This window comes from Sipha flava, unplaced genomic scaffold (genome assembly GCF_003268045.1).
Source record: "Sipha flava isolate LNK unplaced genomic scaffold, YSA_version1 43_pilon_pilon, whole genome shotgun sequence".
NCBI classification, from domain to species: domain Eukaryota; kingdom Metazoa; phylum Arthropoda; class Insecta; order Hemiptera; family Aphididae; genus Sipha; species Sipha flava.
This window is the reverse complement of record NW_020273171.1, coordinates 1508974-1581062: the sequence shown is the minus strand read 5'-3', so window position 1 is coordinate 1581062 and position 72089 is coordinate 1508974. Positions and strand designations below refer to the sequence as shown.

The 72089-nt window shown below is 26.2% G+C and overlaps 7 protein-coding genes and 1 pseudogene across 9 annotated transcripts; 5 read left to right on the top strand and 3 right to left on the bottom strand.

Annotated features, from left to right (window-relative positions):
- Positions 1–3565: 3565 nt before the first annotated feature.
- Positions 3566–7633, bottom strand: LOC112689358 (eukaryotic translation initiation factor 4 gamma 1-like). Its single transcript, XM_025563032.1, has 9 exons — positions 6577–7633; positions 6185–6322; positions 5916–6125; positions 5424–5497; positions 5216–5360; positions 5009–5147; positions 4329–4492; positions 3778–3956; positions 3566–3703 (listed from the first exon to the last, which is right to left on the bottom strand). Exons 1-9 carry the CDS (start codon positions 6598–6600, stop codon positions 3604–3606), a joined length of 1173 nt encoding a protein of 390 aa, XP_025418817.1. The 5' UTR covers positions 6601–7633; the 3' UTR covers positions 3566–3603.
- A 4301-nt stretch (positions 7634–11934) lies between these two features.
- On the top strand, positions 11935–14687 carry LOC112689313 (dynactin subunit 4). The gene is made up of 2 exons (XM_025562959.1): positions 11935–12041; positions 13084–14687. The coding sequence occupies exon 2, from the start codon at positions 13104–13106 to the stop codon at positions 14505–14507; it is 1404 nt and encodes a 467-aa protein (XP_025418744.1). The 5' UTR covers positions 11935–12041; positions 13084–13103; the 3' UTR covers positions 14508–14687.
- A 5040-nt stretch (positions 14688–19727) lies between these two features.
- On the top strand, positions 19728–43161 carry LOC112689324 (protein split ends-like). 2 transcript variants are annotated; one of them, XM_025562972.1, is made up of 7 exons: positions 19728–20190; positions 20908–21278; positions 21360–21432; positions 32855–32978; positions 39001–39231; positions 39334–42589; positions 42660–43161. In XM_025562972.1, coding segments are annotated over exons 2-7 (3882 nt in total). In that variant the 5' UTR covers positions 19728–20190; positions 20908–21082; the 3' UTR covers positions 42662–43161. The 2 variants fall into 2 exon arrangements, with proteins under 2 accessions (XP_025418757.1, XP_025418756.1); XM_025562971.1 differs by having other exon boundaries at positions 19729–20190; positions 20908–21432.
- Positions 43162–46138: 2977 nt separating this feature from the next.
- Positions 46139–49009, bottom strand: LOC112689323 (RNA-binding protein 42). The gene is made up of 6 exons (XM_025562970.1): positions 48814–49009; positions 48603–48748; positions 47227–47377; positions 46735–47087; positions 46443–46637; positions 46139–46368 (listed from the first exon to the last, which is right to left on the bottom strand). Exons 1-6 carry the CDS (start codon positions 48861–48863, stop codon positions 46238–46240), a joined length of 1026 nt encoding a protein of 341 aa, XP_025418755.1. The 5' UTR covers positions 48864–49009; the 3' UTR covers positions 46139–46237.
- Positions 49010–49138: 129 nt separating this feature from the next.
- On the top strand, positions 49139–60057 carry LOC112689322 (annotated as a pseudogene).
- Positions 60058–60891: 834 nt separating this feature from the next.
- On the top strand, positions 60892–64342 carry LOC112689328 (NSFL1 cofactor p47). Its single transcript, XM_025562978.1, has 8 exons — positions 60892–61182; positions 61253–61425; positions 61493–61663; positions 61735–61841; positions 61910–62063; positions 62463–62612; positions 62674–62883; positions 64178–64342. Exons 1-8 carry the CDS (start codon positions 61075–61077, stop codon positions 64308–64310), a joined length of 1206 nt encoding a protein of 401 aa, XP_025418763.1. The 5' UTR covers positions 60892–61074; the 3' UTR covers positions 64311–64342.
- Positions 64343–64488: 146 nt separating this feature from the next.
- On the bottom strand, positions 64489–66029 carry LOC112689326. Its single transcript, XM_025562977.1, has one exon. The coding sequence runs from the start codon at positions 65761–65763 to the stop codon at positions 64537–64539; it is 1227 nt and encodes a 408-aa protein (XP_025418762.1). The 5' UTR covers positions 65764–66029; the 3' UTR covers positions 64489–64536.
- Positions 66030–66132: 103 nt separating this feature from the next.
- LOC112689371 (translation initiation factor eIF-2B subunit alpha) lies at positions 66133–72053 on the top strand. 2 transcript variants are annotated; one of them, XM_025563059.1, is made up of 8 exons: positions 66133–66345; positions 66567–66668; positions 66939–67078; positions 69506–69622; positions 69736–69848; positions 69922–70066; positions 70804–70929; positions 71847–72051. In XM_025563059.1, exons 1-8 carry the CDS (start codon positions 66333–66335, stop codon positions 71997–71999), a joined length of 909 nt encoding a protein of 302 aa, XP_025418844.1. In that variant the 5' UTR covers positions 66133–66332; the 3' UTR covers positions 72000–72051. The 2 variants fall into 2 exon arrangements, with proteins under 2 accessions (XP_025418844.1, XP_025418845.1); XM_025563060.1 differs by lacking the exons at positions 66133–66345; positions 66567–66668; positions 66939–67078 and adding an exon at positions 67181–67617 and having other exon boundaries at positions 71847–72053.
- The last annotated feature ends 36 nt before the right edge of the window (positions 72054–72089 follow it).

Genomic DNA, 72089 nt, shown 5'->3' with positions numbered 1-72089 from the left:
ATCGATACACGGCTTATGTAATGTATATCTCGTAGTTCTGTTTAATTGAGAATGGGAAATTGGGAACTTGAAGTTTCGTTCAGTTAGATATAGTAGTTCGTTCATTCATCGTTCACTGAACGATACACGGATTGACTGAATTAGAGGTGTGTCGTTCGCGAACGAACGGGTCGTCATTCGTCCGATTTAATTATTCTTATCGTTCGTTTATCAACCAATCGTTCGTTGAACTAGGTCGTTCATGAACGACACATCCCTACTAAGTAATAGGTACGAATTAAAATTCATGGATCGGTCCGTTACCGGTTTTCTGTAGGATCTACCGTTGGAAATTACGAATTTCAGTTTTTGTCGTATTACGACCTTCGCTTAGAAGTCGACTTGAATTATGAACTATTATTTATTATACGATACGAATACCTATTAACTCTGTTGGAGTAAACGGTGCAACAGTTGCGTTACTGGATTAATTCATTAGCGTTGTAGTGTTTCGGGATTCTGAAGTACTCGATGACTTAAAATATCCAAACTAAAATCAATTCAAAGTAGTCCATCAATTGTTATTGCTAAGTCTGGTTGATCAACGTTAGATAGTCTTTAATTTAAACATTGATTCGTGATTATTAAAATTCATAATTATTAATAATAACAACGACGGCCATTATATGTTTCACTCACTTCAAACAGGATAGACATTTAAATAATTATACAATTAAATATTCAAAAATTATGAATTATAAATTTTGATTCCCCTCTTACATTTTGTATGTTAACACTATATAGTTATGGAGTAACTACGATGTATCGTGCAAACCAATTCACATTGACTGTGATGTAAATTTGCCTCACACTAATTTAATGACATATTTACATTAATTATTTTTATCCGTAGGCTATCATCCATTTCATCGTTTCTCAATCAGCGTCGCGGGATTAGCTTTACGCTACCTAACCCATACATTAGATTTTTTCTTGTAAAATTACTCTAGGTAAAACTGTCTACATATAATCTCTAAGTGTACACAGTTTCTAGAATACTTTAGCAATTGCCGCTTTATTCCCTAGCTAGGTAAATTAGAGTAAACACTTGACATACAATGTACACGGAGATAAAACTCAAAAGAAATGGAGGTTTTACGGGTGGGGCAATGGCGTATATAGAGGGGATGCCTAGTGGGCTACAACAACCCCCCCAATATGTTTCAAAAAACTTGAAAATTATTTTAAACGTTTGTTATATTTTAATGGTACTTAATGCTTATTTGAAAATAATTTTATAAAAAAATAAAAATAGAAAAATGATTTTAACCTGGTTACATTTATTTTATTCAATTGTACTTCAATAGTTCTTTAAAATATTTTAAGGTTCTCAATTTATGGTTCAATGCTTACTATTAAGAGTTAATTATATAATAAATAAATAAATTATAATTGTATAATACATATTATTCATAGCATATTTTATTATAGGAATAGTGCAGTAGACACATATATATGTATATTAAATAGTCAAGTACCACATCATATACCCTTTATTCATAAATACAGGATTATACTTACTATAGCAATTACGTAAATAATGTGATCAGTTGAGACAATTTTTATTGCTTTTGTCAAATAGTTATGGGCAGTGCTCGACTTTAGGGGGGGCGCAGGGGGACGGAGTACCCCAACTAATTTTCAGAAATTTTAGCGTCCCCCTACTATTATTACGCTATAATCATAACGCTCAGCCAGTTTTGGAGACGTTCTTTTTTTTAAAGTAAATAGAGTCCCAGTTCTTAAATTTTGCCAAGTCAAGCACAGGTTATGGGACATTCTTTAAATGAAATGTAGATAAGTATCTACTGCAAGGGCGTACCTAGAAGCCCCTCCCGAAAATATTTAGTGTATACACTGTATAACTGTATACACCACTGGGTGGAGCAGTGGCGTAACTGAGAATGTTTGATGGGGGGGGTTCAAAATAAATTTGTAGGGTAAACTTGTGGGGGGCCTTTTCCCCCACGGCCCACACACCCCTTATCTATATTTTGTATAATTTAATAACTCAACACATGTAATGTATTTTATTAAGCACAAGTGCACAGCTATTATAATTACTAACCTCGGACATACTGTTTACTATTTAAATTGAATTATACATTTAGAACATATTTATATAAGGATATATTATTTACCTAATTGATTTGTTTTTGTGATAATTCATCTTTATAATAATTACAAAAAGTTTAATGTCGCAATGAAAAGCATAAATACTTATATTATTTTTTTTTAAATTTAAATGAATTGTTATTAACTTAATTTATATTATTAATAAAAATGTATACATAAATGAATTAGAATTTAATTTATATAATTATACAATTGTCTTAGAATTATAGGAAGAAAAGCTTGTGAACTAGTATTATATATCTATAGTTGATCTATTCGTGGATAAAAAAAAACTAGAAGAGATATAAGTCAAGATAATTATGGTTGAATATCATATATTATTTCCAAACACAGAATTAGAGCACATTTGATTTCTCAGTACTCCAAGATTTCATATAGTTTTGTATTAAAAAAAAATATATTATAATTTCAGTTGATATATGTTATTATTCTTCCACCCGTCGACCGACCTGCCGAATATCGATTTCGTTTCTATTATCAAATAGGTTTTTATAATTTTACAATATGCAGGTAGGTATATCAGTTTATACAATAAATTAGTCGATTATAAAATTAATACTATTTTTATCTGGTGTACTATTATTTATATTTTAAAAATGTTAATACTTTAATAAGTCTAAACGGATTTACACGGAAAGAGTTTCTCATTTCTCGTACCTACCATTCGAGCATCTTTCATGCGATTATCGAATACAAGATTTTTTGTTCGAGAGTCATATCATGATTATTTACACCATGATAATAACTCACGCGGTTTTTGAGAATTCACGTTTACACGTGCCGAGATTATTTGGTACGATAATTGGCTTCTAAAACTATCAACAAATGTACATAGTTTTTCAAATCTCTTGGGCGTTTATTTTTATCAAACATTCGAAACTTGTATGAATCCGTTCATGTCGATTATTATGATATATTCTTATTTTGTGGTTTTTTAAATATATATCTTAATTTAAACTTGTGCTTATATTTTTTTACTTTTTAGATTGAGTAGTTAACTAATAAAATAAAAACAATGGCAAATTTAAACATGTTTGATCGACGGTTGTGATTAAGTTTATAGAAATTTATCACAGCCAAGAATGCCTATGAGATACAATCAACAAAAATGATAAAAACAGAGACATGTGAAATCTCAAAAAAAAAAAAATAAAAATTAACAATTCAATTTATTGTTTATGTAAGCAGTTGAATATTTTTGATTATTATGCCAAAAGTATTCAAAAAATGCGAAATTAAAGATTAGTAGGTAATGACTAAAATATGGATTATTTAACAATAATAATTTATTTCACATTTAGACCAACGAAAATTGTATAATAACTCAAAAAAAAATTTTAGACAAAACCTCGATTTAAAAATATTAAATTCAAGTAAAAAGCAATTAGAATATACAATACAAAACAGTATAAATTAAGTTATACAAAATTAATTCAGATATGTAATCCTACTAGTGATGTCAAATAATAAATCTGATAATCTTGGAAGTTCTATTTTCAATTCTGAGTCATCCATTATTTTGTCAATTCTAATATATGAAATAAAAAGAAAATAATAATTAATAAAATGTACAATACAGAAAATTTATATTATTATATTTACCCCGATAAAACCGAATCAATTAATAACAAGCCTTTCTTAATAAATAAGTTTAAAAGTATACCAGCCTTTTGGCGAATACTTTGGTCTTCGTTTAGTGTTATAAGTATCATAGAAGCAACGAATGACACTTGATCGTAATGTAGCCACGAGTTGATATATTTTAACGAATGTACTATTTCCTGTAAATATTTTTAAATAAATAAACATAAGGTGTAATCAAAAAGTTATTGGTATTATAATGTATAATAATATAAACTTTGATGGTTAAATAATTATATGTTTTAAGATATTTGTGTAAAAAAAAAAGTTTAATATTAGTAAGAAATAGATATTTCAAATTTCAAGTTTCTGATGATCGATATCTAGGATGTCTTAGTGGATTTGTTTGATGAGTTATAAAAAATGTGGAATAATTATTTATTATTCTTCTTCATAATAACAATCTAATAGTAATACAATAATCAAAATATATTCTTCATCTTATTTTATATTTTTTATTTTATTTTTATATTTAAAATACTGATAATAAAATAAATAAACCTACTACATACATTGATATTTATCTTGTCAAAACCGTTAAGAACAGCCATACATTCATCAATAATACATTGGGCCATTACTGTATATGATTTAAGATCATATAGTTGTTTTAATTGCTCCGGCAAATTTTCAAAGGAAATATATTGTTCATTGTCCTCAATTAACTTAAGAGGTTCTGTAAAAAATTAGTTATTAAAATAGTTAATAGTTAATATATTAAATTAAAACTGTTCAGAAGATATCATGTACCATTCTTGTATATTATTTATTTAATTTAATAAAATATGATATAGATGTCTTCGTTATGAAAATTTGAAGGAATCATTATTGCAAACTGATCATTGTTAAGAAAAAATTTTAAAAGCAATTATTTATTACTGCATAAAAATTTATACTAATACAAAATTACAAAATAATTTTATCCTACTTTCTAATATACAATTTGAAAGTAATGTTACAACTTTGTATAACTGCTAAACATAAATAAAATGCATAACTTGAAATTTTAAAATTCAAACTGTTGAATATATTATAACAAAAAAAAAAAAAAATTATAATTATACATAACATATTATAAAACCTAACTAAATTTTAAAAAAATTTGTTAAAATAAATGTAGTAACTTAATAGTACATTTTTTCTAATGAACAATAGTATTTATAAAGTATAATTTGAAAATTGACATTATTACCTTCATGTATCCAACATTTTAAATGCAAGTTTTGTATTTTGAATATCAAAGACTGAAGAGTTGGTGACATTTTTATGAGGACAGTGTTTTCATTTTTAAATAATAAAATATGATGTACTATACCGTCCAAATTATGAGTCTAAAAAAAATGAAATAAGAAATTATTTATTCTATAATTTCCTAATACTTTACTATTTTGGTTATTACTTTTGATAATTTTTGTCCTGCTATTTGTAATATTATACATAAGCAATGAATATTCAGAATATCTTTTACTTTCATCAATTCGTGAATGAACGACAATATATTTTTTTCGGTAAAAGCCCCTTGTTTGAATAATTCACCGATAAATCTATAAAAATATTATTTCGTACAATATATACAAATTATTAATTAATTTTACTTGAAAACATACTTGCAATGGGCTAAAGACCTTTTATAATATTGGAAATGAAAACTATTCAATATATTCTTGAAAAAAGATGGGGTCTATAACATATATAAAATATTTATATTATTTGATAATTAAATTAAAAAACATATGTTATCAATCGGTGGAAAATTTATTTGAATATAATTTGGTTTTAGTCAAAAGCAAATAAGAATGGTTAAGTTTTAGTAGTTTGATTGAGTAGTTCTACTCAAGTCAGTTTAATTATTAGCTATTATTGTTAATTATATAATATACATTTGGGTACCTAAATCATATTATGTATGAATAAGTCTTGATTTAAAATGTTACAAATCAGTTTATTTATAAAAAAAAATTAACTATGCAAGTATCAGTACTGAGAGATTTATCTTAAGCTTGAAATGACTTAAGACTAATAATTATAGATTATATTATAAAATCTAATATAATCACAAAAATACTATTATTATATTAACAAATTATATAACTAGTTACCATATTACTGTTCATAAAATTTTTTTTCAATTTATGTACTTCATTCTGAGGAGTACGAGTATAATATGAGGTAAACATATCGAAGATTTTTTGTGCTAAAACATTTTGAAAAGTAGTTTTATAATTGTGAAGTTTGTTAAATGCAGCATGATTGGCCATGTATGCACATAACTTTGCATATAAAACTGTAAAATCGGGTCTATTTAAAGCCTAAATAAGTAAAACAATAAATTTAATAACTGTTATAATTATTAATAATATTTATATACCCGAAAATAAATTATATCCACTATGTTTTCAAATATATAAATTGTTTTCAGTGGTATGGAAATAATTGTGTGTGCCATTTCCTCAAAATTGTTAATATTTACATTTTGGACAATTGATCGTACCAAATTAAATATTTCCTAAAGTAAAATCGTTTAAAAAAATAATTCAAAATATTTTCTAAAAATAAGATTAATTCAATAAAATGAAACATATCTTAAAAAAAAAATATACAACAGTACAATAAATTGTATTTTATTAACTTAGACATATATTTATAAATATATAATACACATTTTTAGTAAGATTCAATAATTGTTGTATGTATGATTAATGTTATTAATAATTACATTGAATTTCAAATATTTTAAATTATACAACATTTAATACTTACAACTGGTTTAAGACTAGCTTCCATAGTTGTTATTAATTGAAAAAATTAATATTTCTGAAAATACAATTTTTTTATAAGTAACATAAATTAATACAGGGGATCTATAGTTAAATTATGTAATTACTATTTATTATCCATCAATTTAGGAGATAGGTAAGGCCAAAATTTGAGGGGCAAAAATTTTGTTTTAAAAATAATTACTAGTTACTTATAATTGATTTAATTATATTATTATAGTCTCGCAAAAAAATATTATTTATAACCTTAATATAATTATTTATAAATTAAATTCTGTGTAATTTCATTTAACAGTAGATGGATGAATACAAAACGATTCTGGAGGCAAAACTTTACTATAGAATAAATTAAACAAATCTTAGAGTAAAACCAACAGGTCTAATAAAATTACTTCATACGTGAAGTAAAATATCTAGTTTTAAAACAACATCATGCACAACTATACGCTTTAGCAATAGTTATCATTAAAACAATTTAAAAAAATATATTTTAATTAGAAAACAATGAAATTAATTAAATAATACCTTTCAACTGTAATCTGTACTTGACAGCAGTCTTTTGTACGACTAAGATTGTTGATCGTTGATGAAAATATGTTTTATAAGATACAATATATCAAACACCAACGAACAAACCAATTTTTACCGTGGATCACTGAACAATAAAATGGATGTATCTAATATTTTTGAACCGAAAAATGATTTCTTCATTGACCATACACCATGGCTACGTAGTAGTTAATTAAGTAACTAATAACTTCACTAAATTCTATACTCACGCATACATTATTTTGATTGTGGTCACGGAAAATAATTATATTATTATCCCAGTCTGATTTGATAAACGATATTTTTATTTTGTATCGAATTCTCGAATTCAGATGGTTGTAAACTATCAATATCCGTATTCAATGCAAGGAAGTGTTGTACCTATTTTTGTATCCAACGAGAGTGTGATTCGTAATGGTTACAAGCATGCCAGCTGGTCATAGAGTAATTACTCAATGTAGCCAGCAAATATATTAAAAGTTATGTTTTGACGGGTAGGAAATAAAATTTATTTTTTTGAATTTAATTTGTTTAATTATATCACGGACAATTAAGTTTTCAAAATATAATATTGTTAAAAATATAAGTACTTTATACGTATTCAGTGGCGTAACTGAGAATGTTTGATGGGGGGGGGGATCAAAATAAATTTGTAGGGTAAACTTGTGGGGGGCTTTTTCCCCCAAGGCCCACACACCCCTTATCTATATTTTGTATAATTTAATAACTCAACACATGTAAATATAATCATTCTATATTAAATAACATTATACATTTTCAAATATGTTTTAAAATGTTTTAATATTTTAGAATATTATGTTCAGATTCCTCGTCTTTTTGGCAAGTTCATCAATGACCTCTTCATTTGAAAATGTAATATCATTATGAATTGCCAACATTGCCAGACCATTAAGTCTTTTCTACAAAAAAAATTAAAACATTTTTCTCATTAGATATTATGAAAATGTATTTTATTAAGCACAAGTGCACAGACGGTGTGTTACCTACTGTGTAGTGTTTACTGTTTATACGTAATCGCAATAATCAATGTAGATACTTTGTGTCGGCGCGCGTTCTTAGTACCTACTATCTATGGCTATTATTCGTTCTACGAAATGTAAATCTTGAAGTTACATTTTTCTTATAATATTATGTTTATGGAATGGTGGTTTTTTCCCATTATTGGATTACTTAACTTACCATCTATAATCTATTCATAATTAGGTATAGTGTGTAGCAAGGCACCCAATGTTTATTAATAAATAAGAATTAAAATGATTCAGACCATTTATTTTGAAATCATGCTTATCGTTAACGGGTAAATATTTATATACGGGTAATATTTAAGTATACACAACTTCTAAACTTTTTTTTTTTTAGTTTCGTAATAATTTATAAGTTTTTATTTGAATTATTTGTAGGTATAAGACAATATATAAATACAGCTCATGGGGGGAATCTATCCCCCCATATCCCCCCGTAATTACGCCCCTGGGGTGGAGGGCAGGGTCTGGACCACTTTATGGTCATTAGCTTAGGCTGTGATTTATTTGAATAACTTACTGCAGAAACGGGACAAGTTCACTTTTCCTAATTTTTCAGGAATGATGAAAAACTGAACATGATATGTTCCCTTTCTGCAGTATAGTGAAATTTCCAAACGCTATATTTAGCGTTTGGATAGTCGGATTTGACTCCTTTCTACAGTAAACGATGTATTTACGCGTACTTAACAAAAAATGATAATAAAATCAAATTTGATAAAAATGGACACGTTTCTGCAGTTAGCGATTCATTTATTCGCTCGGGTTTAAAATACTGTGTTATGTTTTTTCATTTATAAGAATTAAACGTTAAATAATAAATTAATAATAGGTTAAACATTTATAAATCTATACTAATTTTTTCAATAACCTGTATTCCTTCGTCATCTATTCTTAATATCCAATTTATTGCCCACAGTCCTTTTGTTCTTTTCTTTATTTTTTTAATTTCATATCATCATTTTTTTTTAATCAAAAAACCTATTAAAAATTCATCAGCAATGCATTTATGCATGTTTCGACATAATTTATGGAACAAAAGTTTACGAATATTGATTATGAGCATACAATCAGTTACGGTGACCATTCAATCTATTGAGAGAAATATATTCTTTAATTGTATATTGGGAGAATTTGATCTATGCCCTCTATTTGACGGCTATATTTAGGGTAAAACACTTTATAGTGTAAACATAGGTACTTATAGTACAGCCTAGAATCTAGGCCCTTGATAGACTGTAAATCAATTAATCCAAGTGTTTATGAGTTATGAAGTAAATTAAATTCAAAATCGAACCCAATTTAATAATGAAATATGAATTAGTTATTATTAGGGTTCGGATGTTTATGCGTTTAAAATGACTATAATATGTATACATTTATATGCTAAAAAATTTAAAAATCTGTAATTATTTTCCAGCTCGTTCCATTGTTATATTTATAATCTATGAAATAATGAGCATGTTAAGGTTGATAAAATAAAATTGATGCATTAAATAAATATTTCATATAATTAATCAAATTGAAAATTTAACATTAACACATACCTACACACATACAGTCTCATAGATACATATTATACAACTTATAAGTCATTATTACGTATATTACTTGTTTGAATGACTTCCTAATACTTAAATAAGTAATAACTCGCAATAATAAGTTGTATACCTACCAACGTAAACTACAAATAAATCGGTAATTTATTGTAACCTTATGACTGTAAGTCTGTAAATTATAACAGTTATGGTTATTAAATATTTATTGTCAATGAATGGTAAAAATATAATTTAATTCTCTATTTTAATAATAATTTAAATATATAAGTTATAACTACTGTTTTATGCTTGACATTTTAAATCTATTATTTTATAAATATTGATGGTTGTCAACAGTGGCGTATATAGGAATTAATTTCGGGGGGGGGGGGGTTTATGAAAAAATATATACTAAATGAAGGTTATAAATTAACTTATTTTTAATATCTATGAAAATTAGAATACATAAATTTAATTACAGGACAAAGTCTAATTTTCGAGGTAGATTAGCAAAATTATTTATCACTTCTTCAGTGTTTATTGAAATACTTCAATGAATTGACATGAGATAATCCTGTTAGTCGATTTTCGCTTGTACTATTTCTCAAGCACGACTTCAATCTTTTCAATATCGAAAACGATCTTTCTGATGACGCTGTTGAGACTGGTAAAGTTACTAATATTGACATTAAGCACCATATATTTGGAAAAAAATCAACGAATAGTTAATTCAAAGTATCAATAGCAGATTTGGATTTCTGACAAACCACGGAACATTTGCAATTATTCTGAGGACTTTGTTTTGGACAATTTGCATTTTTTTGATGTGCGAGGATGCACAATTACCCCATACCGGGCAAGCGTAGGTAAGAATTGGGCGTATAATTTGCTTAAAAATTAAGAGAGAGCATTTTTTTCCGATACTAGACAGTTTGGTTTTAATTAACAATAGATTAAAGAAATGCACACGTGGGTCGTACTAACCATAAATTTCGGGGGGGGGGGTTGAACCCCCAAAACCCCCCCTATATACGCCACTGGTTGTCAACATTTCAAATCAATATCCTTTATTCTAAAATCTATGGCTTAATATAAATTTGATTTATGAAATAACAATTTAATGTACAATATATTTTTATTTAACTTATTTGACATATTTTTCACATGTGTGACTGAATCTATTTTATCACAAAAAGATCTTTTTTTTAAACTGTAATTCATTTTAATGCAATGTTTGTAATTTATTGATTTTATTATACATAGCCAGAAATCGGTTTGAGGTATTTCTGGAATAAAATTTAAAACTTTATAGTTTTTTTGGCAATATAATCGCCAGGACTGATCGACTGTTGATTGACAATAAGATTCATGTAAAATAGATATCACACGCATATTTAAGGTTCGATTACATTTATAAATATTAAACTGGTATTGTTTGACCATCACATATATTTTAAATTTTATATTATTTAATCCAATTATTTATTTTTTGAATAAATATATTCACTTCACTGCATAAGGTTTTAATGTTAAATCTGAATCAATCAATCAATTAGGTGTAAACGAAAGGTTAGGTTAGGTTAGGAAAATATTCAATAGATATATAATACCCAATTATTATTTGACTAAAGATTCTTAAAAGATGTAAAGATAAATCTCACAAATAAAAAAAAAAATGTGTTTGATCTGGTTTAGTCATCAATCGTTAAATTTACTGTCATCATCATAATATATATATAAATATATCTTAATTCAAACTTAAAATGTATTTATATTTTGAATTACGACTGTAGTTTAGTCATTTAGGTGCATTTATTAAATATGTTCAATTAAGAAATGCAATGAAAGATGATTGGTGAGTCGAGTAGATATTTTTATAAATTAAAATAGAATATAATAAGTATACATATAGAGCACATATATATATAATGATATAAAGATATTTATATTTCTATGTAAGTATATTGCTTCAAATTGTTTTGATAAACATTAATTAAAAAGCTACTGCTATCTGGTGGTAAAATTATATACAATCATTATCTTAAAATATTGATATCAGTATTTAATAAGATTTATCAATTAAAATTTTATGATGTGGGCTTCTTATTTCCTTAGACTCATTACAATAATTTGTACACTTTTGGAAAATTAAATACATTTATTTTTGTTTTTCGGTTGGTTAAATTAACTTTAAGAAGAACGTGTTGTTTACAATATACATAGGTTATTTTAATTTTACTTATGCTCGTAATATTATTTTTAAAATAAAAAATAAATCTTACAAAATTACATCATTAATCAGCTTTGGTTACAATACTGTAAGTATTTAGTACAATATTTTTTTATTATATACAGTGTGATTCTATTTTAAGGTAACACTAAATAATTCTGTACTGTGACATTGGATTGAAGTGGATGTTATTAAATAGTTAAAGAGTATTGAAATACACATTTTTACCATTTTTAAATGTTTAACCCTTTTATTGTGCTCATGCGCAATACAACATGCATTTTTTTAAATAGCAATACCTACTTTCAACAATAGATTTGTATGGACCAAAATTAATTTGGTTTTTTTTACCATATCTCTAAAATTAAACTTGACTGAATGACAATGAGTTAAAGTTTCGATTAAAGTTATTGAAATTTTCAACAATCATTCATGAATTTTATGAATTATCTTATAATTTTGTATTTATAGGTTTGCAGACCATATTAAATCATTAACATTTAATTTAAGGTATCAATTAACTTCAATAAAATGTTAGTTAATTTACTAAGAAAAAATTAAATATATTTACACTATTTTTATAATTTTAATTATTTATTTGGATAAAATAATTTCCATTAACTATCTAATAAATTGTTCAAAATTTAGCCCTTCATTATCCAAACATAATTGAATTGTACGCATTATTTCTCTTTGAATGGCTGCTAATTTCTGCTCCTTTTAAAATTTTACATAAACATTTCTTATTTTATTTTTGAGGTCTTCAATACTTAAAAATGGAGTTAAATACACGACATTTTTCAAATTCCCCACAAAGCACATTAACAGCCACTCAGAATTATTTAGTGTTACCTTTAAAAGGAATCATACTGTTTATTATACTCATTACAGAGGTTTTTTTTTCATAAATACATTTTTGGAAATAATTACTTAATTACATTTGAATATATATAACAATTATCCAGTTATTTTAGAGTCATTTGGAGAACTCTTAAACAAATTTATGGATTAAATAAATAATCAATAATTTCATGTTTTTAATGTACTATAAAAGTGGTTTGATATTGATGTCTTATTTGTTTTTTTATTTATATCTTATTCAAACAACTAATGTATTTTATTTTTTTTAGAAATTTTGATTGTTGCTGAGATGGCTTCCTACATGCTTCAAAAAACCGTTACATCAATTTGTACATGTGGCTTACAGAAACTATTACCTGACTTGTTCTTCTGTCGTCATTGCTTAACACTTCGTTGTGACTTTTGTGTTAGTCATGAAATTGATACAACTTATTGTCCACATTGTTTTGAAAATCTTTCTTCGACTGAAGCAAAACATAAGAAAAATCGATGTGCTTCATGTCTAGAGTGTCCACGATGTTTTAATACTCTTTCAATACGTTCATACTCTCGAACATCTGATTCCAAAAAAACCCCTCAGAAAATGTACTATTTACTTTGTTTATTTTGTAACTGGCGATCTCATGAACCTAATGTACCTGATCAACCTACATCATCGGGAAACTGGCCAGTTTATAAAAATCCAAATGAGGCACGAATTGTTGATCTTATCAATTATTATAAATCTATTTCTTTGAAAGAAGTATTTGACAAACAAAAACGAAGTACTAAAAATTATGGTCGTAATTATATGCATTTTTTAGAAAAATTTGGTTTAAATGCAATGATGGCACGGAAACGTGCTGGTCTTCCTAACTTTCCTATGGATGGTACTGGTTACTGTACACCTCAAATTAGTTCATCTGAAGCTGTTGAAAATGTTCTAGAACTCCCTGAAGATATATTTGAAAAAGTAGTAGATATAAAACAAATATCAACTTTAGAACAACGATTTGCTACTCCTGAACTTCAAAGTGAAAATGTAGATGATTTGTTTCCAATACGTAAACATCTTCGTGTAAAGCATTCATTACGTTGCCGTGTATGTGAACATAATGTTGTTAAACCAGAATATAATGCTGTAAAATTTAAAATTAAACATTTAGCATATTATCATGTTCCAGAAATAAAAATAATTAAATGTGAACCATTACTTGCTGGTAAATCTAGTTCACTGGTTCTGAAATTGTGTAATCCTGCACAAACACCCACAGCTGTTCGTTTTGAAAAATTAAATTTAAAAGCTATCAATATAGTAAGAGAACCAAGACAATTAGAAGGAGAAGATCTTATAGCTATTCCTAAGCAATTACCTGAACCTATTCCTATTGTTCTAAAACTACAAGGTGATATTGTTGTTCCAGAAGGCGAGATTAAAATTGCTGCTAGAGATGATACTGCTGAGTATGATGATACAAATGAAGTAAATACTGATTATGATGATCCAAAATATGTCTATTGGAGAAAAGGAAACAAAGTTGCATTAAAATTTGAAGTGAAGCCTTATGAAAATATTGCAAAAAATGAAAATGTTCAAGTAGGATTTATTATGAATTTTATGTATTTGGATACAATGTCACATGTCATGAATCAAAAACAACCCCAAAGTGTATTGGTACCTATCAAGATTGTGTTAAATTTACCTAATTCATAATATTTATTTAAATTAAGTTTTTTCAAAATCAATAAGATAAACCTTGCATTTTATTAAGTGTAACCTACATTCTAAAAATTAATATTTAATTATTTTGCTATTGCCAAATATCTACTACACTTAACAAATAATTAAAAACTTATAGTTATAATATTTTTATTTACTAATACATTAGCATCACTAGCTGTTAAATATATATTATTAATAGCAAAAATATGTTTAAATACCATGTAATTAGTAATTTTAATTATGAATTAATGAAACATTAATATTGTACAAAATATGTGTTTATTTTTTGTTATTTATAATTTTTAATTATCTTACATTTTGTGCACATTATAATTATTAATTTCAAATTTGTTTAGTTATTTAAATCACTTATTTTATAAGAAATACTCATTTAATTATTTACTATTTACAAGTTAATATGGTTTATTTCAATTAACTATATGTATTTGCATTTCTAGATTGATAAATACTTACATCATACATTATTATTTTTTGACAATTTAAATTTTAAAAATAAAATTTAAATTTTTAAATTCTCATCATAAATTTTTTATATTTTAGTAAAATAATTCCTAAAAACGTAAAAAGTATTCTTTACTCAATAATTATAATAAATATAATCCAAGTATATAAGTATGTTAATTGTTGTGTTTTTCGTAATTGTTTAAATAAAATATATATTCTACTCAAATTTTCTTTGATAAAAGTAAATAAATACATTTTAAATTTTTTAAATAATTTTGAATTAATGGTATACTACTACTAACCGTATTATAATAACTAGTGTAGTGTGATAATGTGGTATAACATAATTATTAATTACAAAAATATTAATATTTATAATTTATAAATGTATATAATGTTGCATTTATAAATTACATAAGGTGAAAAGTGAGTGTACTACTCATAATTATAAAATAAAGCTTTAATATAATTTATTAATTATTTGTTTATTGTTTCATGTATACATGTATTTAAAATATAATTTATTTTTAATTTTATAATACATTTTAGTAAACTTTATTTTTTATTAAATGATAATGTTATTGGATTGGTATTATGATGCATTAAAATTAAAATTATATTAAGTGTAACTCGGTTAAAAAAAAATAGGATTTAATCGTTATAATTAAGTTCTGAGTTATAGTATTGAACCAAGTAGACTGTGTAGGTTAACTTGTTATGTTGTATTTTGCTTTACTTATAAACAACGATATTTGATTTATGTATCATTTGAATTTCTCAATATGTGCATATTTTAAGTTTTATTATCACAGTTTTAATCATATAATTAACATACATTAATATTAAAAAAAAAAAAAAGAAATAAAAATTTGATTTTAAACTGTGTGTAATAAGCACAACAGGATATTATATAAAATTTTTTAATTACAAATCAAGATAATTTTATTTTCATGTAAGTAAAACATTGTCATAAAGTGATGCATTGAGAATATAAAAAACTAAATGATTAGCAACAACAGTTAACATAATTAAGACATATTTATTGGCATTTTAACTGTGTACTGGTGTACCTATCAATATGTTTAGATTAATGAATAATTTCAATTAAGTTATAATTCAATGCTCAAAATTATATTTTTATCCATATAAGTAACTGAAGAATTGTTAAAACATATCTAAATATTTTTTAATATTATTATTTCTTTTTGTTTTTAATTATTTTGGGTCTGTTCAGAGCTGTAACTACAGATTGGTGAATTGCCAAGACCGTATACATTTTGATAAACAAAAATAATGATTTAGATTAGAGATGGGCAACTGATCGGCCAAATCTAGTTCGCATACTTTTTTATCTGGCCCGTGCTATACTCCCAAATTATTTCATAACGCTTTAGCGTTCATCAATATTTAATTTTATTATGTTGATCAAAAAATGTATTTATTATATTCTCAGTCCCTTTGCATTTCTTAGATAATTTTTTATTCTTTTCAGTATCAAAAAATGTTTTTCCGTTATTGCAGTAGTTACTGGTAAAGTTGCTAGAAATTTTAATAAAAATTAAATATTTGGAAAAAAATTTTGATTGCAGTTAGAATATGATTCGTGTATTCGAATACACTAAAAAAACACAATTTTTTATTTAACCTAACCGTTTAATGTTTATTGATTATTCTAAACTGAAAGTTGATTTACCACACTATAATAAAAACACAAAAAAAGGTCGAGGATGTCTTAAGGTAGGTTAGTGCCTATAGTCGTTAAAAGTTAAAACCATCTCTGTAGGCACTCGTATATGCTTATCTATTATTGAACTGCAGCTAAGTTATTGAATGTTTAAATATAATGTATTAGCATCCATATCCATATTAGCGTAGTTAACATAAATGTAGGTATTAGGTACTTATTGCATTGATTCAGGTGTAAAATTATAGAACAATCACTATTACCTTACGATACATTTGCGAATATAACTACAAATTTTTCTTAATTCCTATTATAATTCTAAAAGTCATTTTACTTGAATCATAAATTGATAATACAATTAAAGTCAAATTTTGCTGGTCGTTTCTGTGCATGAGAAACACGACCCGCAGATACACTATATCATAGATTGAGGTACACGCTATAGGTACACATTAATTTGATCAGTACCCTCTTTTATGTGCACGGGTTATATCGTGAAATTTCTATTTGAAAATGCTCGAAAATAAAATTGATAAATTTTAAAAAAAAAATCATATTTTATAATTTTATTATTTTTTTTTAAATATTTTGTTTCATTTTAAGAAAATTGTAACGGGCCACAATAAATACCTTTGCGGGCCACATATGACCCGCGGGCCGTGGGTTGGGCACCACTGCACTATGATAATTAAATATAAATACTGACATAAGTACTTAGTTATATTTCAATATGTAGACTATATTTAGTAACAGAGGTATTGCCAGTGCCGGATTAAACATTTGTGAGCCCTTAGGTAATTACTATTTCGGGTCCCACAAAATTATTTTTAATCTTTGACATTACTATCCAATAATTGAAATAAACAGCTTTAATAATAACCAACTATTATTAATAAATTATTATATTAATTTCTATTTTTTCAAAATAATTTTATTATTATTACTGCATACAACACCTACAACTTAATATATATTTCATAACGACTTTTGTTCCGTAAATTTGTATATAAAATACAGATATTATTAAATTTAAAAAAAATATAGTTTTCCGTTTTCACAGGGCCCTTAAATGAGCGAGGCCCAAAAGCGGGCGCCTTATTTGCCTAATGGGTAATCCGGCACTGGGCATGGCGAAGGTATTTTAGTAGGTACACCTAAGGATCAGTGGCGTATATAGGGGGGGTGCCTAGTGGGCTAAACCCCCCCCCTCCTACGAAATGTTTTAAAAACTTAAAAATTATTTTAAACGTTTGTTATATTTTAATGGTGCTTTATGCTTATTTAGAATTTACGTCCAACGTCAAATTGTTTTGGGAGATGCTGTAAATGAAATTTAGATAAGTACCTACTGTATCTAGTTAGTAATTCTTAGATAGCAGTGATAATTTAACTCTGTCCATAGTAGTCTCTCCCGAAAATATTTTCTGTATACGCCACTGATAGGGATTATGGTTGAAATTCGGTACCATATATTTTACAGGTCTTTAAAACATTTTGTTAATATTAATTGTTTTAAAATTTAACTAATGAAATATGCATTTAAATTTTCTAAATCCCAAAATATACTTGCGTTTATAAGTTCCATATTATAGTGTGTTGACCTTAAAACATTTCAAATTGAGATATGTAAGAGATTGAGTAGATACTAAAATATATATTGTGTATCATAGTTCATAAATCATAAACCTTCACTACGCCACTGTTTACCAATAACCATGAATGATGGATGTTTGATAAAAAAAATTTTCCAAGGTCAAAATTAGCAAAACCTATATGTTTTTAATTAGGTAACCTTGATTATTTGTTCAACGTGACATTCTAATTGAAAGTTAAAAAAATCAAATAATAATAATAGGTTAGTTTGTGCTAATTCAATTTAAATTAAACTATTTTTTATTTATTGGGTAGGTAAGAAAATGAATTGTATGGAAATAGAATTTTTAGTAATACCAACTTTTTTATTTGTCAATATAGACGTTTATATTTATGAAAATTCTTTAAAATATTTAAACTTATAGTCTTTTAAACGCAACAGCATACCAACGTGAATGTAGATATTGTCTATACTTAATTCATTTAAAATGGCCTACTTTCAACTTTTTTAACTACACAGTATCTCAATATTAGATTTTTAAAAGTAGGCACCTATTTAAATTAGGGACTGGAGCCGTACTGAAAAGAACCGGTTTTGAAACAGGAACCCTTTGAATATTGGGAACTAGAACCTCAACAAAACCATTATTTAAATTATTTTTTAAAACCGGAACCTTGCTAGAACCCTTATTATAATTGATTGAAAAACAGGAACCGATACTTTATCGAAAAGGTTCTTTACAGTTATTTTCAGTTTTTTTATAATTTCATTATATTTATTTATATATGTTCTTAATAGCTAATAAGAACTATATAATTACGTAGATCTATTATTATTATTGTTATTATTATTATGGTTTAAAAATTTATTCAAGTATGGTTAAAAGTTAGTAATATATAATAGAGAATGTAGTTTTAAGTATAAACCACTTTAAGAAAGTATTCAAATTTCGTAGAAACATTTTGTAACATTTTAAAACATTTCACAACATTGAAACGCGACGTTGGTCATTCGTTTTGTTTTTACCAACTACCTAGTAATATAGGCTACTGACTTTTTTATTTTTGTGTCTGTTCTAGGTCATTAACGAAGGTTCACGGAATCTGTCATCACATAATTATATACTTTTGAAATTAATAGTGGATTGAAATTGGGTTTCTGTCCAAATTATTTAGAGAGAAATTAGATTTTTTTGGTTAAGAAAATCCAAAAATCAAATCGATTTCATACGGAATTCGGTGGTTAAATGCCGTTGTTAATTGTATTACCTTCACGTACCTACATAAATCATAGTACATTATATTATTATATTGACATTAGCCATGCAATAACTACCGGCAACTGGCAGCGCGCCGTGGCGTCTCGGTGAAAACGCGCCCTTAGATTGTAGTACGTAGAATTGCCGCAGGGGGCATCACTGGTCGTGATACATCGAAGGTCGCCTGTGCGTATATCCGTACGGTGGCGTACGTATACACAACATCAGCGCCAGTCTTACCCCCCCGTCGTACGTACGTTTTTCTGGCGTCACTGTAATACGATTTTGGTTTTCAGTTGTTTTCTCTTTAAAATATAATTTTTTTATTTTTATTTTTTTTATCAGCAGTTCATACGTTATAACTTTTTCGCAATTTTCCGTCGCGATAAAGTGCGTTTGTTTCGGGAGTTTACGGTGCGCGTTTGTTGTTGTTGTTAATCGCTTATTTTGCTTTAATGATAATAAATCATTATTTAATCGGGTTAATGCTTTGATTTAAACCGCCGTGTAAAGATGTGGACTTATTACTCGTGAAGTTGTTTCGATAATTTTATTTTATATTTTTTGTGGTAGTGTCCGATCATAAATAATATCGGGTACCTGTATGTATGTTATTTCAACAAATTACATGAAAATCATTCAAAAATTTTGATGAGTGTCATAAGTCATGCAGGTAAGCAAATACAAGATTGCGAGGGAAAAAAGTTTTTAGTCAACATTTTAAGTTACGATTTAATTTTTTGTAGTTTTTAAACAAGAAAATGTTGTTATTTATCTTCTACTTATTAGTTTTAATTCCAACTAAATAATGTTATTGTTATCTCATGCTTCATTCCTAATTCATCCAAAATTGGTTCTTTTAATTTATTTTTAAGTCTTATTTAAATAATTATTTAATTTTTACTATGTAAAATTATATTTTATCTATTGAGTTAAATTTAAGTTAACTTAAAGTTTACTATCACTTTTATTAAACAATTAAAGATTTTTAAATAATTTTCAAACACTTTTTACTGTACAATATTTTGTTTGTTTCTAATTATTTAAATTACTTGACATTATTAAGTAATTACAGTAAATAAATTATTAAATTTAATATTTTTGTATGTATTTATGTTTATTTTTCAACTTAAATTTTAAATTATATCATCATTTACATTATATTAAGTAGGCAAAGGTTATAAATAAAATTTCAATAACATTATTTTTTAAAAATGTAAATTATTTAAATTCCTTGTATGATATAATCTATTAGATGGTTATTATAAACTTATTAGATTGATTTTTAAATAAATGTGCCAGCATATTTAAAAAACTACTATTTATCTATTTTGATAACTATTCACATGATAATATGTTATTTAAGTTTTAATGATATTTTATGTTACAGAAAATCAAAGGTGTATGTTTCGAATGTCCGTCATGTGTCGGTCACATTCTTCCGTATCAACTATGCAGTAATGATAGCTGCGGTAGCATATTCGGACAAGGAAAAGCCTCCATGAGTAATTTGCAAAATGCCTCGCTCTGCCTTTACGTTCTTTACGTCGGTCATCTGATACGGCATGAAGACCGAGTCAAACGACCAGCCTCTGCAATCTGCTGGTCCCTTATTCACAGACCCAAACGCCCGATATCGGAGTGCGTCTAATGATCCGTCTTATAGACATGGCGTCGTCGCTCAACCGGCGACTGTCGCTAATATGAACCAAGTGCCGAACGGTTACTGTTACTCGACCGATAATAATCAAATCGTTACCAGTGAGTGCGATAAGACTTATCACTGTCCTAACTCAACAGCAATTGTTACTTTAACAAATAACATTGTTTCAACTCCTGCAGCTTTTGTATCATCTATTACTGTACCAGCTGGTTGGAGACGAATTCATAATAACGGAGTCATAATTTATATAAGGTAAATTTAATTTAATTTATAAATTTGAGAAATCACTCTAAATAGTTGTATAAATCAACTTCATTAGTTAGTAGTAGGTACTAAGGTTAATTTCTTAGAATATTATCAAAATATTCAGAGGATAGTATTTTAATGATTTAATTTAATAATTATTCAAATGTATATTATACATAATATATATTTAATGTATATTCTTTAGGATACAGTTTCAAAACAATTTGTGTTAATGGATAAGTAATAATAATTAATTTTTAATTTTTATAAATAAAAATAAATAAAATAATTAATTTGATTTTTTTTTTTATAATTGGGTATACTTATTATGAGTTTATGGTAATATACTAATAAATTATTTAATGTTTTTAAAAACTATATACCTAGTAAAATTAATTTAATTTTAAATCATTGTTATGTTAAAATTAAAATTAAATTTAAAAAAGTTAATTGTGTTTTTATCGAGCTGTTTAGTATATTTATTTATTGTGAAATGTGCCAAATGTTCTGTTTTTGTGTTTCAATGTTTAAGTCATGCCGTGTAGGTATTTGATATAATTTTTTTTTATTATTTATATAAATATTTAATAAGATATAAACAATTGGTATTTTCGGGCTACTTAAATTTATTAATTTAACTAATACTATTTATATAACATTTTCGATGATTTTGTACTGTTTAAAAAGGTATTATGTTTTAATTTAATTTTCAATTGTTGAAAACAATACTTAAAATATTAATAGATTTAGCTACGAGATTGCGTAATATTTAGTCCCCTTTTAACCCCTGTTGTCCTCTTAGCGGACTATTGAAAATATTTGCTTCTGTGTCGGCAAAAATCTGACCTATAATACTATTTTGCACCACGGGGTGTCTTTGATTTACAACTCTAAGGGATGCGTTCTTTCTCCTGAAAACATGAGGTTTCAATATGAATCACCTGGCTTCCAGGCTTAAAAGACCTTTTTTGCTTAAAATTACACCCTAATATTGTAAATTACACCGGACATTCCTTGTATAAAAAAACATGTCTTTGACTTGTATAGAATCGTATAATACAGTATGACCGCAATCGGCTACCCATTTTACAACTCCGTTGTTAAAATTGTATGAATACTGAGAGTTAGAGAACAGATGATAATATGTGTATTTTGTAGGAACGTCACATATTTTTTCTTGGAATTCTGGTAGTTAATGGTTAAGAGTTAAGGCTGATTTAAATTGGAATAACAAATAATGTACATATAAATTTCTTTTTACATGACGTCTATTAAATCATTTTGTTTGCATTTCAAGTTATTAATGGTATAATAGTTTTGTTAATTTGTAAAATATTCTTCTTAAGAAATTTTGATTTTTATATTGTATAATATAAATAAATATTAATTGTGAAAATTAAAATTGTATTAAATTAGTTTCGTTGAAATTATTCATAGCCTATAGGTTTTTTATCTCACGAAATAAAGTATTCATCTGAAATGTTTATTAATTAGTTCATTTTAATTCCTAAAATTATTCTTCCTTAACAAACTTCTTGTTAACTTTCTTAACAAATTTATTGTAAATAATATTTTATGACAGTTTAATGCACGTTTATGTACGATTACTAAAAAAACTTTTGATCTAACCTTCATTAACACACGATTTCTACCTCTATATGTATTTTATATAATTACTAACATTTGATTATATTTCAAATATCATTAGACTACTAAAAAAGGAAGTTTAAAATTAATGTTCATGGTCACTAGCAATAAAGGAAGTCTGGTACATTGTACACCTAAACGTTCACCGGTTGAACGAAAAGATGTGTCTAAGAGTTATTTAAGAAAAAAAAATATTAAATTGAGTGTAATCGTTTACGACTGGTTTATTTTTTTAGTGATTCTCTAACTTTACGTGTATTTAAAGTGATTAACCTTGTTGTAATAAACCAGTTTAGTTGGCCACTGAAAGGATAAACGTGCTTCTTAGGTGTCTATTCAAATCTGATTTAATCGTATTAAAAGAATTTGTTATGTTTGAAATATCCAAGGAAATACCATTGAGGATTACATGGATTCATAGATCATGTAATAGATCAATGGTTTATTATTACATAAAAACAAGTCATATAATTATTATTTAAATTGTTATTATTGTATATTTTGTATTTTTAATCATATAAATTTATATTAATTACTTATAATTTACGCGGCTTAAAATTCAAAACGTAATAATGAATACTTAATTATGTTAATTGTTTTCTATTATTGTACTTCATATGATGTAGATTATACTTTAAGTGCTGTTTCGCGTGTCGTCCCTTTCTGCCATAAATTATTTCTCGTGCTAATTTTGTTACTTAAACAATAATCCCCCTATCTGTGTCTTTCGTTCATCAAATTATATCACTTGGGATCATGAGATTATGATGAGCATGTGAAATATGAAAGTAAAACTAAAAACGATTTGACGGAAGAGAATGAAAAATTAATACATTTTGTATGCAACAAACGAGTGTATCATAACATTTTTAAAATATGGTAATTGGTTATTGAATACTTTATTGAGTACCTTTAAACTGCGAAGTTTGAAAAAAATTATTTATAATAATTAAGGAAATTTTCAGTTATAATTTTCTGTCTAAGCGCAAATATATTATCATTCATAGTAGTTAGAATATTGTTTATGGTTAACTTCAAATATGTTTTGGTTACCTAGTATTTTACCTTGGTTTATTGATATTTTGTCTTGTTAATTTTTTGTATGTATGGTGGTGTTTTGTCGAGGTTTGTACACCTATTAGAAATTCAGTCATAAAAATTATTTACTTAAAATATCAAGTATCATTAATTCATTAAAATATTTAATTCAATAATATTTTGAGTTATGTTTATTGTAAAACATATGTGATAAATATATTTTAATTTTATTGTAAAGTATATTAATTAAAGGTATTTTCTATTTTTATCTTGCAATTAGTAATTAGTATAATAGTTAATCCCAAAAATATTCATTATTTATTAAACCGTTGGTTTTGGTTAAATTTGTCTATAAATAAAATAAATTGCTTATGAATAATACCTTAAAACTGGACATATTTTTTTTCTTTAATTTCTATAATAGTTTGTTACATAATTAATTAAAATTAAAGAAATAATACAAAAAAAAAAAAAAAACATTAGTAATAAAAGCTAATTCATTTTAAGTGGCTAATTAAATCTCAACGCGTTTACCACTTTAGCTGGTGTTTGTTTTTGCAACAAAAATAACTATTCTCACAATTTGTCGTTCTCTTTATCGAGTTAAGGGCTGCTACCGCCAGGTAGCTCCTTCAGGACTGTATTGATTACCGGCTAACCGAGTCAATTAACTGTCGGCTGTGCGGAAAGCGTCCATGAGTGACGTCACATTATATTAAACGCATTCCACCCACCCTAGGGACGCTTTGGCAGCTTTTAAACGATTTACTACCACTTCAGGGTTTCCCAAAACTGTTTTAAATTGTATGTACAGTAGTCTAATAAATAACTTATTTCAAGAACATTTATAAAAATCTTTTCTTGGCCAATAGCTATTATCATAAACACCGAGAATATTTTCTGGCGTTTTATTATTTTAATAAAATACAAAAGTAATATTGTAAGTTTGCTTTTTAAGTTTCATTTACATACATTTTTTTTCAAGTTATTCTAAACAAATTATTTTTACCTCTTTTAGAGTAAAAAATTCATGTTTGTATATCAGTATATTTTAGTGTTTGTGATTTATTGGAACGTAAGTCGAGTGAGACGATGTATACCCATAAATCCCTGTACATAAAATATGGGATTCTTGGCGTAAAAACAGAAGGAAAAGACATAAGGGTGAAATTTGATGGATGGGTTTTTGCAGACTTATTTCTTAAACTGCGTTAATTTCAGATTTAGTAGTGCGTAGATTGTGTGTCGGTTTAATTTGGTCGTGATACGGTTAATCGACCGTTTACAAAATTAGACCCCACTAACTTTGAGGCATAAATATTTAATCTTACTTTACTTACTTTAATGGTAATATTAAAGCATTTAACTGACGATTTTATTGAAATGATTCAGAATACATTAAAACAAATGTATATGTTATACATACTTATTGTTAAATAAATTATTGAAGTAACTTAATAAATTAAATATAAGGAATAATTTTTACAATTTTACATGCTCATGTACATAATTGTTATTGACAATTAATTTATATATTTTATTATAACGTACTATTATTAAAATATCTGATTCTAATGATAATTAAACTTAAATCTATAAGGGTATTTTAGATGTTGTGTGTATGTTTTGATTATTTTTTTTGTTTCGATTTAATCGCTTCTTTGTCTGCTATGGAGTCACTAGTGTTATTTAGATGTACTTTGATATGCGATTTGGTGGTAGCGCGCAGGGATTTATCGTCCGTAAACTTCACTTATACCCTTAACAACAGGCGACCGGTGGTTCCGCCCGGTGTGATCGCCGCCTCCGGGTCCGTCTTATTGATTTACCCCCTTGGAAGAACACACATATACAGTGCGCGACCGTCGTCCCCACACCCGGTGGCTCTGGTTTTCTTTGGGTTACGTAATGTTACGACATTTGATCCAATAGAGTGGGCTTCTCATCCGCCCAGAAACCCCTTTACCACCCCCTGATGACTTTTCCCGGATAAACCCCGTGTATACCCGTCGTCGTCACCTAATGCGCTTTATTGATGTTTAGCCTTTTGAAGAGCTGTTTCCGGAGTAGTAGTAGTGTACATACACATGCACACCAAGACAGTTACACTCACCATCCAAACGCCCTTCTCTTCGTCGCCACACGATTTACAAATTAATTTCCGTTGCTTCCAAACGACCAATGAATTTCATTTGTTCGGGTTTGTTTTATTTATTTATTTATTTATTTTTTCTTTTTATGATCCCTATGCGTTACATCTTCTATTATTTTGGCCGTATATCGTAAAAATGGCAAGAACTAGTGTACATGTATCGATGCACTTTTGACAGGTCCACCGGCGGTGGCTGAGAAGTGTGCACGAGAAACGAAAACCGGTTATCGCGCGCTCTCGAATTGTGCAATTGCTCGGCGGCGGCCAGTGCAATATTACCGTCGTCTGCTTCACGGTTCACGGTTTATTTTATTCTCCGATCATTGGTGCTACCGCCACTGATGTGAGAGGAGAAAAAGAAGAATGCGCTTGTAAACCGGTCTGCGCATTATATAAAAATATATATATATATAGATATTAAAGGGGCGGGAAAAACGAGTGCAAGCCGTTTATAAAAACGAAATGCAATCGACGAGCGTTTGCTTCGCGTTTCTATTATAAGCGATCACGTAAAGTTAAAATACTTTCTTTCCCGTGCAGTTTAAAATATCAAAACTATTAAAATATTGATTGAATGAATTAGTAAAATTTGACAAATATGATTCTTAAGTTATGGTTATGTATTAATAATCAATAAATATATTACTACTTAAGTATTTACGTTTCGAGAGTTTTATAGGAAAATGAATATCTGCTTATTCTTCTAACTCGTAATAACCAACCAAACCAGTTGTGTACCGTTTAGACAAAAGTATCAAACGTGTTTAAATACAAATAAAGTATTGAATAATCAAGTTAATATTATTATTAGTATAGCACAATATATTCATTTATATGTTTAGTATTATAGATTATAAAATGTAAACAATTCACTTATTATAATAATTAATTATCTACACGTAAATAGATCTAATATGTGTTAATTTATACATCAAATGAAATATAATATAAATAAAATATCATATGTCTATTATATGTACGAAATATGAAATGGAGGCTAATGTGAGTTGATTTCAATGACTTAGTGTCGTAGTTTTACTATGAACAAAAGTATATATTTATTTTCATAAATATATAGAAGTTTACATTTTATTTAAAATACACTATTCACTAATTACAATCATAATTCAAACACCAATGATCTAATAATTTACTGTCTATCCGACTTATTATCGTTGTTTGAATGTTTCACGAGCAACCTCCCCAAGTATGAATTTGATTTATTAGCTGAATAAGGTTGTGTCGTGTGACCCCGATAGCTCGTGCATTGTAATATTTTTATCAACTCTACGCCATCAGTGAGGTCATGTCATGAACCTTGCGTGAGACTAGAAACATAGAAAAATTCAAATACATTAGAAAGTTATAAAAAGTACTGATTTTAAGATATTTTATCGATCACCTTTATTTAATTTTAATTCCAATCGTTTGTATTTTAAAACTTTTTTCCTCATAAATGTCTATTTTACTTATAATGTCAATTGAGGAGTACTCAATATTCTGTATTTTATGATTTGTATATTGTATTATACTTTAATCATTGTTTGGTAGTAATAAAGAGAATTAGCGTGTACCGATAAGTACCTATAAGTTCATGCTTTTTACATTTTCCTTAAAAACAAAGAATGTTAGTACTTAACCAGTAATTATTAATTATTATGTTATTTGAATATAATAAAAGTATTCATCATCGGTTTTTTTTATTGGTGTTAAAGATTCGTGACATTTTTCTTTTTGGTTGTTTAACTCATGAACATACTTTCACTAAGCAAAATAATGAAATTTACTCTCATCCATATATGTCGTTCATTGAACCTTTCACCGTATGGTGGAATATGGCGCATTGTTAAGCTATGACTAGGTTTTTGGCCTAATTGCTTTATATACTTTGTATTTTTTTAACCCGTATAAATCGTGATGGAGAAATCGTGGTAATGATCTTGTAGAAAACATTTTATGAAGTTTATTAAGACCATTGTAATATATCTGAAGTATAAGTAGTTACTTGTATTTGTTTTTTAAATCTTATTAATTGTATAGGTTTTCTTCAACCTTCATTATGTTTTAAAAATATTAGAGAAAGTGATATCTTGAACTTGTACTTATTGTTGCGGGAAATATAGCCACACCATTCTCGCACAGCACGAAATCTAAAATGTGGGGTGTATAATGTATGAATATTAATATTATAGTTAATCACCTTATAAATTAGGAAATTATAAATATATATATATATATATATATATATATATATATATATATTTCTGAGATATTGTATTATTTTTTGATTAACGAAGAAGATTATGATATGGAGATATTAAGATAACGATATGGAATAAGAAAATATAAATTAAATTTTTTTTATTTAATAATATTTTATATCCTACTCTTTCAATTTGATAAATGTTTAAATTATAATATTGACTAATCTGGGTGTCGTAATTTTTATTCTGTAAATTAGTTATATTGCGCGTTGGATAGATGGAGACGATATATTTTGTAAAAAAAATTATATATGATTTGCTCTTGCATATAATATATTGTATATTATATAAGTTGAACTTGGTTATTTGTATAATTTAAATAAAAATGAATATTATATCAAATTTCCTCTTGGACTAATGAATTTCGTCAAAATTACTTTGCTGACAATCTATGTTTAACTTATGTTTTGTTTCATCTTCATACATTAAATTAGACTTCAGCCAATTTTAAATATCATTTGCTATTATTAACACCTAACGAGTTGTAAACATTCTTACTCGCCCACTAACCGCTAAATAACAAAATAATTTAGCAAGTCGTGACGTTCGTAAGTTTCACGACTGTCACAGTCGTGACGACCGTTCCTTTTTTAATTGGTTGAAATGACTAGTCTCACGATCATTGTTCATCAGTTTCTCTAAGTATATATTCATCGACTCAACTCGTCGAATTCCTTTATTTTGATGGATGATTGACTTAATATTTGATTATTCATTTTTCCAGGAGTAATCTATTAAAAGGATATTTTTTCAAAACCATATTTTTATATTTGTGAAATAAGATTTTGATAAAATAATTGTATTTTAGTATTAATACATTTAAAATGATTTATATACAATATATTTTTTTCTATTAAATATTTTACTTACTCTTAGTTTTAGAATACTTTTTTGTGAGATTATCGATTTTCAATGTTAGGGAAAAATAGGGTGCAATGATTTTACCTTTTTTTATCATTTATTTTTTGTACTTCTTAGTGCCGATTGTTCAACTTAAATAAAACATCAGAATATTATACATTATGTGTAAATAAGATACATTAATTACTGTGAATGTTTAAATTATTAACATGTTAAATAATTATATTTTTTTAATAATAACCTTATTTAAATTAATGTTAATCTATTTACTGGAAAGTATTTAATGATTACCCTTAAAAATAATGGTTAACACCTTAATAATTAATGTAATATAAAAGTTATAATAATTATATCACAATCCATATTTTGAATGAAGTCTACAGTAGAGTTTGTTATCTGCATAACCTTCTTTTAAAATTGCCTCAATGTACGATTTTATATTGATATATACCTATATTAATAATATTAAATGCTAAATGTAACTAACGAATCGTTTATCGTAAACATATGAAATAAATATTAACAAATTTTAAATTAACAAATAAAATAATTGTGTGTTATTAATTTTAATAGTGTCGTTCATTAATTAAATTATTTAGTTTTGAGTTATATTTTGATAAATATAATATATATTTTCAGACTTAGTTTACAGTGGAATTATGTATTTTATTATTTCATTTCGATACTTTATCGATATTCTAGTTATTTACATGTTTTTAATTGCCAACTATAAATCTTATACATTTCCAAACAAAACTTTTATTAATGAATACATTTTTTTTATTTAAAACATTTGATGCAGAAAATGCAGTTATTTTTTTTTAAACCAAAATTACGTGGAATTTATCATACTATAATTCCAAAAATAATACTCAAACAATATGTATCTACCAACTTTTTGTATAAAAACAAAGCTATTTTATTCGTTTTCTTTTATAAAATATAATTGAAAAAATTAAATATTTTGAAATTTAAACAGACAATTTTAAACATTATTCTGATTCCTTCCACTAGAAAAATGTCATACAAATGCTCTTAAATTCAAGAATTCCAATTTTAAACTATTTTTCCTTACATGCACAGTAAAACAAAATACCTTAAAGGTGTTGGAATCTTATTTTTTCTTTTGTCAGATTATATTTCTAACTCTAACTCTATAAATTTGAAACATTTGATTACATCTTAAAGTAAATAATTATTCACGTGTGTAAATAATTCGTTATGATATTTTTTATTAATTATTAATTTGCATACATCTTATTCTACTTCTTTTCGTACATTAAAATCGTTGATGAGCTCTTCGTGTGCAGTTTCATCGAATGTTAAAATGGAGGAAGACATTTGGTAGACTGAATTAATAATGCAATAATATTACTGGAACCAGTTTATTAAGCAATAACAACCGTACACTATGATACCTCCCAGATTTTGTGTAAATCAAACTTGAAAATAAATCTTATTGTATACAAGGTTACTCAATTTGCATACGGACAGTAGGCGTATTAAAGAACGCTACTAATTTTGAATTTTAACACCAAGCTTCAGAACAAATAACTTGTTATTATTTTTGGGGCGCGGTTTTTCTTTCGTCATCTTCGTGTTCTATTGTCTGTATAATCATTTGTATTTTAATTCTAAAAAACCGGTCACTCCTTCGAAAATTCTCAACATTACAACATTATTGCCACCCTATTGTATACATACATTTCTAAGGCACTCGTTTTGACCCACTTATGTAAATGAGATATGAGGTACTCAGAAAAATAAACAAAAACAATTTATTACAATTTAAATATAGATAAATAATATATATTTAAATGATTCAGTAAATATGTCGGATTTTGTTGAGATTTTGTATGATACAATTATCATACTGTATCAAATGATTTCCAAAGCTCTCTTACATATTAACCTTGTGCGTTGTTAATTAACACTAGTATTTATATAGATTACTTTAATACAATAAATCATTATTCATGATTCTATAAAATATTTATAATTTAAAATCTGAAATTATTCAAAAATAATAATTTTAAAAATAACTATAATGGACATTTTTTTTTATAAAAATATCATTAAAACACTCATAACACTATTAAAATGTGGGTACATTTATTGGATGTTAAATGAAGAATTAAATAGTAAATAAATATTTACTGAAAAAATAAAAATAAAATAATTAAGATTAATTATATTAATTATTAATTATTTTATTAAAATAATTAAATTATAATAAATATGACAAGACATAATATTCATTATATATTTATATATATTCCTATTTGTTTTATATTAATTTAAGCGTTAGCAATTTAATTCTTCACTTAGTTTTGGTTAAATATAATAATTTCAATATCAACCAATATTACAATTTTTTTAAAACTCAAGGATATAAAATTTGTTATTTTTTTATTTAATTTCCATATTTATTTAATAGTTTTATCGATCATTAAAAATAATCATATCTAAAAATTGCCTTGTGGTCATATTAACCGGTTTTAAAAACCAGCTGTCAGGATTTATTGAAAATATTCAATTTTACTAATATTGTATGACATAATCCAAGTATCAAAAATGTAATAACTAGAATTAAATTACATTTCAAACATTGAATGAAGGAAAACAAAGATTTATAGCTAAATTAATTTCTGTTTTATTTTAATTTTATAGTGATATATTTTATTTCTGAAATAATAATTACACCAAGTACTTAATCTTGGATTATAAAATAAATATAACTATTTTATTTGAAACTCTTCCAATGTTGAATGTAATAGAAATGTTAAATACTTAATTCTCATTGTTATTTTTTATTTCCGTGTAATTAATTTCATTCAAAACATTTTTTAAGAAACATTATTAAGTTAATTTTTTTTTCTAGAAGGGAGCTGGTTATTTGAACCGTAACACTCGAGGGTGAGCACTGTGCGTGTTTCCTTTTAGTTAAAAAACGTTCACACTACCCTTGACCCTTACAAACATTTTTCAAATATCTGGTTTTGACTGATTAGATAAGTTATTCAAAAGAATAATTTATACCTTTTTATTTTAAAAAGTTTTAACAAATCAATGATAATTACTCTTCGAATTTTAAATATTATATTTATTAGTTAAATGATACATTTTTAAAATTCTTTAAAAGTAAGTATACGATATTTTATTTTTTCTGAGTATACATTTAGAATATTGAGTGTAAAATTATCCAATGCACTTTGATGACATTTGTTGATAAACTAATTATTATTACTAATACATAATTTTATTAAATTAATATTTTTTCTCTATATTTGTTTTGAAACGATATTAAATGAATAATTGTTGAGATTTGAAATTATTTTTTGGGGTCTATTTGATTATCATTATTTTATACGAACCATTTATATGTTCTTATGTTTTCATTGTATCATATAATAATCCTGATGTATTATATTATTATAATTTGCTTTTTTTATGTTATTTGTTACAGTCCCAGCAACGCAGTTCTAAATTCGTTGAACCAAGTTAAAATATATTTGCAGACTCAGGGTACATGCAAATGTGGTCTTGAATGCCCTTTTCAGTGTGAACACGTTTTTAATTTCGACGCAAAGGTAATAATATCATACATACATATTACATATATTACATATTTTTAAATAGTTTAGGTTAGGTTTATATTATTGCAATTTGAAATATCATACCAATTAAATTTTCCAAAGTTTATATTGATGATGGGGGGAAATGGAAATGCATTCCCAATATAATTAGAAATAATGGATTGCATGATTTTTCCAAAACTTATTTTCGTTAAAGTGAGATTGATCTTTTTTTGACTCAAGTTACAAGTATGCATCTATACATATTATAAATAATTTTTGACAATTGTTCTTCTCGTAATTTTTTTTTTTTTAATGCTCACCCTTTTTATACCAGTTTATTATAAGCAGTGTTTAGAGACGAGAAGGCAGATGTTACTTACGGTGTTAGTCTCTCTTCATATTTTCAACAGCTGCTATTCCGGGCTTGTAACTGTTAAAAAAATTCGGTGTTCTTATTGAAAAACAAACCAGTGATACCTAAACCTAAAGTATAAAATTATTATTTTTCAAAAATTTTATTAATCGATGATATATCCTATTAGTATTTAAGTATATTTAATCACTGTAAATTTAATTTAAGCTATTTTATATTCTCAATTTTTTTGATTGTAAAAAAATTACTTCGTGTATTGGATAAGTTTTCTCTTGCATAATAATTTTTTGTCACTCTTTTTTTTATCATGTCAAAATTCTCTCAAATTCATTTTCAATTTAATCTCCATGACTAAAAGTAGAAGAAATTTAAATGCCGTTCTACTTTGTCTTAAAACCATCGTGTCTTATTTTTTAAAATATATAAATATTGGTTCTTTATATAATCATAATTATTGTTTATTCAATTTCTTCTAATGTACTTCAGAAATCAAATCATATTTATTAATTTAATTATTATAAAATTAACTCCATACAATATACAAATAATATTTATAAATTAATAGTTACCTTTAAATTTTTGACGTGTTGATAAACATTTATGTATTTATTTGAAATTCATTATCAATTATACCTATTTCCATTCTTTGAATACTATTTAAAAAAAACCAAGATTTTATACAGGAATTTTAGTGTGCACAATAATCGATCGTTTTACGATTATTCAAGATTGAGTAAAAGATAGTTGTGTGTAATTATTGATGTTTTTGATGCACATTTACAAAAAATAACTTTTTTCAGTGCTTTTACAATAAAACACCAATATCTTTTCTATTGTACAATTGTTTTACATTGACCACAAAAGTAAAACAGTCCTATTGTTTTATTTTCATTGAGATAATAAGAATGTCATTAAGGAAACTTATATCAATCCTTGTTTTGACTAACAACTACTATTGACATAGTAAAAATTTACCGGTAATATAATAATTTTGCGTTTATTGAATTTACTGAACAAATACTAATTATAGTTTACAAATTGTATATAAATTTAAATGGTTTGTGTATGAGATAATTAATTTATCATTATTATATCATACATGATTAAAAATGATGGATTTGTTAAAAAAGTATGTTTTAAACATATTTAGTACCTAATTTAACAATAAATTATCCATTACAATTTTTAAACTTTAATTTGATTTTTTTATATAGTAATTATCATGGTATTTTTATTTTAAATTCAATGATCTAACAATATTATAATATTTTTTAACATCAGCATAGTGACATACCAAGTTTTGTATTCAAACAGTTTAATACATTTATTCAGAGGTATTTCCATGAAAATTTTTCATGGATTATTATTGACTAAACTAGTGATGAGAGTTACTTTTGCACTGCTCAAAATTTAATTATATATTAATTAATATTATTATTTACTAATGTTGAATTAAAAAATGTTATTTTAAATACTAAAATTGTCTATTGAATTTGCTTATTATTTCTAAGAAAGAAAATGCATTCAAGTTTATTTTATCGAATCAAATTATCATTTATATTAGTGTTATAACAACCAAATTAGTATGGGTATTACAAGTTCTTCTGCAATTTAATTTAATTTTTAATTTGCAAAACATTTTATTTATAATATTAATGGAAAATTAATTGTATTATTATGCATACATGATTTTATACGATTTAATATAATATGTACCTTTGCATTCACTTTAACGCGCGTCATGTGGCAGCAGTTAGGTGGCAGGTGTCAGCTAAAGTATAACCAGGTGTTGTATCCCTAAACTAACGTCGTAATTTAAATGGCATAATCATGAACCCAGACAATAGGCATATTTTTATTTTTACTTGAAATAATTATTTTTATTTTTTAGTTAGGTATGTTAAACGTTTATAGATTGAAAATGTTTGTATTTTGTGTAATTGGTAATATTAAATTCAAATAAATTATTGCATCATTATTTATACATCAAAATAGTTTTTCTTTTTTTTAGTTTGAATAATTTTTGATTTTAAGAATCATAAATTAATTGTTAATTTCAGTAACAACTTATTCTAAATCATTACATAGTATTTATTATCATATTGGCTTCAAAATTTTTCTGTCAATTATTCGAATACTTTGTTTTTGTTTCAATAACTATATCATATTTATTTTAATTTTTCTAAAATTCCAATAATTCTGGTGAAGTCTTAGGTATGTTAATATATAGATATTTGTAATATTATTCATCAAGTGCGCCTATTCTATTTTTAAATATATTTCTATATTAATTTGATTTAATTTTTTAACATATTTTATAATTATTTTCTTGGAATGTAACTGTACAAATACCCCTTGGGCATATTCACCAAAGGGCACCCATATTATCCATCGATTCATTAAATATTTTACCTAAGTTTTGTTATGAATTCATATTTTTAAGTCACATGTACATGAATAAACATAGTAAAACATCAACATTTGTATATTTTAATTTTGATTATTATACAAATTTGAAAGCTAATCAATGATTTAATTTATTATTCTCGATTTTGGCGATTGAACTAAACTGACACTCGCACATTCAAACTGAAAGTTTATTATAATACATTTTTAATTGAATATATTTTCGTTAGTAGATGAAATAGAGAAGCTCAAGGCTAATTTGTTTCAAATGTGTGTGTGTGCGTGTATATGAGTATTTGTATTCTATGTATTACATCATGGATATTCAAAGCTGAAGATAACATTAAGTGAAAAATTAAAAATTAATGCCAACATAATAAAAATAAATTCAGTTAATTCAGTTAATTTTATCAATAAATAAATAACCTTACTTGTCATGTGTCAATTATAATGGAAATAATTAAATTTATGTGATTACTATTCAAAAATGTAAATTTTAATAATTTATATTATTATTTATTACCTTAATAATATTAATTTTTTTTTATAGTATTACTAGTATTATTTAGTACTATATAATAATACGTCTGCAAGTTACTATAATATATCGTGTCATATATTATACAATGATTAAGTATAAAATGTAATTATTTATTTATTTCTACCTACGTAGTCACAAGTTTTAAGTTTTGGTCTCAATTTTATTAAAAAAAAAAATGTTTTTAAGTACTTATATCTGCCTATCTATATCTAACTGTATTATAAATTATAACTAATAATAATTTATGTTGATTTAATAATAATTATTATTAAGTTGTGATAATACCACAAATCTCTACAAATCTTAGATAATATCTTAAATCTCAAATTTTAGCAGTGATTAATTGCATTTTAATTAATTTTTTTTTTTCATTCAATATTATTGTTTTGGTGAACGAAAAAGGTAAATATATATAAAAGTAAATATTAAATTACTTAACTGCTATTTTATTAGCCTCAGATACCGTATATTAAATAACAATTAAAATGGTATTTTTATAATATTATGATACAGTACAAAAATATTTTAATTGCAGCTTGTTAATTAATGCTAATATACATAACAATTTTTTTTTTAAAAATGGTCATCATCCATTACAATATTTTACCTTTTATACTGTAGGATTAGAAAGTATAGAAACATTTATAGTACTTATATTTAGAACATCCAAACTTTCTACAAATCTTTTTTTAGAAATTAATATTAATATCGACTTGTCATCACGTATCACTTTATACTTTATCATTGAAATCAAATCTTATTTAAAAAATGTTTTAGGTACAATTTTATTCTTAGTTAATAATTATTAATAATTAGTTATTAGTGTTATTACCAATATTATTTAGTACATAAAATTAAAATCAGTTTGTAAATTGTTATTTTAGTAATCATTCGTTTTCATAAAGGCGATAAAATGTTATCAGTAGTTAATACACGCACTTAAAATAATTCAATCTCATTGAATTATGTTAATAGTATATATTAATAGCTCAGAGTTATTCAAGAAGTTACTCAAAATCCCAAGTAACAATGAAATAAAATAATGGTTTTTCAAATTTAGAAATTATGAAAAACGTGCAAAAAAAAAAAAAATGCATACACAAAATGTAATTATTATTTACAATTGTATGCGTAGATCAAACAAACCGGTTTAGGTTGAAGCTCTAAAAAAAACCAGTTATCAGTCATCAATTATAAGTTCTTTTTCATCATATGATTCGTTAATGTATACATAATGCCATTCAAATGATTCAAAGCTAGTTCTTATGTGTAAATATCGACTATTCTCCTTCTATATAACGAATATAATTCGTAGATGAACATATTATACAAAATAATCAGCTAACTGTAAGAGGAAGAGACAAAAGCGAGGTTTAGTTCATCGCCCAGATTTTTGGTAATATAAAAAAATTGTTATTTTTAACGGGTAGAAATGCGTTGGATTTTATGGTTCATTATTAATGGTGAAAATGTTAATATTTTGTATACAAGAACTGGTTGATTATTCCTATTGACTTAGTTTAATAACGTCCTTTAAATAATTATCAAACATAAAATCTGATGAAAGGAGTATATTAATGATTATTCGTTGATTATTTAATAATTTACTTAAAAACAATTATATTATATTTTCATGGATATAAATCTACAATGTATTGTAGTCAAGTACCATGAAGGTCGAGTTTTTTTTTTTATTCTGAATATTAAGCTTCAACGGAAACGAATTTTTTAAAACAACAATCGAATTACCAAGATGTTTGTGACTGACAGACCGAAACTATTCTGTTCTTACTGTTTTCCCTACATTGTGTGGGTGTTTGTTGTTTGGTAATTATTGTCTAATGTTGTTAGTTAATTTTGGATACACTGGGTATATTCTGAAGGTTTGATATTTATTGAAACACGTCCAAAATACTCAAAATTATAAAAATATACACTTTATTAATATGCTATTAATAATTCGCAAACGAGCGCCAGAAAAACATTTTCATGTATTTAAATTTTTATCGTGTAATTTTACATGATATGACTCATTTTACATATTTCCTATAAATTAATGAGATATAATTCTAGATTGAATTTACATGCATTTTGTAATGATAGCAAATAAAATATAAATTTAACATAATATTTTTAAATTTTAGTAATAGTAAGTCTAATTAGTCATTTAAAATAATAAAATTAGTTCTAGTAGGTATATTATTTATTCACCTACAGTCGAACACTTATTGTTATTGTTGCATTTTAATTTTAACGTATTTTTTTTCATATTATAAAAATATTAAATTAATTTAAATTTCTACTAATTATCATATAATAATAATATTTGTTAATTTTCATCAAATACATTTTGTGTTTAGTTATAAGAAAATGTAAATCCGTATAATGTATATCCGTAAAATATTTTATGGTTCTCATGATCTGTACATTTATTTATACACAGATGCACAAAATGATTTATTTGATATTTAACCTTGATTTTTTTTTATTTCATTTACGAAGTGTCATAATTATTATTAAGGCGTAGCCATTAACCATTTATAAATCTTGTCCTTGACGAGTTTATTATCCTCCAAAAATTACCCAAGGTGATACTCCCACGAATTTGTTAAATTATTAAATACTTAAAAAAAAACTTTTATTAAATTATGTTTAAAAATCACGCGTAGAAGCTTATAAGTAAAATTTATTTATTGAGACTTTTTAAATTATAGGTAATGACTAAACCTACGTCCAGCCTTAACACTATGACTAACCTTTGCAATCATAAGAGAAAAATGATGATAAACAATTCAGAAAATAAATTTAGCAATTATTCCTTTGAAATGGCAGAAAATCGAAAAAAACGAAAACTTTTTGGGGCTCAACAACAGTATTCATTTCCTCCTTATGAAGGTGAAAAATCTGGAAAAGAAAACTTCTCACATGTTTCAAATTCTCATCCAGTAAGATTAACAATATTTTTATTTATACATTTGTTTACTTTAAATATTTTGATTATTTTATGTTATTATGATTAGTTTTAATATTCAACATTTATTTTACAGATGCAATGGTCAGATCAATCTGCTGTTCCTAGTCATATGAGGTTTACTTCTCAAGGAACATCTGCAATGCTAAATCCTCAATCTCCACAGTCAATGATAAATTCCCAAGGACCACAAAATATACAACATGAGATTTTAAATTCTCAAGCCCCACCAATACTAAACCAAAGTTCATCTGTGATGTCTAACTCTCAAGGACCAGTTATGCCTAATTCTCAAAATACAATGATGTCAAATCTTCAAGGAACTGTGATGTCAAATTCTCAAGGAATAGTAATGCCTAATCCTCAAGGAACAATAATACCAAATACTCAATCCCCTGTAATAGGTTTGGGAAATCCTAGAGTTCCTCAATATCCCAATCATTCATACCAGCAAGACTTAGGATATGAGCAATCATATCGTAATGGTTATAGGTATAACTCCCCTCAATGTAGATCTCATGAAACTACTATGTTGCAACCGGACTCTTCTTGTGAACCACATCATCAACAGTATCAAAATGATATGTTATCACAAGAATATTATCAAAAAAATATTCATAATGTATACCAACAAGAGCATACGCAATATAACAATTATGATAGTCAAAGAACTCAAGGAAATTGTCGTTTTAATTGTTCTAGTCATTGTGGACACTATTGTAACTCGGACGAACAAAATCCTAGTTATGGTAATCAAATAAACTCATGTCAACAACAACCACAATCTCTGTCTTTAAGGCAAAACGAATCTACAAATCATGAATATTATCCAGAAATGTACCAAGAACAAAATAATTATACTGAATCCTATGTAGATAATAGAAATACTACAAGGCAAGAATATTCATCACAATATGAATATGAACCACAATCTCAATCACAGTGTCACCATATGGATTGTAATTTTAAAAATAATGTTTCTGCTTCTTCAGTTAATAACCAGAGTCCTGTAGATGTTCCACAGATAAGACCACAATCCCCTCAAATTAAACTAGTACAACAACAGATAAATACACAACATTTACAACAAAAGCCATCAAGACCTCAACACAAATCAACTCCACCTTGGCAGCTTAATAAAATTCAGTCATTACATCAACAAATACCTCAACAGCAAACTCCACAACAACAAATTCTACATCAACAAATACCACAACAACCAATACCACAACAACAAATATCACAACAGGCAAGCCCTAGAGAAATAAATGAAGATCGAGTGCCTCCCATACATCATCATGCTTCTCAAGTTCCCAGAGTAGAAGAAAAATCTCGTAAGCCACTTCATAAACAATCCTTTAAACCTGTAAATTATGGTAGAAAATCAAAGTCTCCTCCTGAAGAAGATAATTATCCATCATTTTTAGATGATCCAAGTGGTTACTTAGCGCAGCAAACAGCATTATTAAATAATACTATAAGTACTAACTCATTTTCACCTTTATCTCCACCTGCACAATCACAAAAACAAGAAAAACCTAGGTACACAACAAATGTTACAACAATGGCCAGTGGTCGAACAGCTAGTTCAAATACAGTTACTTCAGTTTTGGCAGGTAGGACGAATACAACTGTGGTCACAGTAAATACATCAGAAGAACAAGTATTACCGCCTAGTCAACAACAACCTGTTACATCTAAAACACCTTTAGAAATGGTACAAAGTGTTGTTAGTAGTATACAAGTACCTACTTCTTCAGATAAATCGAATATTCAACCAAGTCACATATTATTAACTAGTAATGGGCAATTGATTATGGCATCAGCTAAAATACAAACACCTAGTACTTCTCAAGTTCTTTCTACAGTGCAGCAACAAGTACAACCTACAGTTCTCGTAAATACTCTTCAGGGAACTCAAAGTACTTTATTACTTCAACCAGGAAATGTTATGACTGTTGATCAAGTACAAGTACCTCAACTTGCGGTTGCTACAGGGAGTATAGATAATAGTGGATCATTTTCACCTAGAGGTTCTAATTTATTATCTCCGCCAGATTCTAAACGTAAAACTAATAGTTCAAAAAAGCGAAAATCTCCTCAAATATCTCCTAATCAGAACAATTCAAGTGTTTTGTTACAGCCTCAGCAACAAAACTTTAATCAACCTGTTGTTCAAACATTAATATTACCTAATAAAACCACCCAATATGGTAACCAACAACTTATAACAAACATGATACAGCCTGTAAGTCTTGTTCATAACCTGCCAGCTATTCAGCAGTTTATTGTACCTGCAAATTTAGGTGGTGTTGTTATGGCTGATAATACTATATTACAAGATGCAGTGCAGTTAAATGTTATATCACCATTTTCTAATAATGGACAAAATATTTTACCCACTGGAATGGTTTTAAGAACCCCTCAATCTCAACAAAGACCCCAACAAAGTAATCAGTTTATTGTAAATAGTGTTGGTCAATTGAGCCCTATTTTAGCCAGCTTGAGTCCTAATCAACCACAAAATCAAAATAGAAATCAGCAGCAAAACGACTACATACATGTGGTACCATGTTCTATTCAACAAAATCAAGAAAATACTACTGTAGTTCAACAAAACACAACTATTGTTCAGCAACAAATGACCATGGTATCTGGTCAACAAGGCAATGAGCAAGGAAATTTAATTATAAATGAAAAACAAGGACAAAATTATATTATTGCTGATAATAAACAACAAGGATTTATTTTGAGTCCTAAAGATAAGCAACAGTCAGGTGGAACACATTTTATTTTAAACAATATGAATTCCGAGAAGCAAACCCAAAGCTTTATAATTACTAGTCCAACGTCAGGTGATAAGCAGCTTTGTGGAAACTTTATACTTGAAAAAAGTAACTCTTCAGGGAATTTTATTATTACTACAACAAATTCTGATAAAAATTCTAAATTTGCTAAACATTCAGTATCCACACAAACTGCTGCTGGGCAACAAGTGTTACAAATTTCATCTACTCCTACTCTTATAGTTGCTACAAACCGTAATGCTTATGTAGGTAGTCCTCCTGATACAACAACTTTAAGTCCTGTTAGTGGACAGAGTCCTTCAGCTAAACCAGAAATGCCTTCAAGTTCAGTAACAGCTGATTTAGATGCTGCACTATCCCCATCATCAACATTATCTGATATACAGAATCGGCAGCCAATGGTACATTGTATCTCAAGTAGTAATGTAGTAGACTGGTCTGATAATTCAGCTGATGAACGAAAGACCGGATCTAATGCTTCAGACTCGCCAAACATGTACTCCATTGAACATTCTTTTACTAGATGTAAGTTGCTAGATGTAAGATTTTTATGGCTAATACATTGATGATTTATATATTTTAAAATTTGTTTCAGGATATAATACCATGAGTAAATATTTAGTTCAAACCAATTCATTTATAAATTGATGACTGATGATGCACATGTTGGCTATCTAAACCAAGTTCCTATTAAAAAAATATTAATATTGTGTTGCTTTTGTGAAATAATACAATATAAAATTTTGAAACAGTATATTTCCTAATTAAGTTTAGGTAATTATTTATTATATTTTACAATGTAATAGTTCCTCTAGTTGATGGAGAAACATTCTATACAAATATTTTGTGTATTTTAATTGGTTTGTTTTAAAATCTATAATCCTTAAACCGAAGTTCTGTATATTCTTTTATGTTAAATTACTCAATGAATAGCTTCAGTGCTTTTATTTATTTTTCTAAATTTTAAATTTATTTAATTTTGTTTTTTATTATTATTCAGAAAGATCTTTGGACAATTTTAATTGTGGATGTTTTTTAAAAACTACATAGGTTACCAAATTGCAAAAGAAATAGGATGTAGTAGAGAGATTAGTCCAGTTGTTTTTTGGCCCTGTAATTAAATTGAACCCAGTAATACTCTAGCTCTTTAATTCTTGGATGAGTGATTATCAAAGAATGCAGTAATGAACTGATAATGCCCTTACGCTATGTTTTTCCAACTATCAATCAAATCGACTAACAAGATAACGAGAGTTTTACCACTAAACTTATTAGTCAGAGCTTCTGTAACTTCAATAGAAAAAATTGCAACTTATTATATTTAACAAACTTTTCCAGTAGCTTCAAAAATATTATAATTTGCTGAATATTAACTATAATTTTTGGGTTTTGTACAAAAAGTTAAAACTAAAAATTTGTTATAATTGTTATTTCTTTTTATATTTTTGGTATAAATATTTATAGATAAAATCACGAATGTCTTCTTTTACATTTTTTCTTATTATGCACATATTATATTTAAGCATTTTAATGATTTATCAGTTCTTTACTTTTTTTAAGCATTAACCTAAACTTAAAATTATTAACAAAAATATTAAATTAAAGATATTGAAGAACTTCGGTTTTGAACAGTTTGTAAATTTTATTTAGTAGGATTAACATTCTATTTGAGCACTTATTCATAATTAAGTTACATAAAGTACTTCAAAAAATATTTTGTATTACTTTTAATTATAACAATTATGAAGTATTTGTGGCATAAAATAATATATTTATAAATTGTTTTTTTATTGCCGATATATAAACATCTTTCATTTAAAATGTTTAAATTAAACTATTGTATTAATTATTATTTAAAAAATCCAACTTTTGATTGTCACATATTATTGTTTTTGTTGTTTAGTGAGCGTTAATAATTATGTTTACCAACAAATCTATTAGGTTCTGACCATGATTACTAGATAGTTTTCTGGTATTTATGGTTACCTTAACAGTTACCTATCTAATTTGTGTAAGATATTAATGAATATAATGTTATTTATAATTAGTTATGAATCTTTATGAATATATAATATAAAATAAACATCACAGATATTTGGTCAAAATTGTTTTATGATATTTGAAGTTACAATTTTAGAATTATGTGTATTATTGAGACATTTGAAAATATTTTGACTTATTAATAAATTTATTTTTAAAAATCGGTTCATTCATTTTTACCAAAGTAACTTTTTTCTATTTATTTTGTACATAATTTGTTGCATAGTTTTAAAAGTGATTTTCAAATATCACCTTGGAAAAATAAATGTTATAATACAAGCAAAATGTCTGAGTGATATACTCTGTATAAAAATTATATTATTTGTAACATATGTATATAATCAAAATATTGAATTGTATTAAATAAAAATTAGACTGTATATTTTATATTTTTAAATCTGATAAGATGTTACTCGTTAGTACATTATTATTGTGTATTAAAATTTAAGAAAATTATTTATTTATAAATTATTATTGACAAATTAATCGAAAACTGTGATTTTATGTTTCGTTTTAAATTAATTTTTTTCTTATAATAGTCTTTTTGTACCTATATAACTGTTTTATTATTATTATAATTCTTTTTTTCTTATTTTCTTTTATTTTTAATTTTTTTATTTTTTTTTTTTTTGTTGCACGTTTAAATTTTTAAGTTTATTTATTACTATATTTTAAAAAAAATCAGCATTCTATGGAAAAATGTTTTAATTATGATATTGCGCTTATACCTATTCAATAGTTTTATCCATTTTATTGTATTATCATCTAAATGATGATACCTATTATTTTATGTACCAAAATATAAATTCAACTTAATTACATATAAGAATGAGGATCATTGAAGTTAATACTTGAAGAAATAAGTCATAGTTTTATACTAAAAAATACCAATGTACTAAACTAACAATATCCTGGATTTTTTTTCAACTCAATCTACTTTTATCTCATAGTATTAAATACATTATAAGCTTTATAAGGATAATATGTGTTATGAAAATATATTTTAACAAGTACATAACATTGTGACATGGAATAAAGAAAGTTAACGATTTTTATTATTTATTTATTTTTAAGCAATTTAGTTTATTATTATTTCATCGCTAAAATAAACTCAAATATTTTGTTATCACATGTAGCACAGTTAACATTTTAAGAATGGCAACCAATATGATTGATTTGAAAAGAGTGATTTGAGAGCTGGTGACCAATCAACCATTCCGTCACATCTACGCTTTCTGAGCTCACTATTATTTTTGGTAATTGTTACTGTTAAACACTATTTGAGATTAATAGCTATAATTTATCAATAATATTTCTTATAAATGAATTCTGTGACCTCTCTGCCCTTACATTTAAATTTTTTCTTGCAAGAATTTAGTTTTAAAATGTATAAAATATAGTAAGTTATGGATGAAACAAATCTACATCACATATGTTGGACTTTGTTCAACTTAAAATATTTAATTTATTCTTATAATAAATATATTTATCTACAGTACAGATGTAAAAAAAAAACTACAATAAGATAATTAATTTTCAAGGAACAGTATTAAAATAAAGTGGAAAAACTTCATATTTGTAACATTATCAAAATGAAGAAAACATTACTTGATGTTTTAACCAAATTAATTAGAAAGTATGAAAAGAGTTAGATGGAAAGTTAGATAGATGAAAACACAGCACTATAAAATATAAAATATAACTATAAAATATATACAACAGAAGCAATATTTTTTTCGATTTTGTTTAGATAGATATCTTTATACTGGTGTGAGGATATGCTTTCTCTCGGTTGAACATATCTAATAAAATCAGACATGGCACTTGATGTACACACACACATCACATTCTGATGACTTGTGGTTCAACTGTCACTTTTGCCGTACACATGTATATATAGCACTTTTTGTTTCAAAACGTTTAATAAGTTTTAAATAAATGATACATACACTTATAGTAAGAAATAAAATAAAATAATTAAAATTACATTTAAATATTTTTAAATACTAAAATCGATATTTACTGTAATTAAACTTAATACAAGATTTTAAGGAAAAATCATAAAATAATAAATTGCTCATGCATCAAGTTTACAGAAAATTTTTACATTTTTTATATGTATATGTCACATTATTATGATGATTGACCTGTTAGTAAACTAATAAGTGCAGCCTTTTCTTTTTCCTTTTTTTTGGTAACTTCTAAACTTCTATTTTTCCACATACTTTTTCGAAGTTTTATTGGTCTACTACCCACATAACGACCTGATAAATATTAAAATCATATACATGAATATTAAATATTTAAAAAACTGTTATTCAAGTGAAAAAAGCAATACCGTTGAGTTCTTTTGTAGCTTTAATAAAATCAGCTGGATCTTTGAATGACACAAAACCAAATCCTCGAGTTTTCATGGTTCGTCGATCACGTACTACACGTGCTTTTTGAAATGATGGATAGCGGCTGAATGTACGAGCTAATAATTCATCAGTAACATCATTACCTAAATCTCCACAAAATAAACGAAAATCGTCTAAAAACAAAAATGTATTAAATCACATAGATGTTTATCACAAATGCTAAAATTGTATAATGATGCAATTTAACAATATTCAGAACAAAATATTTACCTTCATCCCATTCACATAAAGTTTGATCTTCCCACACCTGTCCACCAGAAGTCCGAATAAATTTTTTATTCTTTTTCCCTTTGCTTTTGGCAGATTGGTTTGGGATTGAAGCAGCACATTCAGCAGCAGCAACAGCATTGCCACCAGCTGATACAACAACTGTTTTTGATGTTGCTTTAACAGCTTCTGCCATTTCTTTGCCAGGCAAAACTGTAGGTTGTGATTTCTTTGATTCTTTTTTTAATGGGTTTATGCTAGTTGTCATTTTTAATACATCTTCTGGTTTAATTATAGAATCACTGACAGGTAGTTGAGATGGTTCTGGTTTAGATGAGTAAAGTTTAGGAGCACCACTAAAATGCAAATTAAATTTAAAACATGTATATATATGTGTGTGTGTGTGTGTGTGTGTGTGTTGTGAGCCTCTGGGTAAGTCCAGTGGTCCTATAAAGATATTCTACTGAAACAATATCTAAAGCAAAAGAGTCCTACCTTAGAATCACAGGACCAATTGTTTTGTCCACTTTGACATTATATCTACGTTGAGGTTGCTGTAATAGCATTTGATTATTAGAAAAAGAAGGTCGCATATTGTTGTATCCTTGAGATGACATAGAATTTTGCTGTCCCATAGAATAGTTATCTGAAAAAATATTTATTAATAATATAATATGGGCAATAATTTCAAACTATTTTTAATTTTGAAATACAATGTGCTTAAGCAAAAAAAAAAAAATATTTTAAAACACGAAAAAAATATGTATGGTTTCAAAATTAATCAGGAATCATTTAATTATCATGATGAACATTCATAATTGTAATTTATTTATATATCTTTATATATATATATATATTTATTGTGTCTATCTGTTTTCACTGAATTTCTCTTAAATAAGTGCGAGATCAAATTAGTTTGAGAATGGTTTAGATTCACAATATGATCCAATAAAAATGTTTTTACTAAAACTGGTTTATTGGTTTTTTAGAACCATTTTTAAAAATTACGTGTTTATTGGTTTGTGTCGAATGGACCCTGAAACCACTTAACGGATTTTGATGAAATTTAGTATAGAGATAAATTAAACCTTAGAAAATAATATAGGCAACCTTTTGCTACAAAAAAAAAAATGGAAAGGAAACCATCAGTACACTTGATAAAGCCTGAACAGGCAGTTGTTGCTTAGTTTACTCTATAAAAACAGAAAAAATGGAAAGGAATCCTACTGTCACATATCTCAGTGTGCACCTAGAAAATAGTGAATGTTTTTATTTTACTAGAAATAATATCCAAGAGCGAATATTTTCTCCTCCAAAAACAATACTCACCGTGATTAATTTGCAAGAACTTTTCTGTATATTGAGGTATCTGAGGTATTACACATGGAATACAAAAGGAAAAAAATGGAAACTCTGTATGAGGCTGTATGAGATTAGGGTTATAGTGAGCTTTTTGCTAAACTAGCAGCTAACCGGTTTTGTTAATATTATTCTCTATGTGAATGATTTTGTTCTTTAAAATAATAATTAGAAATAATTAAAAACTAACCCAAGTGAAGTTGGATAAATCAGATAGTATATATCTTATATATATATATACATAGTTTGCTATTTATCATCTATGTTAAATAAACATCTCAATTTCAATTAAAAAATGATTGCTTGATGATAAGGCTTTTGTAATTTTAAGAGAAACACAAAACTTACAAGATTCACTTTCACCTCATCATTATTAAATTATAGATTTGGGAACTCCAAATGTAAAATCAATTGGTACTAATGGAATCGGTATTTTCTAGTACCTAATTATATATTGAAACTAAATAAGACTATTAACTATTACATTTTATATCTGATTATATTATGTTTACCATTATCCATGTATGAATTCATAGAATCACGGTCGGCCTGGTACCCATTGCCAGAACTCACTAGGTGACGATTCATTTGTCCATATGCTTGAGGAGTGCCAGGCGTTCCATCGATGTAGTTGGGTATCCCAATTTCTTCTTCAAATCTAAAAGTAACAGGTACCTCGTTACAGAAATAATGAACAATACGTATGCATTCCAAATAAAATACTTGTTCATTTCGACTTCCATCATACGGAGTTTGTCAAAAGCATCGGCCATGTTTGATGAATTATCTTAAACAACAGCGATAGGTTATAGCAGAAATCAATCAAAAACGATCCAACAAAACGGGTCAACAATTGACGCCAAAGGAAATAATTAAACAGTAGACAGACGAATTACAGTGACGACGATCTCAATCGATGTTCAATGAGATACCACAAGTGATAACGAAAGGCATTATCGGAATTACATTACAGAAGTGGTTATAAACAGATGACGATTAGGTTATAAACATAGAGTAATTACTCTATGGTTATAAAGCACTGTTATTGTTATTTTCTCACATCACTAGTGCTTTCAATATTTTTCACAAGTCGCCCATAGCCCATAAATCAAATCAAATGAATTCTCCCTTAAGGTATGTACAATATTATATTTCACCTATATGGGTATATTATAATTTTTATCAAATAGTACCTTTTGAAGATTTTATAAAAAACATTTTCATGGTACAAGAATTGCATTTTTACCGATATTAATTTACCTTATTCTCTATTTATCAATACAAAATTGTATTCTCATATTTTATACCATACTTGTAGATTCTTAAAAACATAGCTTTCCCATTTAATTAATAATATTTACTGTTATTTTGATAAATTAAAAATTGGTATCATTGATTTCATAATTGTAACCTCAAACTTAAATTTTTAATCTTAATTTATTTATTTTTTAAAATGAAGTTATTCAGATTCATTTTAAAAAGTACATTATCAGTACTGGGTCAGGGGCGTAATTAGGAGGGGGGATTAGGGAGATGGACCCCCCAAAAACTTTTTTTATGTATTTTTTTTTTATTATATTGTGATAGTATGATTATTATCATTATTATTATTATTACGATTGCTATTATTATTATTATTATTATTATTATTATTATTATTATTATTGTTAAAATTTAAATTATTAAAAATTTTATTCTGGTAGGGTGGGAGGGGTTACTGTATGAGGTGTACAGATTTTGCTAAAACCTATAACCCCCCCTCCCCAAACTAAATTCCTAATTACGCCACTGTACTGGGTTAAGGGGTAACAAAGAGGCAGTTGCCCCTGGTGGTAGTTTTAAGAAGAGGAGATAATTTCTTAACAGCGAAAACAAAATATTCTAATGTATTACAATTCTTAGAAAGAATTATTAATCATTGAAAAACGTGTGTAACAAATAATAATAGTTGTATAATATATTGTTTATCGCAGAATTATCAAATGAATGAGCGTTCAGAATATTATTAATTAGACCATATTGAGCTCGAACTGATGGATTTCCTTTTTTGTTTGTATTATCGTATTAGTTTCGAGTGTTTTTTGTATGCCCATACGGCTGTATTATAATTTATAACCATTAGATTATTATTAATTCAAATTTATTTGTATACTACCAAGCAACTGGGAACAAATCTAGTTAAGCGCTCACTCGAATTTTTCATTTTTTTTTTTTTTTTTTGATCCAAGTAAATCGACGTTTTAAAAATTATGGTGCAAATATAAATATGCGGAAATCATTAGTTTTTGAGTTACACAAATTTGAAAATTGGGAATTTTCAATGATATAATAAAGATATAGTTAAATAAATAATCTAATAGTTCAGTGGATAATAATTGATCGTTGAGTACCCCGGGTTCTAATCTTTATTCGCACAAATATTTTTTGCATTTTTTTCCGAAAAATTGGAACTTCGATTTTTAAAATTGTAAGACTTCGCTTGCTACACCTGCCGGCTCTACTCACAAATTCGAGTGCCACTCCGTGGAACTTTTCGGGGGGGGGGGGGATGTGCTTGGCCAAATATCCGGCGTAAAATCGTTTTTTCCGCGATTACTGGCCCATACATAGATGTCTTAGCGTGACGCCACATCCCCTCTACGTTATTTGTGTGCGCGTCAGTATTAAGGTCTTTAAACTGAATAAAATGATTTACTGTTAATATAATCAATATACCAGGCAAAATCCACTCTTTAATTAATACCAGCAACGTTTTTTTTATCTCGTTATTCTACGGGTACTAAAAAACATTTCCCTGTTGTCCGCTCTACTCCACCAAAAACCCATTGCCCCTCTACACGATGGTCCCTATAATATTTTCGTCGACCAAACTTCGACTCGTCGATCTCAACAATTTTTCCAATACCGCCTTCATAATAAATGTATTAAATAATTAAAAGAACATTATTTTTGCTTTTTACAAATTGAAAAAAATATATTACAAATTTTTTTTATGATGTAATATTAATCCATCAAAGACAACTTCCCGATGGAAAGATGCCCAATCAATAAGGGATTGTTGAACAATACAAATTTGTTTTTAATAAAAGAAAGTGACACATTTTCCGTCCAAAGATATGTAAATATTATAATACGATAAATTGAAAGATGTGATTTACCAAAGAACGTGTCTTTCCTTAAAAATTGTTTGAAATCACGCCTCACTTTTTTATTATTATTATTTTTTGTATACCACTTTCTGCACCGCCAAACAAATCCATCAATGATATCTGCATGCGAGCATCATTTAAGAAAATGACAATTTTTGCATTTTAAGGTGTTGTTTTTTGCAATAATAACCCATAATTGTAGTTGTTCAATGGCGGACAAAAATAACGGACCGTCTTCATCACATTCAAATAATTTAAATAATTTTATTATGGACCACATTATTTATTTAATTAATAAAAAAAAACTTGAAAAATATAGGTATAAACACTATACACTTACTGCGTTAGGAATAGTAATGAACCAAAAATAAATAAGTATTATATTTTATCTGGAGTGGGAACAATAATATCTCTTTTTTTAAACCATTTAAAATTTATTATCCTCATACTGGCATTTGTACTACTATCGTTAAAATGGTTAACGATCATCAAAATAACAGAAAGTTACAACTACGAGTACGATATTGAGATAACGAAATGTGTATTCAAGTAGATTAGACAGCTTTAAACGAAAATACCTCTGGATTTGCCATGAAGTATTATTTCTATATTACTATATTATTATATTATAGTATAGGGAAATTTTCTACGTTACCAGACACCCCTTTTTTTTACAGTTTTTTTTCGGAACCCTAGGTAAATCAACACTACCCCAAGTAGGTCATAGGATAAAAAAAGGATTTTGAGTGCACCTCGAGACTGGGTGAGGTCACAGGTTAAACATTTACCTTTTAAGTTGAAATTTGCTCCAATTAAAACATTTAAAACATTAGAAAAAAAGTGCAAAAAATTTCCTAACCGGGAAAGGTTTCAAACTCAGATTCGTAGAGTGTAGCAGGTTACAGTACCAATATATAACAACATAGTAAAGTGAACATTCTTATATTACATTATTTAACATAACTATCAAAAATTAATAAATTTGAAAAAGATATAACTCAAAAACTAAATTCTTCCACTCAATTTTGATTACACCATCGTTCTCAGCGTAAAAAAATATTTCTGTTTAGAAAAAAAAAAAAATGAAAAATTCGAGTGGGTGCTAAACTAGATTCATACCAGCAATTGTTATTATTATTCTATTGTCTATTCAAATGTCCAGTTTCATAGACCATTGTCATAGTCTCATCAACTGTCAAGTTATATTGATTTAAAAACAAATGGGCTTAATATTTCCTTACAGAGGTTTTTCTTTGATCAATATGAGCAGATCTTATTTTAATAATATATGTATATTTAAATAACGCTGTTGTTATTTATATAATTTTTTTTATGATTGGTGTAATGGTACAACCGGTTTGAAATAGGCTCCCAGATAGCATAATCTTTAATCTGGGGCTGTACATTATTATTATTTATATATACATGTACCTATCAGTATTATTAATAAATAATATAATACATTAAATTTGTATTAAATGTATAATATTACCTATAGTTTATAGGGTGTGCTTATTATTGCTATGATATTTAAAATTGTAGGTGTAATTTTTATGATTTATTTGTATGTTTTACATCATCATTTTTTTTGTAAATAATTTACTTTTAGATCAAGTTGTAAAGAAACTGTTATTAGTCCTGGATTCAGTTATCGAATAGTTCAAAGAGCTCGTGATATGAAGTCAACTACACCAAACATGGATTTACAAATTTATCAATACCATTCACATTAGAGTTAGTGTTTGTAGTCATATTACAATATGTTTATATTAAATATTTTTTTTGCTTCATTTAGAATTTTCAATGTATTATTTTAATTTATTTGATTGTTTTAACATTAAAATTTGGTTAGTATATTCTTATTGTTTTTTTTTTTTTTTTTTTTTTTTTTTTATACTTTTATTATTAGACTTAGCTTTTATTTTATTTATTTATACATTATATTATTTATTATAACTATATGTATAATAACAAAGTTATATTTTTTTCTATTAATTCATAGTTCTACCAGTCTCTAATCTTGTATTATTTATATAATATTATATACCCTACTGTGAATTTTATACTTTTTTAGTTTAAAATTAATTATAACTTTACTTTTTATTTTATAACTTGATTTTGTTTTTGTGAGTTATTTATTATTTTCATAATATTAGATTACATTTAATAACCAATTTTTATTATTTTGTAAATATTGTAACTAAATCGGATTAATTTAATTTTTAAATTATTTTGTATTTATAACATTAAGAATTCACCAAAAATGTTATTCGCAAATAACCTCATACCTATCTAACTTATCTCATATAGGAGATATTTATCTTTAATTTTTTACATAATATCTGCAATATTATAGGAATGTAAATTTTTTTACTATTTCATTGTATAATTAAATGTTACTTTATTTCTTAGGAATGGTGTAAATGGAAGCAATACAATCAATGGCAATTATTCAATGAGGGATTCATATGATAAAAAGCGAAAATTGATGGAAACATTGGATAATTTTGGTGTTAGGAAAAGAACTCGCCAAGTGGTAATATATTGAAATATAATATAATGTAATATCAAAATATTATGAAGTTTTATAATACTTATAGTTAGTGTTAAAAATAATACTATTTTTTTAAAGAAAAATGAAAATAAATATGTACATAATGTTGACCTAATGACTAGGCTTAAATAACTAATATATTTTGTTATTCATATTAATATTTATGTTACATAAATACCATTAATATCTTTTTTATATACTTTAATTTGTTCTTCAAAAGATTTATATTTGATTATTAACATTGCACCCTAGCACAGTTATTATAACTATAGTTAGTGATAGCCATCAATAATTTAATATAATTTTAATATAATTTGGTTGAACTGGTTAGCTGAATTGTAGATTGTACAGACATTATTTTACATTAAACTAAATTTATATTTATAGCCTTATGGTTAGAGTATTTATTTTTTTTTTCATACGTTATATTTTATATTATTTATTAAAATGTAATTGAATACAATTAGTATGAATTCAATATGTAATCAAATTAAATTTTTCATGTATATTACAATGTAATTAATTGTTGTGACCCTCGGTTATCTTCATGAGTTACTACAATCTTTTTTTGGTTTGTCTCCATGTCAACGGTTTAAACCAGTCAGTACCTGTTCCTCATATTGTTTTAAAATAAATTAAATCAATATACACTTATGAGAATTTATTAATATACCTTTATTGAGATAAAATATGTACTATATTTGATTATGTACAGAACTCCACTGACTGTTGTGCTGCTAACACTAACACAGCTGTTGTCAAGCTACGTTATTGCTTAGTTAGCAATAGTTGCGACATGTGAAGGGTTCACAACATAATAATACTTTATTTAAAAGTAATTCTTCTAAAAGTAAATTATTCATAATGTATGTTGCGTTTTATAATATTTAATTTCCAAACTATTTACTTATATTTTATGTAATATATTTTGATTTTATAGAGCAGTGGTCATGCATTTGTTGATCGACGTCGAAAAACAATAACTGAATCTAATACTCCTAATCATTTAACCGTTATAAATGGACATAATCATAGATCAACTCAACCAATGTCAATAATTATGAACTCTAAAAATATCAACATAGACATCAACAAGTAAGACATAGTTTATTAATAAAATGTTTGCAATCATAAATTGAATATTAGCTTTTTTTGAAATTTTAAGTGCTAGATATTTAAATTTTGAACAGTCCAATAGTAATTAACATTACAAATATAATAATACTCCAGAGAAAATCAATTATTTGTTTACATAAACTATTTATTTATATATTTCTTTAGGTGTATTAATAATTTACTAATTTTTGATTTATTTTAATACCTTATTAGTAATTTATTATTTTAATTAAATAAAAAAAATTATCTTATTACTGATTCGATTGTAAATTTATAATAATGTTAATATGGTCTATGATAGTACATTTTTCATTTATCTTTACTTTACTATAGTTTAATGTCTTATTAATCTGACTGTTATTTTTTTTTAATAATTTGTAAAATTTTATTAAAACTAAAAGACATGGAGATTTTGGAACAAATATGTGTCATTCACGAAAGAAACCTAAAACTCGTAACAATGAAATATTGAGCTCCTATAGCTCTAGCAAGTTCTTACTTAAGTCTGGTCAGAAAAGACCTTATCCGAGAGGTAATTATTTTTATTTAAATATTATATGGGTTTGTAATATTCACATGAATTATAAGGAAAGACTATATTTTATAAATATATGTCAAATTTGTGTAGTATTTATTAGGCTTCAAAATTATATTTTTACTTTATTATTTAATTTTAAAATTATCTTTATCTAAGTCTTACTTAATTATTAATTTTTTATTTTAACAATATTTAATATCAGTAAATGCCTTTTTTAATATTTGTTGTTAGTAATTATACCATCCAATTAAATTTTTGTTGTATCAATTTAACCGTGTTTATCTATTATTTGTATTGCATTAGATATAATATTTGTCTTCAAATAATTGTAAGAGAAACAAATGAGCATCTAAAAAGTTTTTGAAACAATAAATCAGAATAAAGTTAAAAATAATCTATAATTACATATATTTATTTTATTAGATCACGAAGATAACTCACCAAATCGTAAACACTGTAAAAGCTGTACATGTTGTGGATCTACTGTGCTACTCGAAAATGATCAAAATAAACTTAATAAAAGTGACAAAACAACAGAAACAGACCTATCCGATGACTTAATAACAGTTGTAGCCAGTCGAATATTTAACAGAAGTGGGAAAACACAGGTTGTGAAGAAAATAACTATAAAAACTATACTTGATGAAGTATTTGACTATGTTGATCCTGTACCATATACTAGTATTGATAAGCTCAAAGAAAAAAAGAAAAATGCTGAAAAAACAACACCCAAACTGAATGAAATACAGCCAGCAATTACTACTAATTTATTTAGTGTACCTGTTTCAAGTATTACATTAGTCACAACATCTTCAACACAATCTATGTCTGAAATGTTTGGTCATAATCTGTCTGAAATTACACCAAAAGTAAATGAAGAAAATAAAATTAACACACCGTGTTACAGTTTAATTTTGAAAGTCCAACAACTTCTGCTGTATCATCAGTAGAAACGAATAATAAACAATAATAATAAATTGAATATTGAACAATTCGGTACAAAGGCCTATCAATAACCTAAATTACAATTTCAATCGCCAGAGAAAAATGAAAATACTAATGATAAATCTCCAACTGAAGGACAAAAAGATTCTAAGAGTGATAAAAATGTACCATCTTTCCTGTTTACTATTCCAACATCAACTCCTGGTAGATCTGTTGTAAATTCATCTACAACTAATAATCTTTCTAAAATAAATGAAAACAATTTGCCTACAGCAGGTTTTGATAGTTCAATTGAAAATTCTTCAAAGAAAAATAAGTTTTACTTTTGGAAGTAATGAAAAACATTCAACACTTGTAATGCAATTTGGTGCACCAAAAGTTGATGACAAACAATCAACACCAGTAATGCAATTTGGTTCTCTAAAAGCCGATGAAAAACAGTCAACACCAGTAATGCAATTTGGTATACCCAAAGTAGATGACAAACAATTAACACCTGTATTGCAGTTTAGAACTACTAAAGATGCAATAAATCCAATTTCTACTTCATTATTTTTATTTGGAAATAATCAAAAATCAATTGATAATTCAAAAACTACTGATTCTATTAAATTTCAATTTGGTTCATCTAAACCTGAAACTACATCTTCAACAGAATTAAAAAAATGTAGTATTTGTGTCAAATAACTTACAAAATCAAAATCTTTTTAATTTTGGAAAAACTGACAGTAATATATTATCACTGACTATTAGTAACCCTCCTAAATATGATAGTACTAGCAGAAAGTCGTCTCAAAAATTACAATTTGGTGCATTGCCTACACCAGTGTTAGAAACATCAAATTCTGATCAATCAAAGCCTCCTCAGTTTACTAATACTGTTAGCCAATCTATTGACAGTCAAGGACCTAAATTAATTTTTGGAAGTCAAACTACTGAAAATAAATCTACAACATCGACTTCTAGCATGCTTTTTCTTAATAACACAGCTAATGGTGTATTTCAATTTAATAGTTCTAGTACAAAATTTAATGACAAACCTTCTGAAGCACCAACTAATTAATTTCAATTTTCTTCAGTTAAAACTGCTCCTACTTTTGGTGCTTCTGCTTCACAAGATAAGAAAGCACTTCAGTTTAGTGTTCCAAAATCAGAAGACTCTAAAACACAATTTTCAACTCCAACATTTTGGTCACAAAATTTAAATATTGCTCTTTTTAAATTTGGAAGTAACGATAAACCAGCATCTTTTGGAAATACATTCCCTGCCTTGAATCAACCATTACAATTTAAAAATAATACTGAAAAACCAGTTGAACCATTTAAATTTGGAAGTGCTGCCCCAGCTAGTAATGCATTTCAATTTAGTGCTAACCAGAATGTTAGTGGTCCTGTGAAATTTGGTCAAACTTCAAATACGTTTTCTACAACAACATTTAGTGGTTTTGGCAGTTCAGTACCTCCACAAATTACGTCATTTGGTAATGTTCAACCATCATAACCCTCGCCATTTGGCAACATGACTTCTCCTAATGCAGCTCCCACATTTGGTAGTGCAGCATCACCACCTTCATCTAATACATTTGGAACAAATCAAGGTTTTCAATTTGGAAGTACAAACAATATTCCTAATAACTCATTGACTTTTGCCTTTGGCGGTATTCAACAACCTCAAAAATCAGAAGGAACTTTCAATTTTAATGCTGCTTCACCCTCAGTTGTTTCTCCTTTTCAATTTTGTCAAACACCATCAGCATTGTCAACACCACAATTTGGAGGAACACAAACCCAAGGTATTAGTTGTTAAGTATTTATATTGTTTTGTACATATTTGACCTTAATGAAATATTTTAATCTTTATAATATATATATAATAGGGGTCTCAAACGATATATTTTTAAATATCGATATCAAATTGATATAGCCAATATTTTATCACAGCATTAAAATATTGACATATTAAAAAATCGATATATGGATAAATCGAAAAACCAATTTAGTATTTAGTATTTTCTAATTATTTATAAATAGTACATACCTAGGTATATATCAAAAATTCAACATATTGGTATCAATAATTTATCAAAAATATAACATGTAATAAAAAAAAAAGTAGAAATCAATTTTTTTAATTTTATTATTTAAAAATTATAAATATTACAAACATGAATATAAAGTAAATCAATTAAAATACAAAAATCTACCATGTTCTTTGGTATGATTTATTCTGTGTGAATTTTATTTTTATTTTTTTCTACGTCTTTATATGACATATCTGTGCTCTATGAACATATTAAAAATTAAAAAAAGTGGGTTTACAGAATATGTGAATATTAATAAAATAAGAATTTCTAATGAGCTACTTACAATGACGTAATATTAGGTCCGATCGACCAATACATTGTAAATAAAAACAATAAATATTAAATATTATATTTTATAGTTTTATACCTTAAACAGTGATCGCATATGTAACATATGCGTGCGAGTCAAAGAGTACCTAATCCCCAATGCATTTACACTCACTTATGAATAACAATAATTATTAATTAATAATAATTAATTTACTATAAGTACTAATTCTAATACACTGCATAATGCATTGAATCATGGAATTACCTACACACAAATCCTTAATAAATGCCCCATTCCTCGTTAAGTGATTTTTTTCTATATACCTAAATTACGATATTTATTTAGATATCAATATTTTCAATATCGATAAAAAGATTTTGATTTAGATATCGATAAATTGATTTTAATTTCGATATCGATATTAAATATATCATATTTGTATTTGATATTAATATCGAAAATAGTTTTAAAAAAAAAAATCTAATGATATCGATATTATATCGAAATATCGAAATTGTTTGAGAACTCTTACATATAATATCTAATAGTTATAATTATATTATTTCCTTTTTAGGATCATTTAATTTTGGATCACCTCAAATAACTGCAACTGGTATGTTTAATATAATTAATATCATGAACGATACTAGCATTAAATTAATACATTTTTAATTTCATTTTTGTATATGTTTAATTAAGTTATGCCAGGATCTAGCCAACCATTATTTTCAATGGGAACAGCTCCTGGTGGTGAAAGACGTAAAGCTAAAGCAGTTAGAAGACGACAATAATTAAATATGAACTAACTTTTTAATTTTTAAAATACTTATATTTTACCTATGTAAATGTATATTTTGGACCAACTCAACCTAACTAGTCATGTTCTGTACAAAAAAAAAAATATCGATAGTATCAATATCAAAACTTAATTTCTTGACAACGATTTATTTTTAAATAAATATCAATATTTGATATTTGATAACAAAAAAAAAAAATGTGTATATTAGGTTTATAAGTATAATATATTAAATCACCCTTCCAATAATACAGATCTAAATGTGACTGAAGCATATAGATAGGTACGCCTCTCTTTTTTACCGATAAAGAACTGGATAGTAATGGGTAGATCACATGTAAGTGGTAGATCGCATGCTACACTGGCACCAATTAATTTATCTAATATCTGCAATGTGTATGCTGATTAAGTCCAATGGGTGTTATTAAAAAATTAATTACAGGCGACAACAATTGAATGGCGATTTGTTAAATTTTCTATGTAACTGTAACATTTTAAATATATATTATGTACTATATAATAATGTTATTTGATATGTTAATTCATTTTATTTAAAAATATAAATTATTAATTACCTTAATACCTAATATATATTTTAGTAAAGCTTATATTATGAATACAGCATAGGCGTGCACACGGTGGGTACCGGGTGTGTCCGGACACCCCTCGAAATGTTGTAAATAGGGCCCTGCGATTTAGGTCTATAAGTAATGGGCCTGTATTATAAGTGATATTGCTCAAATGAAATGTAATCTACTCTAGAATATCTGGTAATAGATAAATGGTGTTTCGTAATGGACAAACTAAAACTATACGTTCTGAATTCTCGTGAGAATACTTATTTTGATGTTACAACAGCTACATTTGACTACAAAGGTACAAATCATAAATAATTGAAGCTATCTGAGAAGAATACACAATGTTTAAGGAAAATATATTGATTGAGACTATTTATATATATATCGAATATATCGCACAATATCAAATAGAAACATAAAGTTACGTTTATTTAATCGTTTATCAAATGTACCTACCAAGGGCATATTTGAAGGGGGCATTCGCCTCCCCTCCATGGCGTATATTTTTTTGAATATAATACATTGATTTATTTAAAAAATGTATTATATAAACAATTAAGAATATAAATTACTAGTCTATCATTATATATATAATAATAAATTCAATAATATGTCAATTTGATCACGGGTATCAATTTTTGTTTATCTTCTTATAACATTTTTTTGGTTGTAGAACAAATAGTGGTATTATTTTCTACACTGTGTAGGCTGCACTGGTATTTTTTTGTTAGGTTACGTCACGAACTTAAGCAGAAGATGCAAATAGTAAAAAATTGATTACAAGCGCTTTTGTGGATGAGGAGAACCGAGAGATAAACAACCTATTAGTTTTGCTTCGGCTTTTGTTTTGTCTCTTGTTAATACACGTCATTTTACACGATACAAATATTTCCCATTACTTTGTAGGTAGCTTAAGATTTATTTCTCTGTTACATTAAGGTTTACTACATACAATGAGTGAGTCGGAACAAGGCAACAAGGTCAATGAATTCGTAGGCATTACTAATGTAGACACAGAAAGAGCTAAATTTTACTTGGAAATGGCTGCCTGGAATATGGACGTAATGAGAATAACACGATAATCGCACTTTTGTTTAAATTTTTAACAGTTATTTTACCATTTGATTTTAGTCAGCACTGGCTACCTTCTATGACGAAGGAGCTGATGATGAACCATTAAGCAATAATGCAGTGCAGGCTCCTTCTTCAAGACCAGCTGCTATTTCAAACAGGGATGCACCGGTAGCGAGTGCATCAAGTTATAAGCCAGTACCTAAACCGAAAAAATGGCAACCACAATCTAGGTACTTAGTACTCATATCTCTAAAATTAATTATAATTTGTTCAATTATTATTATTATTTTTTTTTAGAATTATGACATTCAGTTCTTTGAGGAATTCTGAGGTAGAAGATAAAGATAGTGATGATGAAGAAGGACAGAGATTCTATGCAGGTGGATCAATTACAAGTGGCCAACAAGTTATTGGACCTCCACGTAACAATGCAGATGTTATTACAGATATGTTTCAGACAGCACAGAAGTATAATAGTTTTTTTTTAGCTTTAATTATATATATCAACATTTAATTAATAGAAAACCAAATAAATTTAGGCATGCTACTACAGCAGCAAGCAGTAGCAGTACTGCTCACGAAAGTGGTGCATCAAATTTCTTTGGAACAGGTTATAAATTAGGTCAGACTGAAAATGATACAGAAGGTTTGTTATATTTAATTACTTTGACTTTTTCTTAAATTAATTTTGTTATCTTATAATTTTGATTTAAGTAATTCCATCTCTTAACCCGACTTCTAAACGTTCATCTCATCAAGAAGAAGTTGTATTAAAAATATGGAAAGAAGGATTTACTATCAATGATGGTGAACTGCACAGTATTGATCAACCAGAAAATAGAGAATTTTTACTTTTAGTTGCTAGAGGGTAAGAACAATTTTTTTTGTAGAAATAAGAATACTTAGATAGATGAGTGAAGTGACAAGAGAAAATAGAATAGACTGTTATGGTTTGGATATGTAATGAGGTGAGATAAAAAAAAAACAATAAGAGTAATTGTGAAAATGAACATCAACTAAAGGAACAAGAAGAAGATCAAAAAAAAAGATGGTTAGATACAATTGAGAATTATATGAAAGCTATTGGTGTATGCGCAGGGGATGTAAAAATCAAAATGAATAGAGGTTTAGGACAAGGATGGCTGACCCCAAAAAGAGAGAAAAGGAGAAGAAGATAAAATAATAATGATTTGCAGTTTTTAATATTATTTACATATAAATATTTCAAGTAAAATTATGGTTATTAATAATAGTTTTTTTTATTTAGAGAAGAGATTCCTCCATTACTATTGAAAGAAGCAAATGTATCTAGTGAGGATGAACTTCATGTTAGTGTCGAGGACCACAGATATGAAGAATATGTACCAACTAAACAAAAGAAGAAAGTTTTTGGAGGATCTGGTCATTTATTGGGAAGGTATTCTTTTGTACTTCATTTAACCTTTAAATTATTAATTTATTTGCTTTATAATTTATAGCCCTGCACCAGAAGTTGTTGAAAATACTGTTTCCAAAGAAACTTCTTCAGATACTGGTGTTACTAACGAAGCTGCTGCTCGTGCAGAGGTTCCTTTAACACCAGATGCACCTACCACTACATTACAGATCAGATTAGTAGATGGTACGAGACTGATAGCTACATTTAACCATAATCACACTATCGGAGATGTTCACCGTTACATAAGAACGTATCCTTTTTTAAAAGTTAATTAATTGAAACAATTCAAAAATTGATTAATTAATTTTTTTATTGACTAGTTCAATTTCCGTTTTAAAACACTATTTCACTAAATAACACTAAAAGTTGATTTTCTAATTATGAAAAACATATTTTATTTATAATATGTATATTTTATTAGGTTTTTGAATTAATAGTATGATATTCATTGAATTGTAAAATATAAGGGTATTGTCTTTTAGATTTAGTTATAATTTTTCCAATGGTATTGCCATAGGGTGTACTACTTATACCCTCAAGTTTCAAGCATTTCCCAGAAAAGTATTAATTGTAATTAGTTTAACATGTTTTAATTTTGAATAATAATAATATAAAAACTAAATTAAAGTTAAAATTTATTAACTGTCTCACAATTTTATTTTTTCATATTCAGTCGTGATTTTATTGACTATTTTTTTTAACAATGAGTTTTTATATTCAAAAATTGGTTGTACTTTACAAATATAATAATATTTCAAGCTAAGCTTTTATTTATTTATATTTTAATTTTGTAATAAAAATTCAGATTTTCCTCGATTAATGTATTACTATAAAGTAATTATTGATGGTATCAATTTATTTTTCTGTAAAAATAAAAATGTTTATATTCACTTGTGAAAATAGTATATTCTCAACAAAATTTATGAGATCATCACTGATTCTTTTCAAAATCACTTAAATAGTAAGAATTAATTTTTATTTTTTATTGTTCATTACTAATTTATTTCATTAAAAGAAAAAAAATTAAAAATTCTCTCATTCTTAATACATTTAAATTTTATGGTATTGACTAAAGATCTTTGCATTTTAGGTTTAATTTTAAAATAGCTATGTAGGTCTTATAATTGAATACAAATTGTAATTTGTTTTAATCAGTTAACATACTAGCCTAATTAAAACATTAAATTAGAGTAGTGTTTTTTTGTTTTCCACAAAACGATATCTATTGAAATATATATATAAAAAGAAATTTGTTTAAAATAGATTTACAAAATTAGTGTTAAAATTAAATCATAAATGTTTTTTACTACCAAATTATTGTCATTAGAGAATTTAAGATAAAGTTGTATTTTTATTGCTATTAATAAATGTATAATGTGTAAAATCTTTTTACAATGTGAATATGAGGGCTAAAATACAATGATATAAATTACATGAAAAAATAAATAACCTGCACTTCATAAAGATAAGGTTAAAATTTTTTATTGAAAATTAGTTTAATTTTTATGTATTGAATAAATTTCCTTAACTCAATTATGTATTAGTGCTAGAACTAACTTTGGTTCTACATCATTCAAACTACAGTCATCATATCCTCCTAAGACATTAGACAACAATGATCAAACATTGTCAGAAGCTGGATTACTCAATACTGTGATTTTTCAACGTATTGGTTGAAATATTTTAGTCTTATATGTTTTTTTTATTTTATAAATTAATATAATATTATATATTTATGTTTTAAAAATTGAAGTTAAAAAAAAAGTAAACATATTATTTCAATAATAAAAATAGTAATATTTATTTGATTTTATATAAAAATTCTTATAAAAAATATATACATATTATTCCTTTTTAAAAATAACAGTCATAATAAATTCAAAAATAATATTTTACAGAATAATCACAGTGTTTTTCTTTCATGAATAATGGAATATTTCAAATGGGATCTCCACAATGTTAATAATTTACTGTTAACAAAATTAATTAAATGCCTTGCCATACTTTTGTCATCTTTTCCAGTAATTTTTTCACATATTTCTTCCAATCTATGAATAGATCCTAAACTCGGAGTTTGATAGTTTATTTTGTCTTGTTCATCGATGATAGAATTTACAGTATCATTGGTTTTTTCACATAATGTTTTTTTCATGGCCATAGGCCATGATTTTTTTAATAAACGATTGTTACAACATTTTTTTACTTCAAATGTATAATCAACACCTTCCTTAAAATCATTTAATTGCTTATGATCATTTAACACCAAGTACTGATCCCATGATAATAAAATACTATGCCTTGCATAGCTTTGTGTCCTTTGTATACAATCCTTTTGTATAACTGACTTTTCCATTAGTAAATCTTGAGCAGGAAATTGCCAAGAAAGGGTAGAAAAGGTTTTATATAGTTCCTTGTGACCTGCAATTGTGCGTAAGAATTGCAGAACTTGATAATGGATGCCTATATCATAAGCTACAAAATGACGAACACCTATCAAAGTATGATATGCAATAAATTCTATTAGATATGTATCGGGTACAGCAGAATAATCAGGTGCAATACAAATAATTAAATCATCTTTGTCCTTGGTTTCTTTTTTAATTTCGATAGGTATAAAAAGTTTTGATGTGTTTTCTTTCCCCAGTAAAATTCCATATGGCTTTGTGTTAACAGGAATATCGTTGGGCTTACAATGAACCTCATACTCATGAAAATTTGAATCACGAATGTTGAGTTGTATGTTGTAAGACAATTTCCCTGGCCTAGATGTATATATATCGGCCAACTTGAACCATACACGACATTCATAACCTGAAAAGGCTGATCTTGGTCCTAATAGCAGCAAATGAACTGATTGTTGTTGAGATGACCAGAAAGCGGAATATGCATAGTGTTCATCGTGCTTGGTCCAGGAAATCGGGGGTTTCGCTAATAAATTATCATTTTCTAAATCAATATAAAACTTTTCTTCCAGAAGAACACAATTAGTAAGGTTATCGGCTGAATAACCAAAAAAGTTGAGCACTTCTAAGACATTCAAAAGTTTCATATATTCATACCTGTACAATAACAGTGAAAAGATGCTGACGAAAGATACAAGCACTAATAGTAATTGTTGATACTTTCTCATCTTAATGTATCGTTGTCAGGCATGGGACGCAAACATTGGAATCGATATTACAAACAAGATTTGTTTTTATCTTACAATAATGAAAACATTTGCAATTAACAATTACTTTACACATTAAGGTCATTAATACCAAAGAGAGGCATGTTTATGAAAACAATTAACTCAAGTTCCGTTAAGACAACATAAGATCAATTAGTTAAAAGTTAACAGTCATCAAATTATAAATTTAACTTAATAAATTGGAAGTTTTTATGAAAAATAATATTGTTGGTACTTTTGTTTTCTTATTTTTTTTTATCACGTTTCTTATCACACTCCGGGATAACTAGAATATCAATACACCCATATATTTATATATTTATGCAAATAAACCTTATTGGGTTTGATAACAGGTCCTCAATTGTAGATTGAAATTAATTGGTTAGGTAATTCCACACAATCAAATTGGATATTCGGATAGATAATTCTTGGTTCCGGTCTTAGATCTGAGACCGAAATCTAAACTGTTTACCCTAAGCGATTATTTTTCCTTTTTATCTGATAAAAGTTCGTATGCTTGTATCTAATCCATGTTGAAAGAAGGTAAGCTATTCCTATTTGTTGCAGACGTTACTGCAGTCTTAAACCGTTCACATCTATGTGAACTTGTGTATAAATGATTTATGTCTCCAAGTGGTTAATTCGTAATTAACAAGTTTTTTTATTTTATATATTATAAAACACATGCATAATAAGTAGTGTACTTTGAGTTTTTTTTTTTTTTAAATACCAATGGTACAACATAACTACTTTTCGATTTTCAGAGGTGTCTCGGTACTATAGTGATATTATGGAAAAAGAGCCTGATGTAAGTGCTAGTATAGCAGCAATAAGTACACTGTTGAAACTATTGGAACATGATAAATGTAAGTATTTGTTATGAGAATGACTATTAATGATTAAAATAAATAAAATTAATCTATAAATGTTATAATTATTATACTTAGTAATTTTTTTTTTTGTAAAAATCTAACTGGTTGAATATTTTTGTGCAGCAAACAAGCTTTTATTTTCAATAGTCTATGATAATATGTTCTATTGTTATTTAATATTGCCATTTATCTGTAATTATTTTTATAGTAATGTTAATTCAATACTTATATTTTGTTTAATATTAAAATGTATTTAATGTTTAGCTGAAACTGTACAAGAACTTGATTTGAATTTGCAATCTGCTGTAGAAGTAATAACAAATACAAGTTTCCGTGTCACTGGTGTATCATCAGGATGTGCATTATTTATGCGATTTATTACATTTGCAAAATTGGATAACATAGTAAGTATTTGAATCAATGTTTAGTGTTACTTAAATTTGGCTTAATTAAGTTTCATTTTGAATATTTAGACAGTGAAACCCATATTAATGGACTTCTCACAATAGCGGACTACTTATTATTGGATAATTTATTGGGTCTTAGCAGAAGTATACTTGTATTTGATAGGCCTTACATGCTCCTAATATTTTGTGTTCTTCAATACAAGTATAATGTACTTTTAATTCTAAATACAAGAGTGTGTATAGCAAAAATATTTTTTACATTTCCATCACAATATTAAAACTGAAATTATGTAAATGTAATCGACAAGTATATTATTTATCAGTGCTTTGGGTTTTATGTAGCCTTCACTAAAATAATTATTGGGTTACAAAGTGCTGTAATTTATATATGCAGTTTATTTGAGTATAACATTATGTCTAGCGGAAAAAGAAAGAGATTAACTTTGGCTCAAAAAATTGAAGTTATAAAATTTGTGGAGGCTGAAAATGTTGGAGTAAGAGCTGTAGCAGAAAAATTTGACATTGGAAAAACACAGGTCAGTGATATTTTAAAAAATAAAGTTTATCTGTCACAAACGTTTGTAGAAAAAGGAAGTGAAAATTCTAAACGTAAATTTCCAAAATCAGATGGTGAAATAATTGATATTGTGATATTTCAATGGTATTTACATGCTCGTGTCAATAATTTGCCAATATCAGGTCCATTATTAAAAGAAAAAGCTTTAGAATTAGCATCGGAAGTTGGTCTCAATGATTTTAAGGCTTCTAACGGGTGGTTACAAAAATTTAAAGAACGACACCAGATTTCTTATAAAAGTACTCACAGAGTTTCTGATTCAGTTAAACAATGTATTGTTACTGAATGGTTCGATAAAGTGAAAGAACTTATTAATGGTTATAACAAATGTGATATTTATAATTGTGATGAAACTGGGCTATTTTACCGCATCACTCCTGAAAAGACAATGAATTTTATTAACGAAACTTGTAGTGAGGGAAATTTATCAAAGGAAAGACTTACCGTGATGTTATGTACCAATATAATTGGAGATTTTGAAAAACCACTAATCATAGGGAAAATTGGAAAACATACCTATTTCAAAGATATTAATATGGACGACCTTGGAATAATTTGGAAGTCCAATACTAAGGCATGGATGACACGTGATATTATGACTGAGTGGCTTCTAGATCTTGATTTTAGAATGACTCAAGCAAAAAGAAACATTATTCTATTTTTAGATAATGCAAGTTCTCACCCTTTGCTTTCTAATCTGCAATCAGTTAAACTAATGTTTTTTCCACAATACATATCATCTTTCCATCAACCATTATACCAAGGAATTTTTCAAAATTTTAAAATTTTATATCGAAAATATTTATTGAGGCATTTACAAATAACTTTAAATAATTCTTCTGAATCAATGAAAAAAATCAATGTACTTAATGCTATTATTTGGATAAAATCTGCTATAAATGATATTAAAAGATCAACAGTAGAAAATTGTTTCATTAAATCTGGGTTATTTGCTTCTAATGAAAACAAAATCACAGAAGAACAATTTTCAATTGATGATTTCAAAAAACTATTAGCATGTTTTGTTAGTAATTCAGTTAAATATGAAGAATTGGATAACAAATTATTAACAGAAAACGAGTCTTTGAATTTAACTAAAATAATGCAAGAACTCATTGATCCACAAATTAGTGAAGATGAAGATGAAGAAAACAATGACGAAGTTACTTAATAGTTTAAAGACAAAGATACTGTACTAAAAATTACTCAAAAATGTTATTCTTAGAAAGAAAACAAAATAAAAATAAGTTAAATGTCCAAGTCATTTGCTTCTACTGATAATAGAAGGATAAATTTACTCATTTAAAAACGTTAAATTAATTTGTATGTGTACCCTTAATATTTGCATTAGTAAATTTTGTTGTATTTAAAAGTATTTGTTTTGGGTTTTAGTAAAATATAGAGTATAAAATACAATTACATTTTTAAAATTAATTTAAAAGGCATTATTATGATTATAGTATTGTGTACTCTATTTATTTTATGTTTATAAAATAAAAATCTAATAACATTTTGTAAGAAATAGTTTTAATTTTTAGTAAAGTTATTAGAATAAATATGTTATTAAAAACAAATGTAATATAATCTATTGTACATGCAAATTATAAATTAATATTATATTTTTATATGTATTAAATGTTTATTGATATATTTATAATAATTTAATGTGTAATAGATATATTTCTCATTACAAGATAACTGAATGTGTATCATTTATTTGTTAATTAAATTATTTATAAATATTGAACTTAATTTTTTTAAATTTTTCATATATTCAAGAGTAAGCATTAATAATTAAAATTGTAATATAGATAATTTAATGAGTACTTTTATATACTTCCTTTTAGACTTTTGCCGATTGTAAGAAAGTCATGTTGGACAGAGGAAAAGTATTTTTGAAAAAATTGACTGAAGCTAGAAACAAAGTTGCCAAAATTACTCTTCCTTTTTTCGTTGATGGTATAGTAAGTATAAATAAATATCATATGTATACTTACTAAGACTATGCAATGTAAGAATTAACTGGAAAATAATAACAACACACTAATTAGTAATTCTAATATGTTTATTATTTAAGAATATCTTAACACATTCAAAATCAAGAGTAGTGTTAGAAGCAATGAAATTAGCAGTAAATTCTCAAAAAAGATTTCATGTTTATGTATCTGAATCAGCTCCTGATAAAAGCGGGTAATTTTATCTTATATTAAATTAATTTTTTATAAAACCTATATTATTAATATTACATTTTTGTATCTCTTAGAATTGAAATGTATAACTGTTTGAAGAAACTTAGTATTCCTTGTACGTTGATATTAGACTCTGCTGTTGGTTACATCATGGAAAGAGTGGATATGGTTATGGTAGGAGCAGAATGTGTTGTAGAAAGTGGTGGAATCATAAATAAAGTAATGAAGTTATTATTTTAATTTTATTCACTAATAATTATTATTTTAGATTTTACAATTTGATATACTTTTACTATTTAATTCTAATTTCTTATAAATCTATTTCACACATTTCACGCTAAATTTATACATTATAATTTAAATTTATCTGGAAAAATCAATATACAATCATAAATTGATGATTTTCAGAAATGTTGAACTCTGTCAAATTATTTTTAATGTATTGGCTATAAGACATAGAAAAATAATAAATATTTTAATATAGAATAATTAGTTTTTTGAAATCATTGAAAATGTTACCCTCTATAAGTTTTAATTTTTTAACATAAGTAAATTGTAATTATAATGTACTTTAACTGTTTAAAACTCATTTTCAGTGCGCACTATACATGTTTCCACGAGAGAAAGGTATCATTTCGAATAGGTAGTAGTCCCCTCTAAATAATCATGATATTGGTCAACGGTTCTTGACAGCGACTCAACCCATATGGCACTTACAAAAATGTGGTAAAGTATCCCCAAAAATGACCGGTTTTGGTCGGTAGCTGATACCTTTCTCTCGTGGAAACAATTGTAAACAATATATTCAATTTAATTCCCTTTAAAGAATATTAGCATCTTAGTAAAGTGTTTTTTTTTTTTTTTTTAAATAAATATAATTAATTATGCATCAACTGATTTTTCATAGAAATTTATGCAACAAAAAGTATTCTTTATAAATTATTTATTTATTCTAGATTGGAAGTTGTACTATGGCTATTTGCGCTAAAGAACTGAAAAAACCATTTTACGTACTGACTGAAAGTTATAAGTTCTCCCGAATGTATCCTCTAAATCAAAAAGATTTACCTAATAATTTTAAAGTAAGAAATACTTTTTTTAACTAATTATATAACGAAGATTATTTTAAAAATTATTATGATTAAGTTGTTACATGATGGTATGATTTTAGGTTGTTTTTTTTTTCATAATTCTTGTTCTTATTTTAATTGTTTTAATTATAGTTATTCTTTTATTAAAATAATTGGCAGCTGTCTTTTTTCTATATTATAATGTATTTTTGTCCAAATTTCCAATATATGTATTAAAATTTAATTAAAACCCTAAAAATACATTATTTAGCATAATAGTTTGTCATAAAATTGAGGTCAAGCATATGAGGCTTTGAAGTGCTAGAAGTCTCTAACATGTTTTTTTTTTAATTATTATATTGTATGTTATACAAAAATTTAAACTTTTTTAAAAATAATGCTCATGCAAGTATGAATTTATATAATTTACATATTATTTCTACATAGTAGATACATTAATAGAAAAGCTAATTCGTAAAATAATGTTTATTCAATGGTCATAGTTGCCGAGTATGCTTTTGTATAATAAAAAAACAAATAATAATAGACATTATAATAATTTATTTTTCTCAAACAATACGATAGCATAGATGATTTCTTCCAATCCCATTTTATGCATACCATTTTAATTTATTCGAATTGATGCTGATTATTTTTCTACCTACATTTTATGATTAGTAGTATTTTGTTAGTTTAAAAAGAAACAATTTACGGATATTCTTTAAGGATAATATTATATATTAGTGAACATTTTCAAAATTACCTTTTATTTGATTTTAATAAGTAGTTCAATTTCATTTTTATCAATGGTTCATTGATTTTTTTTCCTTATATCTACAAATATATTATCATAATATAATAATGGTAATTTTCTATTAGTTTATGTTGAAAAATTGAATTTAATATAATTATTTTTCCCTATAATTTAGTATACTGCAAACAATTTGAACGATGATAATTTATTAAATGCTCATCCTTCAGTGGATTATACACATCCATCTTACATCAGCTTGCTTTTTACTGACCTTGGAATATTGATGCCATCAGCAGTTAGTGATGAGTTAATCAAACTATATCTTTGATTTATATAAAATCTACATGTAAAATGAAGTGTAAGTTTTTTTGTTATATAAATAAAACATTTATATATGTAAGTTATAATTTATTATAAT

Bases quoted from the DNA above. Each gene is read 5' to 3' on its own strand.
- LOC112689324 (XM_025562971.1), top strand. From the start codon at position 21,083: ATGAAGACCGAGTCAAACGACCAGCCTCTGCAATCTGCTGGTCCCTTA. The intron at 21,433-32,854 runs GTAAATTTAATT...TATTTGTTACAG, and splicing joins GGAGTCATAATTTATATAAG to TCCCAGCAACGCAGTTCTAA. The intron at 39,232-39,333 runs GTAAGATTAACA...TTTATTTTACAG, and splicing joins ATGTTTCAAATTCTCATCCA to ATGCAATGGTCAGATCAATC.
- LOC112689326 (XM_025562977.1), bottom strand. From the start codon at position 65,763: ATGAGAAAGTATCAACAATTACTATTAGTGCTTGTATCTTTCGTCAGC.
- LOC112689323 (XM_025562970.1), bottom strand. From the start codon at position 48,863: ATGGCCGATGCTTTTGACAAACTCCGTATGATGGAAGTCGAAATGAAC. The intron at 48,749-48,813 runs GTATTTTATTTG...TGTTACTTTTAG, and splicing joins ATGGAAGTCGAAATGAACAA to ATTTGAAGAAGAAATTGGGA. The intron at 46,638-46,734 runs GTAAATATTTTG...TTTTGTTTTTAG, and splicing joins TTTATGTGAATGGGATGAAG to ACGATTTTCGTTTATTTTGT.
- LOC112689371 (XM_025563059.1), top strand. The intron at 69,849-69,921 runs GTAATTTTATCT...TGTATCTCTTAG, and splicing joins TCAGCTCCTGATAAAAGCGG to AATTGAAATGTATAACTGTT. The intron at 70,067-70,803 runs GTAATGAAGTTA...TATTTATTCTAG, and splicing joins GTGGTGGAATCATAAATAAA to ATTGGAAGTTGTACTATGGC.
- LOC112689358 (XM_025563032.1), bottom strand. From the start codon at position 6,600: ATGGAAGCTAGTCTTAAACCAGTT. The intron at 6,323-6,576 runs GTAAGTATTAAA...ATTTTACTTTAG, and splicing joins AAGCTAGTCTTAAACCAGTT to GAAATATTTAATTTGGTACG. The intron at 5,148-5,215 runs GTAATAACCAAA...CATTTTTTTTAG, and splicing joins CAGGACAAAAATTATCAAAA to ACTCATAATTTGGACGGTAT.
- LOC112689328 (XM_025562978.1), top strand. From the start codon at position 61,075: ATGAGTGAGTCGGAACAAGGCAACAAGGTCAATGAATTCGTAGGCATT. The intron at 61,183-61,252 runs GTAATGAGAATA...ATTTGATTTTAG, and splicing joins TGGCTGCCTGGAATATGGAC to TCAGCACTGGCTACCTTCTA. The intron at 62,613-62,673 runs GTATTCTTTTGT...TATAATTTATAG, and splicing joins TCTGGTCATTTATTGGGAAG to CCCTGCACCAGAAGTTGTTG.
- LOC112689313 (XM_025562959.1), top strand. From the start codon at position 13,104: ATGGCTTCCTACATGCTTCAAAAAACCGTTACATCAATTTGTACATGT.